This window comes from Cryptomeria japonica, chromosome 5, assembly GCF_030272615.1.
Source record: "Cryptomeria japonica chromosome 5, Sugi_1.0, whole genome shotgun sequence".
Classification (NCBI taxonomy): Eukaryota; Viridiplantae; Streptophyta; class Pinopsida; order Cupressales; family Cupressaceae; genus Cryptomeria; species Cryptomeria japonica.
Genome location: NC_081409.1, coordinates 42,694,513 through 42,766,601, shown reverse-complemented (window position 1 = coordinate 42,766,601; position 72,089 = coordinate 42,694,513). Strand labels below are relative to the sequence as shown.

The 72,089-nt window shown below is 36.3% G+C and overlaps 2 protein-coding genes across 4 annotated transcripts; one reads left to right on the top strand and one right to left on the bottom strand.

Moving 5' to 3' along the window:
* The first annotated feature begins 30,684 nt into the window (after positions 1–30,684).
* LOC131039977 (cellulose synthase-like protein H1) lies at positions 30,685–34,682 on the top strand. Of its 2 annotated transcripts, XM_057972848.2 has the most exons (9): positions 30,685–30,990; positions 31,104–31,434; positions 31,683–31,823; positions 31,940–32,065; positions 32,534–32,746; positions 32,850–33,003; positions 33,193–33,371; positions 33,535–33,882; positions 34,016–34,682. In XM_057972848.2, the coding sequence occupies exons 1-9, from the start codon at positions 30,716–30,718 to the stop codon at positions 34,541–34,543; spliced, it is 2,295 nt and encodes a 764-aa protein (XP_057828831.2). In that variant the 5' UTR covers positions 30,685–30,715; the 3' UTR covers positions 34,544–34,682. The 2 variants fall into 2 exon arrangements, with proteins under 2 accessions (XP_057828831.2, XP_059077191.1); XM_059221208.1 differs by lacking the exon at positions 32,534–32,746.
* Positions 34,683–40,918: 6,236 nt separating this feature from the next.
* On the bottom strand, positions 40,919–47,037 carry LOC131039987 (cellulose synthase-like protein H1). Of its 2 annotated transcripts, XM_057972862.2 has the most exons (10): positions 46,729–47,036; positions 46,535–46,606; positions 46,091–46,421; positions 45,698–45,838; positions 45,416–45,541; positions 44,799–45,011; positions 44,565–44,697; positions 44,198–44,376; positions 41,729–42,076; positions 40,919–41,551 (listed from the first exon to the last, which is right to left on the bottom strand). In XM_057972862.2, the coding sequence occupies exons 1-10, from the start codon at positions 46,767–46,769 to the stop codon at positions 41,024–41,026; spliced, it is 2,112 nt and encodes a 703-aa protein (XP_057828845.2). In that variant the 5' UTR covers positions 46,770–47,036; the 3' UTR covers positions 40,919–41,023. The 2 variants fall into 2 exon arrangements, with proteins under 2 accessions (XP_057828845.2, XP_057828840.2); XM_057972857.2 differs by having other exon boundaries at positions 46,535–47,037.
* Between the last annotated feature and the right edge of the window lie 25,052 nt (positions 47,038–72,089).

Sequence of the window (72,089 nt, the reverse complement as noted above, 5' to 3'; positions counted from 1 at the left end):
TGATGTCGGAATTCCGACGGTAGCCCGAGATTGAGATGGTATTCTTTTTGGGTATGAGTATCAAAGGCGGCCGTCGGAAAGGATGGGGCTGATGTCGGAATTGCGACGACCACAAGGATAGTTGGAACTTCCGACAAAAAGTTTTCGACGACTTTTTTTGTCGGTAGTGCGACAAAAATGTGTCGGACTTCTGACGATTTGCCATCGAAATTTTGACTCGAATGTACTAGTGTTAGAAAGGAAATTGAATTTGAATATTCTTTTTGGTTGATGTTGATGCTCCTAATATATCGACAAAGGATCACTAATATTTATAACATGGCTCTTCTTCATTTTATAGAAATGAAGATTTACCTTCTATTCTACATCATGTGTTTGTCTAATCATCATTATTGTTTACCATCTATAAATTTGTAGTAGCTCTTAGATATAAATAATGTCTCAATTTACTTACAATAACTATAAATATTGGTCAATATCATTTAAGATGTTAGGTTAGGGATAATTAAAATTAGTATAAATATCGTAAATACATCTATCTAAAGAAATGCCAATAGATATCAATTAGAACTATTGTAGTTTCTTTAAAATTATTTTATTTTACTTTAAATTATCTTTCTTAAATATTTTTTTTTAATTTATTTTTCTGATACAAATTTTAAAATTATTCAAAAAAATCATTAAAAATAAAAATTTATAAAATATATTTTTAATTGAATTAATTTGAAAAGATATTTGCTACATATTGTAATTATGAAATGGTAGATTCTTTTTTAAAATCACACACACACACACACACACACACACACACACACACACACACACACACACACACACACACACACACACACACACACACACACACACACACACACATTATAATTTTGATGAGGGGATATTTTATTTCATATGGTGTTTATTTTGAAAATATTGTGTTTATAATTGATATTAATATTTTGACAAGTGAATGGTTATCAAATTTAAGCTAAAAGATAAATGTTAACATTAACACTCTCACGCCATTACACTTCACCCCTTGCTACCATTATAGAGTGCTTCTTGACATTAATAAGGATTTCAAGGTTCTTTGCTCCTTGACATTAATAAGGATTTCAAGGTTCTCTTTTATATTTTTTAAGCAATATATGAAAGTGTCTTCCTAAGGTTTGTAGTGGCAATGAAACTAAAGCAAATGCGGGAGATCTTGTAAATTGCATATAAATTAATAGCTATGGTGAAAATCAAAGTTGTAAATATTTAAAAGAGATATTAAAAATATGTTTATAAAGGATTCTAAATTTATAAATTCAATTTTTATCTAGGTTATTTGTCTAGTTAATGAAATTGGACTCTTGAAGACAAGATTATAGTAAAAAATAATTTAATGATCAGACTCATAAAGTTTGAGTCTATTGTTGTGGCTATAGATGAGGCAAAATGTAATTTCAAAATTTTCTATAGATGAGATTCAAGCATCTCTAATTTGTCATGAGGATAGACCAAGTAGGTCTTCAATTTTGGAGCATGGTTTGAAGTCACAAGTTTCTATTAGTCATAATAGAGATAAAGGGAGATCTAATTTCAAAGGAAAACGAAGAAATTTGTTAAAAGGTAGATGAATAGTCCAACAAAATCAAGTGGAAGTAATAGTAACCAAAATCCAAGTTAGAATAAGTTTCATTGCCGAAGCTATGACAAATTTCAAGTTTAATATCATTACTATAAAAAGTTTGCCCATTATGGATATGAATGTAGGAAAAAATCATTTGCTTTCAACAAGAAAATTATAATTTTTTAAAATAATTTGGAATTAGGGCATTGTGTTTTTGGCATGTAATGTTTTTTGATTAAAAAAGCAGCATAACTAGGGCGCTAACCCTTTACATAGCTAAAAGGCTATAAAAAAATTTAAAACAACCCAAAGGTGGTAAACAAACCAAGCAGGGGTACAAACCCCAAACTAACAAGTTAGACAACCAAACATCTGTTAAACCTGCAACAACCCACCCCAAATCAAGAGTGGAGAGAAACACCCAAAAATTGACCCAGGGGGGGGGGGGGGGTTGGGAAAGGGAGGCAAATTTTTCCTTCCACTTGTGACAAACAACCATCTAGGAAACACTGTCATTTGGAACATTCAAAGAAAAATCAGGCAGGGGGACCCCGTAGAGTTACTGCCAGACTACTGTTGTAGAATAACAACAGACTATTGTTGTAGAACAACAAGAAGAGAAAAATCTCCAAGAGAAGAGGGAGGCAGAGGAGCAAGAGCAACAAAAGTTGGAGCCAAAGGGGCGGAAGAGTCCGCGACAACAGTAACATCAACAAAGTCTTCATTAGTAGTAAGGGGAGCCTCATCTTGGGAGGAGACATCATCCTCCGGAGAGGAGTCAACAGAAGCAGACTTAGAAATATTTTCTTTCTAGATTCAGGTTTTAGTTAGGTTAAAAAAATTAATAAATATTTTTTGATAATGGAAATAGAGTGTTAGTCACATGAAAAATGAAATATCAATATTCTAACTAGGGGGGGAAAAGACTTGTGTTACATGTTTACTAAGTTATAATTTTAAAGCTTAATTTGACGAGAATTAGAAAATTTTTAAAAAGGGATAAAGAGTAATTTTGAAAAGTAAGAAATGTCAAATTTTAGAGTAGTTCCCAAGAAGTTATTCAATAGAAAAATATTAAGAAATACAGTGCAAAATTTTAATTAATTTTGAGGTTGGGTGACCAAGAGACCCGTGTTTCCTCTTCTAAGAGCCAACTTGGAGAATTCCAAAGGTCACTCATTTTTCCACTTTCGATGCCATTAATTATCCCATTCTAGGTGTTCACATGTTAAAAAAATAATATTAAATAATTGTGTTCATAACCCACCTTTAAGTTGTTGCTTGTGGAACCCATCACCCCTTATGAATGTATTAAAAATAATGTTAGAATAAATATTATAAAATATTTTCCCAATACACTCTAAATGCCTTAAGAAACTTTCCAAGGATGTTGGAAACATGCAATATGAACATAGGATTTACAAGATAGATGACACCTTAATCTTAATTGTATCTTTTTTTCAAGGCTTCCCCATTAATTCCAAGTTATCCCATTTGGGTGCTTTTTATCCATATTGTCCTTTTTGTGCACATCAAAAGTCTTTCAAACATCTCTTCTAGTTTTATCCTAGAGATCAAAATGTTTGGGCCTAGATATATACAACTTCTTCAAGTCATTTATACCTTAGATTTTTTCTTGTCATTAGGAGATTGGTTTCACATCCCTTAAAAATTCAATCACATTTGACATACTTGATCTATTTCAATATACTAAAATTGATTGACATTCTTCAATTAGTTATTAACAAGTTCTTATTTATTTTCCTCATTAGATGATTAATTTCATTATTCATAGTTTTTAATATAGATATCAAACCCTGCTACTACTTCAGTTCTAAGGGAGAAGGTGTTGGCATTTGCATGAAGATTGCATTAATGATATGTTATGTTGTCATTGATGTCAATCATCTGGTAATGATATTGCTTATATCATTGATGTTGTCTTGTAAGCGGTAGGAAGAGCTTTGTGAAGGACATTGTAAACCAGTATGTGAGTTGAACCGGTAACCGGTGTAAAAGGTTAAACCCTATCTATGTAATGTAACCTATAAACCCTACCAATTGTTTTTGTTAAACCCTAACCAATTAAGGTTGTTGAATTGGTTATATTGGTTTATGATCTGATGTTGAGGGGTAATGATGGTGCCACGTATGGTCATTGTATGAAGACAAGTTCAAAATGTTTTGGTGCGTTTGTTTGTCTACGGAATGAGCAAAATGCATTGCATCTAATGCAAAGCGTGTGATGAGTTACTGAGCTTGATGTAGCGGTAATCAAGGAGCAGTTGAGGTTTTCTTAATTGATGTGTAGAGATTGCTATGAAATCCAACAGTCATACTTGTACTACCTTATTTGTAATCTCGATGAGAATTAGGTTTTTGTTGTGTTACCGACCTAATTGATTTGTATTTAAGGTCGATGAAGTTGTTTTGTTTAAAGTTGGCAAGAGTTGGTAGAAATCAGTTGAGTGTGTGGTTGCCAAACCGAATAACGAGTCTGTAGTTTGAGTAAAGGCAGATAGGAGTTTAAAAGGATTTGATCAAGCAAGTGTAGTGCTATTCAGACAGATCAAGCAAAATCCCATTGTTTTCTAACAATTACAACAGAATTGAAATCCCCTAACCGGGTAAGCTCTAACAAGCTTGGTTACTTATTAAATCCTCTAACAAGGTGATCCATTAGATTGGATTTTCAAATCCTCTACTGATGTTACTCCTTACAGGGTATTTACTTCTAACAAGGTATTTGTAGTCAATCCCTTAACTGGGTGATTCCTAACAGGATTAGTTCTTAACAAGACTTGTGTAAAATCTTTAACAGGCTTGGCTCCTAACAGGGCGAACTTTAGAAGAGTTCAGATATTATCTTGTGTCCCATCTCACCGTGGTTTTTACCTATTTGAGTTTCCACATCAAAAATACTTGTGTCATGTGGTGAATGCTTTTGTGGTTATGATCTTATGGTTGATTTGAATAACTACTTAACTATTCTGATAAGGCTTGATAATTGGAAGCTTTGAGAAATGGAATATGTTGACATATGAAAAAGAATTTGGATGTTTACAAGTTTAATGTTGTTTACTGTTAAGTTGTTGTAACAGTCAACTGGGTTTTATTATGAGTATTTTCAGTGGTATTTCATTTGATAAGTTTACTTTGTGTGATTGAGATTGAGATTGGGAAAGTTTGTATCAGTTTTTCTATTTATTGATTCACCCCCCTCTCAGTAATCTACTAGATAATTATTCTTTCATCATATCATCAATTGGTATCAGAGCTTCTCAGGTCCTCTAAGGTCTACACCTAATAGCTTGAGGAAAAGATCTGCTAGATCATGATGAAGAAGGAAGGTCTGAAGTTCAATAGAGAAAACTATAGGATATGGAGAGACAGAATGAAAATTTACATCAATAGTTTGGGAAGTCAGTATTGGGATCATGTAGATACTAAGTATATTGCACCCACTGGGATTCTGACTGATGATCAGAAGAAAGAACAACAATAAAATCATCAAGCATTGGAGGCAATTATTAGTTCCTTGTCTGATGTTGAATATGTAGATGTTCATGGTCTTGAAACTGCATATGAGGTATGGAAAAAACTTGAAGAGATTTATAGCGGTGATGAACATGTTAAGATTGCTAAAGAGAAGAGTCTAAGAGGAAAGTTTGATGACATGAGGATGACTGAAGGTGAGAATATCCAACAGTATGGTCAAAGGATAAAAGAGATAGTCAGTGAAATTAAGAGTGTAGGAGGGAAAGTGGAAGATGCCACAGTGATTAGTAAGGTACTAAGAATCCTGCTACCGGTCTATGCCATCCGAGTTGTAGCTATTCAGGAGCTGAAATCCATTGACAAAACTAAGGTAACTCTTGACTCCATCATTGGCAAGCTTACTACTTTTGAATTAAATGGTTATGATGGTAGTGTACAGAAATCCGAGTCTGCATTAAGAGCTTTTGTTTCTAACCCATCTGTGAGAAAAAGTAGAGATACTAGTCATGGTTATGAATCTAGATCCAACAGAGATGTTGAGGATGAAGATAGTTTGGTGGAGCTTGAAGCATTGTTGGCAAAATAGTTGCCTAGAGGTACTGGTAAATATAGAGGTAAATTACCTTTAAAATGTTTTGCATGCAACAAGATTGGTCACATAGCGGCTAATTGTCTAATGGTGAAAATGAACAAAAGAGAGATAAATTCAAGAAGTATAAGGGTAAAGACAAGAGAGATTATCTTATTGCTATTGATAGTGGTATCCCTGATGAAGAATCTGATGGTGATGCTAGTGAAGATATTGTGTTTGTAGCTATTAAGGAAGATATATCAGACCAGAAGGCATTAGTATCCAGGATGGATAACTTTGATGATTGGATTATTGATAGTGGTTGTTCACATCATATGACCGGTGATTGGAGCAAATTTCTTTCCTTGAAATAATTTGATGGCGATGTTGTCAGATTTGGCAATGACTCACCCTGCATGGTTAAAGGTAAATGAGTTATTTCTCTTCATGGGAGGAGTAGTGCAGATGATGTCTACTAGGTTGAAGGAATAAAGAATAATCTTTTGAGTGTAGCACAACTCAATGACAAAGGATGCCCACTAGAGTTTAAAAATGGTATGTGCAAAATCTTTGACAACAAAGGTGAATTGATTGCAACCGGGAAATAGACTAAAGATAACCTGTTTCACCTTAATTCTAAAGTTAGCAACTGTTTTATTGTAAAAATAGATGATAGTTGGCTTTGGAATAGGAAATTTTGTCATATAAACTTTGATAACATTATTAAAGTGAGTAAGTCCAGGACAGTGAGAGGTTTGCCTCAGTTAGACAAACAGGTTAATGCTCTTTGCAAAGAATGTCAGTTAGGAAAGATGACTTCTTCAACTTTCAAAAGAAAATCCTTTTCAGCGGAGCACTTGTTAAATTTGGTTCATACATATCTTTGTGGACCAATAAGAACAAAAAGCATTCAAGGTGATAGATATTTCATGATTTTTATTGATGATTGCTCAAGGATGATGTGGGTGACATTCTTGAAGGATAAGACTGAAGCTTTTGGTAAGTTCATGGAATTTAGGGCCTTAGTTGAGAAAGAGAGCGGTAAGAAGATAAAATGTCTGAGGACAAAGCAAGGTGGTGAATTTACTTCTAAGGAATTCACCAGGTATTGTGAATAAAATGGCATCAAACGACAATTTTCTGCACCAACGACACCACAGCATAATGGTATCGCAGAGTGAAACAATCGGCCAGTTGTTGAAACTGCTAGGACAATGTTGATACAAGGAGGTGTAGTGAAAACCTTTTGGAGAGAAGCTATCAGTACAACTGTCTACACTATGAACTAGGTTTTGATAAAGAGAGGTAAGGAATTTAAGACTCCTTATGAATATTGGTATGGAAGATCACTTGATGTTATCTATTTTAAGATATTTGGAAGCAAATGTTTTATTAAGAGAGGTGATTACATAAGAAAATTTGAGGCTAAAAGTGATGAAGGTATATTTCTTGGCTATTCCACCAAGAGTAAGGTCTACAAATATTTTAACAACTGGACATAGAGAATTGTTGAGAGTGTTGATGTTTGAGTGGATGAATTTCCTGAATTCTCAGAAGGAACCAGTTCAGAAAAAAATGATGAAGATCCTTGCATTTTGTTTTTGGAACCAGAAACTGTGAAATCTGAAACTGACAAAGCAAATTATGATGCATTTGTTCAACCGGAATAGATAAATTCAGAAGAAGATGATGATAATGAAGAAGCTGAACCTGAAGATAATGATCATGTTATTCCTAGATATGTGAAACTGAATCACAATCCTGAATAGATTATTGGAGATAAGAATGCTGGAGTACTAACCAGAAGGAGAATCAAAGAGAATTATTGCATGATCTCCACCATTGAACCAAGAACTTCTAAGGAGGCATTTGGTGATGATCATTGGGTTAAAGCTACAGAGGAGGAATTGGATCAAATTGAGAAGAACACTTGGACCCTAGAACCCCGACCGGTAAATAAGAATGTTATAGGTACTAAATGGGTATACAAGAACAAGTTGAATGAAGATGGTGTTGTAGTTCACAACAAGGAAAGATTAGTTTGCAAGGGTTATGCACAAGAAGAAGGGGAAGATTATGGCAAAAATTTTGCACCAGTAGCAACACTGGAAGGTGTCAAAACTTTACTTGCATTTTCAACCCATAAGAAGTTCAAGGTATATCAAATGGATGTTGTTTGCATTTTTGAATGGGATATTGGAAGAAGAAGTATATATAGAGCATCTAGATGGATATGCTTTGACTGATGAGAAAGACATGGTATGCAGACTACATAAGGCTTTATATGGATTAAAGCAGGCACCCAGAGCATGGTATGAAAGGCTTCATACACATCTGATGAAGATAGGCTTTCTGAGAACCAGTGATGATAGTAACATTTATCTCAAGTTTGAAGGAGATGAAATACTGGTCAGTGAAGTATTTTTTGATGATATCATATTTGGAGGTAATGATGTCATGAGCAACGGTTTTGCAGATGAAATGAAAATGAGTTTAAAATGTCTTTAGTAGGGGAAATAAAAAATTTCATAGGCTTTCAAATAAAACAAATGAAAAATGGTATTTTTATTACACAGTCTAAGTATGTGAAAGAGGTTTTGAAGATATTTGGCATGAGTGACTATAAACCTATTGGGACACCAATGCTTACAGGTTGCAAGTTTTCTAAGGAAGATGAATCTAAGTCTATTGATGAAAAGGAATACGGGTCAATGATTGGCAAATTGCACTATGTTGTTCATAGAAGACCGGACATAGCCCATGTGGTTCACATAGTTGCTAGATTGCAGAAGAATCCTAAGGAAACACATCTGATAGCAACCAAGAGAATTTTTAGATACCTGAAAGGTACTGTTGACTATGGATTATGGTATCCATATGGAGGAAACTTTGATTTGAAGGTATACATAGATGCTGATTAGGTAGGAAATGTTGATGACCAGAAAAGAACAACCAGTGGAGCATTTTTTCTTGGAGGAAGGCTTGTTTCATGGAGTAGTAAAAAGCAGAGTTGTACTTCACAATCTACTGCTGAAGCTGAGTATGTTGTAGCTTATATGAATTGCACATAGGCTATTTGGATGAGGCACATTTTGGAAGGTTTTAAGATGAAGATTTCAAAACCTATAAAGATTTAATATGATAATACAAGTGCCATAAATATTTCCAAGAATCCTGTTTTGCACGCACAAACCAAGCACATTGAATTGAAGTATAATTTCTTGAGGGAAAAAGTGCAGAGCAAAGATGTTATCTTAGAGCATGTTTCTACCAAAGAGTAACTTGCTAAGACTACATTTAAGTATCTTAGAATTCAACTAGGGGTTGTACCCCTTCATGAGGTTAGTTGAGCATGATGTTGATTGCATCAGTCCCTAAACTACTTGCAGAATTTTACAAGGATTGGTGTAGTAGTGGATGTATTCCACAAGGGGAGCATCAAGCTGAAGTATGTTGTTGATGCACAATGAAATTTGACATTACATGTTTTAATTTCAATTTGGCATTGTTGTCATAGGGGGAGAAGAATTATGTGATTATGGGAGAAAACTAGTGACAGATTGAAGACAGAGAGAGCATGTGAATACTTGGTAATGTAAACCAGGATGCCTATTCACAATCACAACATCAATTAATGGTGTTGATATTTGTATTGCCATCAATGCCAAAGGGGGAGATTTTTGGTATTTGCATGAAGATTGCATTAATGATATGTTATGTTGTCATTGATGTCAATTATCTGGTAATGATATTGCTGATATTGTTGATATTCTCTTGTAACCGGTAGGAAGAGCTTTGTGAAGGACATTGTAAACCGGTATGTAAGTTTGTGAGTTGAATTGGTAACCAGTGTAAAAGGTTAAACCCTATCTATGTAATGTAACTGATAAACCCTACCAATTGCTTTTGTTAAACCCTAACCAATTAAGGTTGTTGAATTGGTTATGTTGGTTTATGATCTGATGTTGAGCAGTAATGATGGTGACAAGTATGGTCATTATATGAAGACAAGTTCAAAATGTTTTGGCATGTTTGTTTGTCTAGGAAATGAGAAAAATGTATTGCATCTAATACAAAGTGTGTGATGAGTTATTGAGCTCGATGTAGCAGTAATCAAGTCCAGCGGTTGAGGTTTTCTTAATTGATGTGTAGAGATTGCTATGAAATCCAACAGTCATACTTGTACCAGCTTGTTTGTAATCTTGATGAGAAATAGGTTTTTGTTGTGTTAACGACCTAATTGATTTGTATTTAAGGTCAATGAAGTTATTTTGTTTAAAGTTGGCAAGAGTTGGCAGAAATCAGTTGAGTGTGGCTACCAAACGAGATAATGAGTCTGCAATTTGAGTAAAGGAAAATAGGAGCTTAAAAGGATCTGATCAAGAAAGTGTAGTGCTATTTAGACATATCAAGCAAAGTCCTATTGTTTTCTAACAATTACAACATAATTGAAATCCCCTAACCGGGTAAGCTCTAACAATATTGGTTACTTATTAAATCCTCTAACAAGGTGATCCATTAGATTGGATTTTCAAATTCTCTACTGAGGTTACTCCTTACAGGGTATTTGCTTCTAACAAGGCATTTGTAGTCAATCCCTTAATCAGGTGATTCCTAACAGGATCAGTTCTTAACATGACTTGTGTAAAAGCTTTAACAGGCTTGGCTCCTAACAGGGTGAACTTCAGAAGAGTTCAAATATTATCTTGTGAGTCCCATCTCACCGTGGTTTTTACCTATTTGGGTTTCCACATCAAAAATACTTGTGTCATGTGGTGAATGATTTTGTGGTTATGATCTTATGGCTGATTTGATTAACTACTTAACTATTCTGATAAGGCATGATAACTGGAAGCTTTGAGAAATGGAATATGTTGACATATGATAAAGCATTTGGATGTTTACAAGTTTAATGTTGTTTACTTTTAAGTTGTTGTAACAGTCAACTGGGTTTTATTATGAGTATTTACAATGGTATTTCATTTGATAAGTTTACTTTGTGTCATTGAGATTGAGATTGGGAAAGTTTGTATCAGTTTTTCTATTTACTGATTCACCCCCCCTCTCAGTAATCTATGAGATACTTATTCTTTTATCATACCATCAGAAGGGTCTATGTATGTTACCAAAGCACTTAGAGACCAAATACAATAGGTTCCCTCAAAGTTTACAGATCTAATCCCTTACCTATCTTGGGTCTATATCCCCAAGGTTTATGGGTCACTGATCCCCACTCTATCTTGGGACTTAACCTATTGCTTGGATTTAGACTGCCCCTCTTTGGAACATATCATTCCCATCTTCTTAAATACTGACATTAATAACATGATTTAGATTATAAGTATACTAATTTCACATATTAAGCATACATACTCAGCTCATCCCCATGCATACCACCAAGAACAAAGATGTTACTTCTTGTAACTTAATAACAGATCCAATCTTATCAATCCATGGTGATGTTATTGGATGCTTTGATTCCTTTCCTTTATATCTCTCAATATAAGGGAGAGGTCACACCTGTTCATCATGCATGCCCTTTGGAAAGAGACACACCCTTTCATTGTTAACACCTTTTGAAAGAGTGCAACTCTTCATTATATCTACTCTTTGAAAGGGACATAACCTTTCATAATCAGATCTGGACTTCTTATTTAAATCAGATCCGCACTTCTCATTTTTTAAATTCTCCCCCCCTCAAATGAGTTTCTCTTCTCCCTTTTATATCTCACATTTGAGGAAGTCACAACTTATCATTTCATGCCTTTTGACCTTTCATTAACTTTAATCAAATTTTAATTATATTTAATTATATTCTTTTATATTTTAATTTTAATTTTTATATTTATTCTTTTGTATTTTAATTTTATTATTATTTATTATTAAATTATATTTCAAAGTAGGCACATTACAAGGATGGCTATTCAGGAGGAAACCAGACTTGATAATATATTCAACGAATAGAGAAAATATTTCAATAGGACTAATACAAAATTTGTATAGTTATCACTATATAATTACAATGTAATAAAAATTATATACAAAATAATATAATAATAATAGTTGTACACTAGTATTCACCCCTTTTTACATTGTTCTTGCACATGTACCCTAAAACCTAAAAAATTACCTTCCTAAGAGACCCCTCCTTAAGGTGTAAATAACAACAAAATATATTGATAACACAAAAAAATACACATTCTTGAGAATACTTTTCTTTGAACAATTTTTTTTCTAAAACGGGTGAAAATCCATCAAGCTACCTTTTAACCCTTGGAAGGATGTAGTTTTGAGCTAAATTCTTGAGTTCTCGGACTACCATTTCCCTTAACTTCCGAATCCCAAACTCTTAAATTATTGGACAACAATCTACATTGTACTACACTCATAGAGATCCATCAAGTTGTCTCATGACCCTCAAATAGGTATAATTCTTGATCATAGATTTGTGAACTATCTTGACAACAAGCCATATCGGTTCAACAAAATTTCTTACCTATCTTCAAAAAGAAAGCTTCACAATCTATGAATTTTTCAAATTCACAAACATCATAAAAGGAAAGAAAAATAAAATTATAAAAAATTATTCTTCTCATGCAAAACACCATCTTGAAGTAAGAAGTTGACTTGACATGATGAAAATACCTCAAACCTTTTATGCCACCAACCTTATATTTGATAGTTGTTAGTCTTTACCCTCAAAAAGTAGCACTAGAGAAAGTACTACAACCTTTGAAATCCTAATAAAAAAGATTCATAGGAAAATTTTAAACAAGTTCTTTGCAAGGTCACCATAAAAACATTAGTGATGTCAACTCAAGTCTCCATAACCAATATTTTGAGTTCCACCCTGGGTATAAATATAACTTCTTATTTTGTCTTGTATAGAACAATTCCTCTAATTTATCTCATCATTTTGAAAAATTCCACTATGCCCTTAATTTAAACTTGACACCTATGAATTATAGATGTAAAAAAACCTCCATTAGATTATAAAAAAACTCAATCACTACCCCTTTTTCATACAATCATTTGAATGAAAGCTTTGACATTTCCATAAATTAGCTCACCAAGTCAAATTGCCAATATATTATTTCCAAACTCAAACCTCTTCTTGCACTCAAAATTCTATGCAAATTTTTCCTTTAGAAATATTGTCTTGTATAGATTGGTGGCATAAACTAAGTTCTGCAATCAATACTGCCTTATATGGTGTTGTGCAAATGGTGTAATAAGAGTCACTAGCAACCTGTAGGATGCCATACCCTTGCATGCACACCACAAACCCACATGAATCGATATGGTCATGAGTGAGCACATTGGACATCCCATTCTACACTGATCTGATACCACAACAAGGAGGAAAATAAAATCGACAATCTAATTGATGAGCATATAAAGTACTTATATAGGAGTAATATATTGTTAATATAGTTTTAACTATATAATAATAATAGCTATTTTGCTAAGTATATGAAAAGATAGAAATTTTAAAAAAAATTCAATTTTTTCTATTGATCAATAGTTTTTGATTTATGCAAATGCTAAGATTTATTTTAATATGTCTGTAAAGCGGAAAAATTGAACCCTAGTCGTTCTCCCCTCCCCAACTCCAAGGAGAGAGAAGGGAGAGTCACTAGGGTTGATGGTTTTCACTTAGGAGGGACTTTACATTCAAAAGAGGGGTTGAAACCCACAAGATCCAATCCCACGCAATGCAAGATTGGATTCTATATGAGTTTCAAGGGTTGTGATAGCAAGGATACCCTCTTTTGTAAAGAATGTAGATAGAAAGATTGAACTAGGAATGCATGTAGAAGCAAGAAAGATTCACTTATAAATAGAGATAGGGATATGATATGAAGCTGCGGACTTGGAATTAGCAGTAAAATGTCGAGACGGCACTGTCCTGCAAATTTGAGAAAAAGTTGACGGGACGATGGCGCCCGGCGTGCACACGGTCCTCCGAAAAATCCGCGAAACGAAGGGGGATCTGTTCGTCTCTGCACAAGGATTCCAGATCTTCAATTTCAGCCGCGTACCTGCAACCTTGTTGTAAGGATGTTTGTATCCTTATATGTGAAGGTATAGATGTTGTTGTATGTTGTATGTTGTATGTTGTATGTTGTATGTTGTAGTATGTGATCTCCTCTTCAATGGTTGAATCCTTGTCTTGAATGCAACACCTAGCCTTGAATGGAGACTTAGAATGATCAATTGCTTGAAGGAATGCTTGAATGCTTGAATGCTTGAATGTTTGAATATCGTTTTCACGTCTTGTACACATATGTCCTTCCTCCTCCAAATGGGAGAGGAAATGTAGTTTATATACTTGCCAATTAGGGTTAAAAGACTGATTTTCCTGACCTTAGGCCGACCAGGAAATGTTATTTTCCAAATTGCAAACAAAAAGACCCGAAGTCCCATAGGAGACCGGGCCCAAAAATAGGGCCAGGGACCAGGGCGCTAGGCGCTCTGGTCCCACCTCCCGGGACAGCAGGGTGCAAGGAGGGATCAGGTAGGGTGCTGGAAAAATGCAGTTTTTGATGTCATGAGCAAGTTTCGGGGTCTCCATTCAGGTTCAGTGTTGCGTCACCATCGTGAAGACCCAAATGCAGTCGAAATTGTAAGTGTCACAATTTTAGGACGCTACATTTAGCCCCCACTTTAGCGGGAGTATAAGCGTACGCTCATACTTTCGGTAAAGTACAAGGAAACAACATTGAAAAACTTTCACCATGTCAAGGAGGCAAGATACACCAAGCCCCCAGTGGACTAAGGATCTTACGACTTCAATTGACAAAGTAAAAGGGAAGATCACGAGGGAGAACCATGACTGTCAGTAGTAAGGTTCCCTCACTATGAGTCATGCAAGAAAGATATCAAAAATTTTCAAGGCAAGGCTAAATTTGCCAAGAAATTTTCAAGTATCTTGAAAAGATATGAACGGGATGTATGCCCCCCTACGTTAAAGAAATCGCACACGCCTCACCGGGGGTGATTGCTTTAAGGTAGTGATACATATAAGAAATGAGAAAGGAGCACGTTATCACAAGGATTTAGCCCCCAAGTGTGAGATAAACCCAAGGATAATAGACACAAAACACAAAGCACAAGGTGACTTCGCTTTCCTTGGGGTCAGTATGTTGTATGATAATTCATGTATATCATATGTATGTATGCATAATTGTTCTTCATTCCCCAATCAAGGAAGGTCACCTAGAAGAAGGGAACACATGTGTCTTTTGAGTCAACATGAGAGAGATCGAGAGATCTCAATGCTTTGCATCATCCTCAAGTAGACAACACTAAGGACAACAAATAGAAGAATGAGAATAACATATAGAAGAAGTAACAAAAGAGAGGGGGAGAGAATCTGCTATGCTAATGAAACTAATCTAGCACGTCATCTACCCCCCGATCTTGCTGATCAATGTTTCGGGAAGGTAGGGAACATGCTAGAGGAGGAACATCCAACACAGCAGATGGAGCTATCACAAGATCCAAACAAGGGCTATGTTCATGTTCCGAGCCACGTTGTTCTTGTCTAGGAGCTAGGATAAGTGCTTTAGAAAATTCATTAGATAAATGGTTATCAATATCAACAAGTTCATATTCACTATCAGAATGAGCAGGAGTAACATTTGCATCATGAATAACATTTTCATCTATATCATCATCAAGATTTATAAAAATAGGATCTTTAACTCGCACAGGGTCAAGACCATCATGCATCTTATGTTTAGGAGATTTTGGCTCAATTGTCGGCTGAGGAGAAAATGGAATAATGCTTGTTGAAGGTGTTTTTGGGGATTGCAAAGTTTGAGAAGCAGCTGCCTAAGCTCTAAGACGACGCTTTCGTCGGCGTTCACGTGCAGAACAATTTCGTCTAGTCTTAGTAGGAAGATTAGGAGATTGAGGAGGAGGAATGTTCTCATCCTTATCACTTGGGTGTTTAGGTTGTGGTCTCTTAGGTTGAACAATAGGAGAAGAGGAAAGTCTCTTCTCTCCATAAGAGGAAGGAGGAGGAACTGCTCCATATAAGGGAGGAATATTTGGTTTAGGAAGGAGACCAAGTCCATCATGATGAGGAGGTATAGGTCTACTCTTAGGAGGTTTATTAGATATAGAAATAGTCACATCCATAGGGATGGGTTGCGAATCTTCTTGAGGAAAGACATTAGTTTTATCTTTCAAAGGAAGAACTTCCTTCTCAAGAACGATAGGAATATCAAGTTTGGGTGTTCTAGGTTCACTTAGAGATAGGATCATATCTGTTTTCCACTTTTGGTAAGATTTGAAAAGATGATCACTTCGCGGTGGAAGAGATTGGAATTGTTTAGGCCAAAAGTAATCAATAGGAACACTAGAAGTTCTTTCAGCTGGTTTAAAGAGACTATGATTGACAGTAACAACTTCACCATTATGGGGAAATTTCAAACACTTGTGAATAGGAGAAGCAATAGCTTTCATGGAAGATAGCCAAGGATAGCCAAGCTTCACACGAAATTGTTCGGAAGATGGAATAATAGCAAAGTTCACATCAAGGGATCTGTTATGGACCTCAATAGGTAATGTAATAGAACCAATTGCAGGAGAAGAAAATGCATCAAATAGTTTCACAACCACATTTGTTTTGTCATAGATCACTTGATTCAATTGCAAAGTAAAAAGAAATTCTTCAGTAATAACATTAACCATGCACGAAGGATCAATAAGCACTCCACGGCAAGGTGTGTTCTTGACTTTTGCAACTATATATAAAGGACCATCAGGTGCCCTGATAGTTTCACTAGAATCAAAGGTGATGGAAGGTTCTTTAGGGATTTTCTGTTGCTCCACAAAGTTAATCACATTCGGAGTCATAGACACAAGATCATCAGGTGAGACAGAGGAATCAGTAGTATCAATCGCATTAGAGGTATGAGAAGGCAATGGATCCGTAAAAATCTGAAGATTTTGGTTAGGAGGAGCTACAGATGTATTGCCTTTATCATTCACTCCAGAAATAGAGATAGTATTATTATCAATCAAATCTTGAATTTTACCCTTTAAAGCAAAACATTTTTCAGTATCATGCCCAGGTTGACGATGAAATTGACAAAAAGATTTGTTATCAAAATAAGGTGAATTAATCTTTGCAGGATCAATTTGCCTTATAGGAGGAAGAGTAAGCACATTTTGTTCCAATAACTTATTCATAATACTATGCAATGATTCATTCAAAGGAGTAAACTTTCTTTCTTTCTTGAAAAACTTAGAAATAGGAGACACACCTGATGCTGCATTCACATTGTTGTTGATGATGTTTTCATTGAATTTAATGGACTCTCTGTTCGGTTTAAACTTCCCAAATGGTTGTTGACTACTATCACCCTTATCACTCGGAGCCATAGGATGTGATTGTTCCATTTGACTCACAGTCAGTTGATAATTGTGAAGAGTTGCGCACAACTGTTGGAAAGAAGTAAACTCAGAAAACAGGAGTTTTTCTCTAATGTCTTTTTGTAAATTAGAAATAAAGATTCTTTGAATATCATTGTCAGGCACTGGAAAGGAAATTTGAGCATACAAATGCTTATATCTACCAATGAAATCAGTCACTTTTTCTTTAATACCTTGTTTACAATGCATTAAATCAATCAAAGTAACTTTAGGACTTATATTGTTTTGAAATTGTTGAATGAAAGCATTTGCAAGTTGTTCGAAAGAAGTAATAGAATAGGAAGGCAATGAGCAATACCATTGTAGGGCTTTGTCTCTTAATGTTCTAGTAAACAGTTTTGCAAGCAACCTTTGGTCATAAGCAAAATCAGTACATATTGTTTGAAAGGTCTTAACATGTGTTAGAGGATCACCCTTACCATTATAAAGCTCCAAATGCAGAATTTCAACATGTTTAGGGGGAATAGCTCGAACAATGTCAAAAGAAAGTGGACTCGCAACATCAAATGTGGGCACACTAAACTTAGATTGATTCATAGAGGCAATTTGTTGTTGTAAAGAAGAGACAGTTTGTGCAAGATTGTTAATGGTCGCTTTAGTCGAAGAGTTCATATTAGACGTGTTAGATTGTGATGGAGGTGTTATGTTATTGAAAGAAGGTAGAGAGTAAGGTGGTGGGACACTATGATAGTTAGTCATAGGAGATGATTGGACAGGAGGAACACTACAAGGAGGAATGGAAGGGTTAAATGAATTGCCCCCTTGTGTCATGTTTATTTGTGGAGATATAATAGGGACACTCATTGAAGGAATGAATGAAGAAGTTGGATTGAATGAAGGAAGAGGGTTGATTGAAGAAGAAGGATTGCCCCCATGATTAGTGATCATAGGAGGAATGTCTTGTATTGAAGTAGTCATTATGTTTGATGTAAAAGTAGGTATACTAGCAATAGGAGTCGTCAAAGGAATAGAATGATTGTCTTGAGTAGGAGGTTGTGTATAACCTAAAGTTTCAGCACAACTCTTCATAGGCATCACATTTGAATCCACAATGTGTGCAATACCACGCAAAATATCAATTCCATTCTTATCACTTTGAAGCATACGTTTTAGACCCTCAATCAAAGGAAGAGCTTGACTATCAGGGTATTCTTGAGACATCCATTGTCGAAAATCTTCAAATTGGTTATCCAATTTTGAAAGTTGTTCTACAGAAACCCCATGGAGAGCTTCTTCATCATTAAGAGGATTAGAGGAATTACCCATGTCCTTGTTAAAAAGACCATTCAAATTAGGTTCCATCTCCTCAGTAATTAAACCTTGGAAAGACTTAATTCTAAGGCTTCGTCTAACGGGAATAGTGTAAGTAGGGCTTATTGTTGTAAAACTCATGCACTAAGGAGAGAGAGAAGATTTTGAATTTTAGAGGTAGCAAATTTCAGTAAAACCAGCCAATCTTCTAGATTTAAGATGTAAAATGCAATCAGGACAATCTCCCGAAATTTCGGAAAAAATGTCCAGGACCGTGGCGCTCGGGGTGCACACGGTCCTCGCAACTTTTTTCGAAATTTGCAGGGATGAAAGTTATGATGATTTTACAGCTAACCTGAAAAAATTGAGTGATTTTACGATCTGTAGATAGGCCAAATTAAAGTTGCAATCTCAAAATTGAACCCTACCAAGATTGTCGAAAAATGCAAAATTTGAATTTTGAAAAAGAGAGGGAAACTGAAATTTTGAATTTTATGATTTTAGAGGGAATACCAAAAGCAATGCAAGTTTTGAAATTTGAAAGTTGACTCAATTTCACGCAAAATTCAATTTTGAAAGCGGAAATCAAAGTTGTTGTAATTAAGCACTTAATTTCAAAAGTCACAAATTGCAAAAATTTGAATAAATCACTGAAATTTCGAATGAATGATAACACACTTTTCAGATTTAGGACTGTAAGAAACACAATTTTGACACAAATTTCAATTTCAACAATTTTTGAATGATTAGAAGCCTCAATCCAAGCAATCGCTAGACCAACTTTGACTTTAATTTTGAAGGTGTTAAAATTGATAAAATCAGCCAAAATTCTGGATTTTAGCAGAAAAATACAGTAAGATCTAGCTCCCGAAATTTCAGAAAAAATGTCGGGGACGATGGCGCTCGGGGTGCACACGGTCCTCGCAACTTTTTTCCAAATTTTCAGGGATGAAAGATATTGTGATTTTATTGCGGAATCCAAAGTTACAGCTGATTTGGAGATGTTTTGATCAGTGAAATTGTCGGACAAAGATTGAATCAAGAGGGTTTCAAAAATTAGGGTTTTGACACTTAACCACTTAATTTTCAAAATTAACACACAAATATGAATTGATAATTTGTAATAGAAGGGCAAATCTGAAACAAGCATTAACAATTAAACATTTCACAAGTTTAATTACTTAAAAAGAAAATTTAGGGTTTTTATGCAATTAACCTCTAAAATTTTGCAAAAGATCAAACATGGAAATGTAATCAAGGAATCCAATTTTCAGATCTAACTATGAATAATCAGAAAGGATGTTCACGTCGGGTTCACCAAAATGTAAAGCGGAAAAATCGAACCCTAGTCGTTCTCCCCTCCCCAACTCCAAGGAGAGAGAAGGGAGAGTCACTAGGGTTGATGGTTTTCACTTAGGAGGGACTTTACATTCAAAAGAGGGGTTGAAACCCACAAAATCCAATCCCACGCAATGCAAGATTGGATTCTATATGAGTTTCAAGGGTTGTGATAGCAAGGATACCCTCTTTTGTAAAGAATGTAGATAGAAAGATTGAACTAGGAATGCATGTAGAAGCAAGAAAGATTCACTTATAAATAGAGATAGGGATATGATATGAAGTTGCGGACCTGGAATTAGCAGTAAAATGTCGAGACGACGCTGTCCTGCAAATTTGAGCAAAAGTTGACAGGACGATGGCGCCCGGCATGCACACGGTCCTCTGAAAAATCCGCGAAACGAAGGGGGATTTGTTTGTCTCTGCACAAGGATTCCAGATCTTCAATTTCAGCCGCATACCTGCAACCTTGTTGTAAGGATGTTTGTATCCTTATATGCGAAGGTATAGATGTTGTTGTATGTTGTATGTTGTATGTTGTATGTTGTAGTATGTGATCTCCTCTTCAATGGTTGAATCCTTGTCTTGAATGCAACACCTAGCCTTGAATGGAGACTTAGAATGATCAATTGCTTGAAGGAATGCTTGAATGCTTGAATGTTTGAATATCGTTTTCACGTCTTTTACACATATGTCCTTCCTCCTCCAAATGGGAGAGGAAATGTAGTTTATATACTTGCCAATTAGGGTTAAAAGACTGATTTTCCCGACCTTACGCCGACCAGGAAATGTTATTTTCCAAATTGCAAACAAAAAGACCCAAAGTCCCATAGGAGACCGGGCCCAAAAATAGGGCTAGGGACCAGGGCGCTGGGCGCCATGGTCCTAGGGGACCAGGGTGTTGGGCGCCCTGGTCCTGAAGGACCACGGCGCTGGGCGCTTTGGTCCCACCTCCCGGGACAGCAGGGTGCAAGGAGGGATCAGGCAGGGTGCTGGAAAAATGCAGTTTTTGATGTCATGAGCAAGTTTCGGGGTCTCCATTCAGGTTCAGTGTTGCATCGCCATCGTGAAGACCCAAATGCAGTCGAAATTGCAAGTGTCGCAATTTTAGGACGCTACAATGTCACAAATTCAAGAAAAATAAAATAAAGTTGCACTTAGAGTGATTCACTTAAGTGTTATTGGATCATTGAGAAAATATCTGTTGTGTTGTTGTCAAAGTAACTTTGGATCCTATCTCTTCTCAATGTCGATCTCCTACTTGAAGGCGTCACTATGAGAATGGGTATTTTTCTTATGATCTTTGGGATGTCCACTCTCTATCTTCTCCTCCTTTAAGAAGGAATCATGCTTACTGGGGCTAGTCACAAGGCATACTACCTCTTTACCACTTGTTGGTAGAGGAAACTCTATTTAGTCTGACTCAAACAAATTTGTTCACTTGGTTCTTGTTATTTCTCATGCTTGAGTGGTTAATGAAGGAACTCAAGAGAAAAATTCTAATAATGACAATGATTGATGGGACACTCCCTTGGTTATGTCAAACTCTCTTGATGTATGGGGCACATTGGATGATTTAAATTCCCTCCACTTCCTTCTATTTGTGCTCTAGTTTCTTAATGGTGCAGGAGCACCTCCTTACTCATCAGGCCTCCATGAGGTCAACTATGGAAGACAAGTTTTTTGATGGATTCTCGATGTAAATAAGGTCAATTATGATCATTTTTTTATGTAATAAGGTCATCTAGACCAATATTTGCTATGTCTAGTCATAGGTTGCTCATATCGGTAAAATTGCTCAAAATTGCTCTAAAGTTGTAAACATTTGAGTGCTCAAGGTGTTTAAATGATCTATTTTTATGTAAAATTTGATGTGAAGATGTTCTTATGACCATTTGTACTTATTTTGATGTTCTGGGGGTCATAGGTTTGTCTAAGTTCAAAATTGTCAATTATGTCTAAAAGTTGTCAAAGGTTGTCAAGTTTGGTCTCCAACGTACATATGGTTTGAAATATATTTTGAGAAGTTTTAACCACCATTTGGATGCATAAATATACCTTGGGAGGTTGAATCAAGGTTGTTGTTGAATATATAAAGGAAAAATGAATAAAAATCTTGAAACTCATTGCACTTTCCTGTGTTTCTCCACCTGACAGTCTACTCCAAGGAGTTATTCATTGACAAGTCTTATTCATTTTCTTTAAAAAATTATTTTTTATGATTCTTGAATGAGTATTCTTCATTTTTCAAGTGGTTTCATTTGATTTGGTGCACTGTAGAAGAAGATATCTTGTTTTTCCTAAAATCTGTCAAAACCCCAAGCTAGGGTAATCCGAGACAGAGGAAAATGTTAAACTCTTTATATTCATGATTGGGACACCATCCAATGGATGCAAAATCTTATAAATATGTATTTATTTGTCTTCCAATGATTGCAGGGTTTCATGATGGAGTTTTCATGTGCTAAAGAAGAATACAAAGACTGAAATCCATGTCTCAGTCTGAGAAATCAAAACTTTGGTGGTGATTTGGAAGGCTAAATGTAAGGTGAGAGCCTTGAAAGGGTGGTGAAGGAATATAAGGGTGTGTGGAGTGTCTAAGGACATATTCTCAACAATGTTAACCTTGAACAAACTATAGAAATTAAAAACCCTTGACTGTCCTAAACCTCAATGCTTGACTGTCACAGTTTGTTAGTGACTTGAATTTCTACACTTTACATGCTTTAGAGTGGATTTGGGGCTAACTTGGAAGTCAGAGGGGTAATAGGAAGATTAATAGTCATAATGGATTTTATTTAAAGGGTTGAGAGTAAAGAAGGATCCCTCAAATCATGATTGTCCCCATCTTGTACATGGTTGTCTTAAAAGTTGATTTTTGTCCCTATGAAAAGAGTTGAGACAACAAGGTGTTATGATGTTTCCTAGGGTGGTTGGGAGGGTTGAGTCAAGTGTTTGGCCATGGAAGAGAGCCTCAATAATTTCTCCATGAAATTCCTTGGGGTGGGGTAATCCTATTTAGCATTGTGAGTTATGTGAGTAAGCCTTTGGTAGTCCTGATTGGGAAAGGCCAAGTGTTGTTGGCCATTGAGTGAATCTATGGTGTTTGGTCAAGGGTCTAAACGTGTTGGTAAAACCTATTTGGGAATGTTTCCATGATTGGATGGAGGTCGAGAAGTAGGAGTGTGTCTTTGGGTTAATGGGGGCAGATTGAGAAACTAGAGGCCTTGTAAGTACTCAGTAGGCTTGAGGGTTGTTATCACATCTTTTATTAGGTGAGTTGGTAGAAAGATCTCCCTAAGTAGTTGAGTTTGTGTGGATGCTCTGCATCAATTGGTATCAGAGCAAGAAAGTAGGCACTTGAAGAAGATAGTTGGGATTTGAGAGAAGGGTAAGTAAGAGTTTGAAGTCAAGATGCCTCCTAAGAGTGTGGATACTGCTAGAGAGTTGTAGGAGTTGAAGGAGAAGAATTCAAGGTGGAAAGAATCCTACAATGTTGTGATGAGAAGGTTTGAAGCCTTAGAGTCCAATCAAAGAAGTAATCTTGATATAGGAGATGTGAGTGATGAAGAGGAAGAATAAGAGGAGCCCCAAGAAGCAGAAGGGGAAGAGCAGATAGATCCTGAAGAGTAGCGGACACTCAGATTGTTAAAGGAAGTAAAAGGTGATCAATACAAGGCAAGAGTTTACCTACCTATATAGGTAGAAATCTGAATGAAGAAGAACTTATTGATTGGGTAGCAACCATGGACACATATTTTGAGAGTGAAGATGTGCCAGAGGATCAGAGAGTCAAAGACAAAGTTGAAAGGACATGCTCTCCTATGGTGGGATTATGAACAGGCAGGAAGAAGGAAGAAGCACAAATAAAAGATAATCTCATGGGATAGAATGGTGGCAAAACTCAAAGGTAAGTTTATCCCTAGATACTATGAGGTTCAAATGTTTAAAAGAATGCAAAGTTTAAAACAAAGGGATTTAGATGTGAAAACTTATATTAATGAATTTTATAAGTTGAGTATAAGAGTAGGAAGGGATGAGGATGAAAGTGAAAAGGTGGCTAGGTATCTTGGAGGACTTAGGTTAAATATTCAAGATGAGTTGGTAATTGCTAACCCCAAAAGTGTGGAAGAATGTTTCCAATTTGCACTCAGGGCTAAGGAGAAAGTCAAAAGAAGGCAAGAGAAATTCACAAGAGGAAGAGGCAGCAGCAATAACCAAGGTAGAGGTGCAATTCCTTCACAAAAAAAACCCATGAGGATCAAGGTGATACAAGCAAAGGTAAATAACAATTATTTTCTGATTCTAGAGGTGGATTTGGTAACAATAGAGGTAGATTTGGTAGAGGTTCTAATCAATTCTCCAGTAGATGTTATTTTGGTCATCCTTCTTTTAAATATCCTGAAAAAGACATCATCATCATCATCTAAGGTTGACAAAAGGGTTGCATTTGTAGAAGAAGAGAAGGTTGATATTTCAAAGGTGGTTGAATGTAATTTTGAAGTTAGAGAGAGCTTGATGATTAAGAAGACTATTTTGAAGACCTCACAAGGAGATGAACCCATACAAAGAAGAAGCCTCTTTAGAACAAGGTATCAATGCAAAGGTAAAGTTTGTACTATTATTGTTGATTTGGGTTCTACTGATAACATGGTTCCTACTAAAATGGTTGATAAATTGAAGTAGGAAAGGATGTCTCATAAGAATCCTTATAGAGTTTCTTGGGTTAATGATGATGTTACTTTGTTGGTGAAGGAACAAGCAAAGGTTGATTTTCACGTTGGTTAGTATAAAGATAGTGTTATATGTGATATCTTGCCCATGGAATGTAGCCATATTCTACTTGGTAGACCTTGGAAATGTGATAAAAATACTTGTTGTGATGGTAGGAGGAACACTTATGCTATTGAAAAGGATGGGGTTAAGTATACTCTAATGCCAATGAATGATTATGTTAACCTTGGGTAAGAGTAAAATAGTTATGTTTGGTAAGAAGACACTACTCAAGGATGAGGAAGTTGCAGCCAATTCAAGGCTAAATAAGGTTGAAAATAGTGATTTGTTTGAAGGGGTAATGATTGGATCAATTATGTGTCCTTTTGTGCAGGACAAGATAAATAAAGAACATGTAAATGTAGGTGTTAAGGGGCAGGTACAACAAGAACAGATTGAACAAGTGTTGGAGAGGGTGCAAGTGCAAGCACCACAAGGGAATTCTTGGTATCAACCAAGTGTTATGGTGGTTGGTAATCCTTTTTGGTCTAATGTGCCATTGTGTTCTAGTTTTTATCTATTTATTGCAGGGGTGTGTATTCACAACGCGAAGTTGGAGTCCCCTCATGGGACATGAGTTTTTCTATAGGGGGGTGTATGGTGCAGGAGCACCTCCTTACTCATCAGGCCTCCATGAGGTCAAATATGGAAGACAAGTGTTTTTATGGATTCTTGATGTAAATAAGGTCAATTATAATAATTTTTGATGTAATAAGGTCATCTAGATCAATATTTCTTATGTCTAGTCATAGGTTACTCATATTGGCAAAATTGCTCTAAAGTTGTAAAAAGTTGAGTGCTCAAGGTGTTTAAATGGTCAATTTTGATATAAAATGTGATGTGAAGATGTTTTTGATTAAGGGAAAACAATTTTTGAAGGGACCTGAAACCTTATACAAAACAGGTTTTGTGGGGACCCAAAACCCGAACCTTAAGATAAGCCTAAAAGTCCACTCAATGAAATAGAACATAAGAGAGACACAACAAAACCAAACAGAAGATGTGGGACAACACAAGAAGGACCCCCAACAAGAACCAACTGGCTGCAACAAAGACCAGCAAGCAGCCCCAACCCAACCAGGACTGATCAAGTATCTGATCTACACTTGTGAGATCAAAGGGTCATATCAAAAGAGGCTTGGGACGATTTATATTTATTACTTTTAACGGTAATCCATCCCTCCTCAACCCTAGCAGCAGACCTTTGCAAAGAAGACGGATCTAAAATAGAGGACCTACCACCACTAGGAGGAACAAAGGCAACATCAAGAGAGGCAGGGACAACAAAAATATGAGAAACAGAAGGATCAGACAAAGATCCAGCAACAATCTGGGAAGTGGGAAGGTCATCCACCAAAGAAGAAAACAAACCATTTTCAGCAGAAGAGACAACAACATCCTGAATTCCAATAATTTTAATCCCCGAGCCATCCTTAGTGGCATCCGAAGAAAAAATCTTCTCCAAAAAAGAATCTAAACCAGCCTTCGAAATCCCAGCATCCACCGATACATTGGAAGAGTCCATTTAGATTTCTTAACAAAATAATGTTGGTAAGAAGTCTCGGACCACCATGAGGCCACAAGATTTTTCTTCTCGAGCCCACAATTTCTAGCCACATGGCCGGTTTTGAAGCATTTATGACACCTCAACGAAATACCTTCGTAATCCAAAGTTTGGACCTAGCTGACAAAAGAGGAGTTGATGAAAATATCAGCTAGAAGTCCCTTAGACACATCTAGCTCCACCAGAATTCGACCGAAAGTAGTGTGGTAAAGATCAAAGGATTCAATATCCACCATGATGAAACTCCCAAAAGCATCACCAATTTCCTCAAAGAGAGAATCAACCCACAAATGGATAGGAAGATAAGGAAGTCGAACCCAAACTGGGATTTTGTTGAACTTTTCAGAAAGGGGGTTAAAATCGGAGTGCCAGGGTTTGGCCAAAAGTGATATTTTATCTTTCTAGTAGAAAAAGCTTTCACACAGATCTTTTTTTCTATCCTTAGCATCTTCAAATTTAGCTACAAAGAAACCTTTAGCCATAGGGTATATATGAATAATACCAGAAATGAGTGGTTCCCAGTGAAGAGAGATCCATTTATGCAGCTCTGAGAGGTTGGGTCAAGAACCCTTGAATCTGCAGATAACACCATGCTCCGTAAAAACCTTTACATTATTCTCTATTTTTCTATCTGAATCCTTGTTCACATTAACAGAGGCCACACAGGAGATAGGGATAAACCCCCTTCCCCCCCTCTGCGAAAATTTGACGTCTTCTGAGCAAAGTTGTTGCGAGGGGTATCTGCTACAACTGTCGCCCAGGAGGGACCAACAACCATTGAAGCAACCTGTGTCGCGGTGCCGACATGGAGAGTGGTAGCAGGGGATCGGGAAGGATCAATAGGCGGGAAAGTGGTAGGAGGCATTTTCAACCCCAGTTTAAAGTATTTAATTGTGTAGGCTATTAACACTTGTGAAGTGGTTGTTGGTCCCTCCTGGGCGATGGTGGTAGTAGATACCCCTCGCAACGACTTTGCTCGGGAGACGTCAAATTTTCATAGAGCGAGGGCGGAAGGGGGTTTATCCCTGTCTCCTGTGCGGCCTCTGTTAATGTGAACAAGGATTCAAATAGGGAAATAGAGAATAATGTGAAGGTTTTTATGGAGCATGGTGTTATCTGCAGATTCAAGGGTTCTTGGCCTAGCCTCCCGGAGCTGCATAAATGGATCTCTCTTCACTAGGAACCACTCATTTCTAGTACTGTTCATATATACCCTATGGCTAAAGGTTTCTTTGTAGCTAAATTTGAAGATGCTAAGGATAGAAATTTTTTTTTGTGTCAAATCGTTTTCTACAAGAAAAATAAAATGCCGCTTTTGGCCAAACCCTAGCACTCCGATTTTAACCCCCTATCTAAGAAGTTCAACAAAATCCTGGTTTGGGTTCGACTTCCTTATCTTCCTATCCATTTGTGGGTTGATTCTCTCTTTGAGGAAATTGGTGATGTTATTGGGAGTTTAATCATGGTGGATAACGAATCCTTTGAGCTTTACCACACTACTTTCTCTCGAATTCTAGTGGAGCTAGATGTGTCTAAGGGACTTCCAGTTGAGATTGCCATCAACTCCTCTTTTGGTAGTTGGGTCCAAACTTTGGATTACAAAGGTATTTCATTCAGGTGTCGTAAATGCTTCAAAACCGGCCATGCAGCTGGAAATTGTGGGCTCAAGAAGAAAAATCTTGCGGCCTCATGGTGGTCAGGGGCTTCTTACTAGCATTATTCTGTTAAGAAATATTTGGACTCTTCCAATGTATCGGTGGATGCTGGGATTTCGAAGGCTGGTTTAGATGTTATTATGTCCATTTAGACTTATTTTGATGTTTTGGGGGTCATAGGTTCGTCTAAGTTCAAAATTGTCAATTATGTCTGAAAGTTGTCAAAGGTTGTCAAGTTTAGTCTCCAACGTACATATGGTTTGAAATGTAGTTGGAGAAGATGTAACCACCATGTGGATGCATAAATAGACCTTGGGAGTTCGAATCAAGGTTTTTGTTGAATGTATGAAGGAAAAATGAATAAAAATCTTTAAACACTGCACTTTCCTATGTTTCTCCACGTGACAGTTTGCTCCAAGGAGTTATTCATTGACAAGTCTTATTCATTTTCTTTGAAAAATTATTTGTTGTTATTCTTGAATGATTATTCTTCCTTTTTCAAGTGGTTTCATTTGATTTGGTGCACTGTAGAAGAAGATATCTTGTTTTTCCTAAAATATGTCAAAACCCCAAACTAGGGTAATCCGAGATAGAGGAAAATGTAAAACTCTTTATATTCATGATTGAGACACCATCCAATGGATGGAAAATCTTGTAAATATGCATTTCTTTGTCTTCCAATGATTGCAGGATTTCATTGTGGAGTTTGCACGTGCTAAAGAAGAATACAAAGACTGAAATCCTTGTCTCAGTTTGAGAAATCAGAACTTTGATGGTGATTTGGAAGGCTAAATGTAAGGTGAGAGCCTTGAAAGGTTGGTGAAGGCATAGAAGGGTGTGTGGAGTGTCTAGGGACATGTTATCAACAACGGTAACCTTGAACAAGATAAAGAGATTAAAAACCCTTGACTGTCCTAAACCTTATGCTGGACTGTCACGGTTTGACAGTGACTTGAATTTCTACACTTTACATGCTTTAGAGTGGATTTGGGGCTAACTTGGAAGTCAGGGGGGGCAATAGAAATATTCCCCATCATCATGGATTTCATTTAAAGGGTTGAGAGTAAAGAATGATCCCTCAAATCATGACTATCCCCGTCTTGTACATGACTATCCTAGAAGTTGATTTTTGTCCCTATGAACAGATTTGAGACAACAAGGTGTTATGATGTTTCCTAGGGTGGTTGGGAGGGTTGAGTCAAGTGTTTGGACATGGAGGAGAGCCTAAATAATGTCTCCATGAAAGTCCTTGGGGTGGGGTATGCCTATTTAGCATTGTGAGTTATGTGAGTAAGCCTTTGGTAGTCCTAATTGGGAAAGGCCTAGTGTTGTTGGCCATTGAGTGAATCTATGGTGTTTGGTATTGAAGTGTTTGGTCAAGGGTCTAAACATGTTGGTAAGACCTATTTGGGCATGTTTCCATGATTGGATGAAGGTTTAGAAGTAGGAGTGTGTCTTTGGGTTAATGGGGGTAGATTGAGAAACTAGAGGCCTTGTAAGTACTCAGTAGGCTTTAGGGTTGTTATCACCTTTTTGATTAGGTGAGTTGGGAGAAAGATCTCCCTAAGTAGTTCAATTTGTGTGGATGCTCTGCATCACTTAATAGCTTATTGTACTCTTTATGTTATCTTGCTTCATGTTGATGGTCCATTTGGACTTGAGGGGTGTGACTTTTTTTTTGGGTAACTCAAGGTATCCTCATGACCCAAGCTCGACACCTAACCTGCCTTGCCTTGGGTTTACTTACTGCCAAGTTGGAGTTCTAGAAGGGGCGAGCTTGAGGCAAGACTAGTTACCTAGAAGGACCAAGTCATCCATAAGCTAGATCCATCGAGTGATTCCGGGCCTCAAAGTCGAACCCGAGACCAATGGGGAGCAAATCCACGGTCCAAGCCAACTCTGCTACCCATCCGAGCTCAGGGGGTGTGACTTTTTCCGTCCACTTGTTTTTGTGAATAAACATAACACTATTTAATAAATGGTAATATATATAGTATTCATTAAAAGATTATTTTTTTAAAAATAAATTTGTTTTAGTTCAAACCATTATTAATTTGAAAAATTAATCTAATCTATGAAACCTTATTAATTAACATTAGAAGAAGATTATTTTTTCATTTACCTCATATATTTTCTTAAAACGTAAACATACTGCATCCCTTTTTAAATCAAAATTATATTTCCAACTTATCCTCACCACCCTAATACCTAATCATTTATTTACCTATTAAATTGTAGATGTTAATTAAAACCTAAATTAACAATATTACTCCTTTTTAAGTCAATCCAGCTCCACTAATTTGAAGAGAGCACATTGAACAATTTTTCATAATATAAAAAACTAATCCAATATACCCTACACAATTAAATACTCTAAACCTAATTTTTCATTTAATATAATTTATAATATAAAAAAAAAAATATATACACATGTCTCCCTTATCCATTTATATTTACTTACGCTTCTTATCCTTTCTTGTCCAAACCTCTCCATGTCCAACAAATATACATTTTTGTATTCATCTCTCGCTTACAAAAGCATATAGGTTAGCATTTTTGTATTGTTCTTGAAGGATACAACATAAATCCGGTCCCATGTAACAGTACTAAAACAAGGGCAGGATGAAAAGAACATAATAATTATAATAATTTAAACTGCCGTGTTGTATTAGCTCTCTTACAAAAGATCTCCTCCACTGAAGTAGCATCTTGATCTTGTCAAGAAGCGTCAGAGTTATCATTTCCTGAACTTATACAAATATTTTACAACAAAGGTGTTGCTGGAAGTAACCTTAATGCCAAGAAAACATAAGTTTCATAATCCATGCAGATTGCTTCTAGAAGTATGACCTTCACGATAAGAAAATCTATCAACCTATCAGTCACACCTAGAAGTCAATGAGTCTTCCTCTCTGTTAAACTCACAACTATAAAGACAGTACCCATATAGATAGAACTATTCTATTCTCTCAAATAATTTGGACAGTGCTTAGTGATCTCATTGACTAATGGAGAAAACACTAAGTCCGAGTAATAGTAATCCTTTGTATGAGAAGTACATTTATAAGTCATATGTTTATAGAGCTTTTGCATGCCTTCACCTCCTGCTTTTGCTGAGCTTCTTGACTTATCGTTTATTGTGTTACCTGCATGAATGCTGCGGAGTAATATGGATCGTTGCTTTTTCCTGTGAGCTTTGGTTTTCTTTGCAATTCGTTCTTTATCACAACCTGGTATGGCTGTCGGTTGAATATAAAGCATACCCAGAGAGGCTTGCACGCAGGTGAAAAAAAAGAATAACCACCCATGTATAATATCAGTATCATAAGATTTGTATCAGTTTAAAATTGAAGTTAATGAATTAGTTTTTAATATTTGTTTTTATTTGTGTTGCAGGTATGGTGGAGAATCTGCTTCTAAGCTTCCTCCTGTGGATATAATTATCACTACTACTGACCCTTATAAGGAGCCTGCTCTAATAACGGCCAATACTGTCCTTTCAGTGCTTGCATTGGATTATCCAGTAGAAAAAATTGCATGTTATGTAACAGATGATGGTGGGTCTCCTATTACTTTCTACTCTCTTGTAGAAACATTGGAATTCGCCAAAAAATGGGTACCCTTCTGCAGGAATTTCAATATTGAGTTAAGGATTCCAATAATGTATTTCTCCAAAACACCCAAGTCATCAGATCCAAAATTTCTCCAACAATGGCAGGTCATGAAGGTATTATAATAGCTATTCAATTTTCACTAGACCTAAGATTGTATTGTAGGACCTTTTTTCTCACATCTTTTAGGTAAAATTTGATGTAAACCCACTAAAAGTATAATAGTTTGAAGATTATTTACTAAAAGTATAATAGTTTGAAGATTATTTGTGTGGGTGTTAAGTTTTCAAATATGTCTTGTTTTATTATTTCATGTTACTAAATTTATATAAGCAACTTATTAAAATAACAATATTTTTTTCAGGATGAATATGAAAGTATGAAGAGAAGGATTGCTGATGCATTGGAGAGAGGACATGTTATATTGGAATCTGTTTCTGAGGATGATGTTAATGATTTTGTGTACAAAAGCTCAGACGTTAAAAACCATTCAAGTATAGTGAAGGTGACAATAAATTATTAAAAACACAACAAAAGAAACTATTGGAATACTATTCATTCTTGTTCAAAATTTTCTTTACTTCTGATGAGTTGTCGCATATTCAATATCTAAATGGACAGGTTATTCATGAAAACAAAATAAGCCAAGGAAATGAAGATTTTGTTCTGCCACACATAATATATGTTGCAAGAGAAAAAAGACCTATGTTCAATCATCATTATAAGGCTGGAGCAATGAATGTTATGGTACTGATTCTATTTCGCTTATATTTTATTTTTCAGTAGGATGTGCTTTTAGATTTGAAGTCTTTACACAGGGAAGAAAGGTCTTCTAAATTATGTTTTCGGTCTCATGTCTGGGTTAAGGGAGATGATTATTAAGTCCATAAGAATGTGAACATATATATTTAGTGTGAAAACTGTTAAGTCTGGGCATGGTATTGTTTACTTCTTTTTATGTCTTTGTTTGTAACTATTATCCTACTTTATTTATAAATCTGGTTCTTTTCATTTATATTTTATAAAAAGATTGGCATCTTTTCAAAAGCCCCTTTACCTAAAAAAACATTATTTTTCCTTTTTTAACATGAAAAAATTGATTCAAGAGTCTCTTTGATATGTACTTATTTATATCTTGCATTATTTGTTTGGTAATGCAAACAAATGCATTCTGAATTTATTGTAAGGAAACAACCAAGCATTCTGAATTTTCAGGCGAGGGTTTCGGGACTGATGACCAACGCTCCTTTCATTCTTAATTTGGATTGTGATATGCATGTCTGCAACCCAAAAGTTATACAGCATGCCATGTGCTTTTATTTGGACTGTCCTTCTGAAAGAGACAGTGGTTTCGTTCAATTTCCACAGTTGTTTTATGGAACCCTTGAGGATGACCCATTTGGAAATCAGTTAAAATCTGTGTTCAATGTAAGTGGATTTAAATATTGTAGTCATTTTGGTTAGCAAAATGTGACCCATTTGGAAATCAGTTAACTAACACGGGATCATGGTTTCTTTGAAATATATGCAGATCATTTTCAAAGGTATGAATGGAATCCAAGGCCCCCTGTATGGAGGAACATGTTGCTTCCATAGAAGAAAAGGATTATATGGAGTCCCACCGCGAACATCAGTTGCAGATCAACACTACAGTAAAGACAAATGTCCTGGTATTAAGGGAAAAGGTAAGGAAACAACCAAGCAATGTCCAATAAAAGTAAATTATTTTCTATTGCATGAAATGGTGATTTGAACCTTTTGCTAAAGCTCCTTGGTAACCTTTGTAGTAGTTTATTTTATCGTTTGGACTTAGGGAAAACTAAATTTGGAAAATTACTCACTCTAAAATCTCTGTGTTTTTTTGTTTCTTGCAGAGTTTCAAGATGAAGCTATAAGAAGTGCATTTGGAGCATCTTCTGCTCTTGTATCATCTGCTGAGACAGTTATGAGAGACAATGGGTTCCATAATAAGTCATATCCTTCGTTGGCTATAGAGGAGGCCTTGAAGGTTGCTAGTTGTGGCTATGAAGCTAACACTGGTTGGGGAACAGAAGTAAGCCTGATTGTTATTTGGTGAATGATCCTCTAAAACCTACATAAATAACCCTTTTAAATCTAGTTATACCAACTCATTCTCCTTGTGATAATAACACCAACTTGATCAAGCTGGAAAAATGAAATAACTCTGTATATTTTGCATTTGTGACACATTACAGGTGGGATGGATGTACGGATCCTCTGTCGAGGATGTCATGACAGGGCTCAAAATTCACAGATTAGGTTGGAATTCTATATATTATTCCTCTGAGAAGCCTGCTTTCATGGGATGTGCACCAGGGAACGGTCCAGACACTCTTGTGCAGTACAAGAGATGGGCCACAGGAATGCTTGAAATATTGATAAGCAGATTATGCCCTTTCTTGGGTATGAATAGTCAACTGACACTTCGACAGAGGATGCTTTATGCTTATTGTACCTTGTCTACAATCACCTCAATGGTAGTATTGGTTTATGTGCTATTGCCTGCCTTCAGTCTGTTAAGTGGGAAAGCATTTCTTCCCAAGGTAAGCTACAATGAATCATTTAGTAGTTGATTATTGTCCTCTGGTGAAATTAGATTACTTTTATTCTACAACTGCCTTCTAGTACTCTGTTTCTTTCTCTGTATGTAATGGATATAAACTATTGCTCTTGCAGATTGAGGACCCCACATTTATGGTTGCAGCTGGTTTATTCCTTTCAATGTATGGAAATGATCTTTTTGAATATCTTATGTGTGGTTGTTCTGTAAGAGAATGGTGGAATAATCAGAGGATGGCGTTGATATCGAGATTGTCGTCACATTTGTTTGCATTATTTGATATTGTGATGATGTTAGTAGGATTATCTGAAATAGGTTTCGTTGTAACCCCAAAAGGTGGTGAGAACGATGAGGTTAATGAGGGTGAATTTACCTTTAATTCTTCTCCTTTGTTCATTCCGCCAACTACAATAGTATTGATAAACTTAGCAGCTTTAATTAAGAGCACTTTCCAAATTGTGGTTGGGCGATGTGAAGTTAAGGACAAGCTATTTGCAGAATATTTTTGCAGCGCTTGGGTGGTGATTAATCTGTGGCCCTTCTTGAAAGGACTGGTCAGAAAGGGTAAATGTGGACTTCCATGGAGTGTGGTCATTAAAGCCAGTTGTTTGGCAGTATTTCTAGCCAGAACATGGCTTCGTTAAGCAATTATTTTCTAGTGAAAGTAAAATGGGCGACTTTCTTGAGAGTAGTAGGGTTTCTCCTTAACATCCCTTGGATGTACTATATGAACTGATGGTTTTTCTTAATCTATTAATAAATAATTCATTTGTGATGGTGTAACCTGGCTTCTTATGTTAATGATGTTTTTTTCCATCTATTTAAAAATAGTTCATTTATTCTTAGAGAGCTAGTAAATTTTAATTTTTTTTATAAATTGATTAAAAACAAATCAATCAATTTAAAAAATTGTCATAATATTTAATGAGTTTTACCTTGTTCATCCACCTCTGATGAGAGATGGGGGAGCGGTTATTATCACACTGCCCTATCATGCAGCCAACACCATGTGTCATTATATCCGCCTTATAATTTTTCACCATGTGTCATTATATGATTACCTTTTCTCCCACATGTTTATCTCCACATTATTGGCTTTCAAACATCGTCGTTAAGCCTTGTTGTTGTTCAAGATTCCAAAGGAATCTAAGCACTTTTCAAGGTTCTTAGGATTACGGACCTTATCATGATACCAAAGTCCATTTCCATGCTTATGATCAAGCTGTTCAGACCATTTGGAATGCTTCGTAAAATAAACCCGCTAAGTGTTTATCAGCGAGATCATCCATACACAAACATGTTTTCGGTGCTTGGAAGAACTTTTGAATCCTTCGACAATGCGGTGAACTTGCCGACAAAACTGTTCTCCTTTAGTTTTCGACGACCTAAGTCGTCGATAAACTGAATCGTTGGCGAACTTAGCCTTTGACAAACTAAGTCATTGGTTAAGTATGCCATTAACGAGTCAAGTGGTTTGCAAACCCGTGACACCGCTAAAAATCTATAATTTGGTTGATAGTTGTTACTTTTCGCTTCAGAAACTTATAAGTCATTTAACAAGATGGCATCTTTAGTTTGATCAAATTTATCTTAAAATTAACTATGTGATCAAAATTGAACTAAAAAGAAAATTGAATCTAATTTTTGTTTTGGTTGATGTTGATTGCTTGTGCACCTAGATGCTCTTGGATAGTATGACACTTTTTCATTTTATAGAGATGAGTTTCTTAAAAGAGAGATTTCATCTCATGGGGCTTTGTCCTATTCTCCACCATGTGTTTGTCTTTTCATAATTATTGTTTGTTTGTTATCCATACATTGGCATTAGTTGTTATATATAAATAATGCTTCAATTGACTTGCAATAACTATAAATATTGGTCAATCGCAATGAAGACTTTATTAAGTTGTCAAGATATATGGAACTTTTCTCAAACCAATGGATGAAGTATTATTTGTGGTGTTAGGTTAGGGATAATTAAAATAAAGATACCAAGCTTCTCTTTTACATTTTTCAAGCTATACATGAAGTGTCTTCCTAAGGTTTGTAGTAGCAATAAAACCAAAGCAAGTGTGAGACATCTTGTAAACTACATATAAAGTAATGGCTAAGGCTAAAAATTAAAGTTGTAAATATTTAGAAGAGATACTAAAACTATGTCTATAATGGATTCTAAATCTATAAGTTCATTTTTTAGCTAAGTTATATGTCTAGTTAATCAAATTGGATCTCATGATGAAACTCTTTTAACATAAGAGAATAGCATAAAAGATTTTGACGACCCACTTATAAAGTTTGAGTCTATTGTTGTGGTTATAGAAGAGGCAAACGGTAATTTCATAATTTTCTATAGATGAGATTCAAATATCTCTAGTTTCTCATGAGCATAGACCACTTGTTTCTCTTCCAACTCATTTTTGGAGTATGGTTTGAAGACACAAGTTTCTATTACTCATGATAGAGGTAGAGGGAGATCCAAATTCAAAGAAAATTGAATAAATATATTAAAAGGTAGAAGAACTAGTCCAACAAAATCAAGTAGAAGTAATAGTAGCCAAAATCCAAGTTAGAATAAGTTTCATGGCCAAAGCTATGGAAAATTTAAAATTTAATATCATTAATATAAAAAAGTATGACCACTATGAATGTGAGTGTAGAAAAAATTATTTGATTTCAATAAAAAAATTATAATTTTTTAAATGAAATTGGAATTAGGGCATTGTATTTTTGGCAAGAAAATTTGATCAAGAGAGTTCAAAACATATTTGGTTTCTAAATTTAGGTTTTAGTTAGATTAAAGACAATTCATAAATAATTTCTAGTCCATATAGATTATTAAAATTATATGTTACTTTAGACAGTAGAAATAGAGTGTTAGTCTTATGAAAAGACAAAATCAATATTCTAACTAGGTGGAGAAAAAGCTTGTTTTACATGTTTACTACATGTTATAATTTTAAAGCTTAATTTGATGAGCATTAGACAAATTTTTCAAAAGTGGTAAAGAGTAATTTCCAAAAGTAAGGAATGACAAGTTTTGGAGTAGTTCCTAATAAATTATTTAATAGACAAAGTTAAAATAACCAACAAGAGATTGAGGGGGGATTTGCTCAAGATCACTCCCCCCCCCCACCCCCTTCCCCCCAAAAAAGTGATCGGACCTCTTCAAATGATACCTTCAATAGTCCCACATTTAGCCCAAAAATATGTAACTCAACCAATACCTCCTCGCGTGCTTTTTTTTTTTAATAAAATTTTTACAAAATAATTCTACTGAAACTTCTTATTGAAACTTCATACCCTAAGTAGAATTTCAGCAAAAACTAAAATGTGAGAATAGTATTTTGGACACTTGACTTTTGGAGACCTAAATTTACCTCACAAGAAAAATTATGGTAAAAGGTTTGGCACTAATAAAAAAATCCAATAGAGTATGGGGAGGGTGAATGTGAAAAGAAATCAAGAAATGAATTGATGAAAAAAAAATTAGGGAATGCAATATATAGGAGAGGAGGTGTTGATGGTGTGTAGGAGGGGAGTCGGCCCAATAAGAAAATAAAATAGGCTAAGGATGTGGGTCTCTATAGAGAGGAGAGGTTGTGGATAGAGTTGACAATGTGAATAAGGAGGGTCGAGGTGTTCAAAAGAGGAGGGCATTAAAATGATATCAGCCCAAATGATTGATGAAGCATTGTGGATAGAAAATAGAGACAAGTATGTGCTATTCCAAGTAGAAAAAGACCTACGTAGATAAGGAAAGAGAGAACCGACAAGAAACGAGGAATTGTGGAAGAAGTAATTGTTGCATAGAGGGCAAAGGAGGAAGTTTTTAGAGGACCAAGAAACTATCTAGAGGCTAGAAGGAAGAACATGTTTGCATAGGGAAAGAGAGTTGTTTTTTTGGGAGAGGCCAATGTGAAAGATAATTTTGTAATATGATTTTTAAAGCTGATTTATTTTGAGAATGTATGAATGTATTTTTTTAATGATGGAGTCTAGTATTATGTGAGTTTGATGTATAAGAAGAGGGTCTCTGTTGTGTGAATGCATGTGTCCTGGTAGAGGTGGACTTGTCCCTTGCATCAATGGTATTAGAGTAGGTGTTCCTAAGTATGCAAGTAGATTAACGATTGTGAGGCAACATGGCACCAAGACTTGCAGGTAGAGTTGTGAGAAGTCCTTGAACATGTAAATAGATCATCAGACATGAGACATTTTGTACCAGTTTTCTTAAAGTGGATTGAAGGAGGTATATCTTTTGTGTATAGATAGATTGTCAAGTAGAGAGGCAATTCGTAGCTAAGATAGAGGATTTAGAAGTGGAAGTAGAATTGAAGATTTGAGGCAACTTTGCACTGAGAGACTTACACATCAGGTGTAAGAAAAGTGAAGAGAAAGATAAGATCAAGATAAAGTAAGTATCTCTTGCTACACAATGAAGGGAATAGATGTGAGACCAAGAGTCCAAATTTTGGACTTAGAAGAAAGAATCATTTTTTGTAGACTTTAGGAACAAAATAATATACATAAGAGAAATAGTATGTGTGATTGATGAGATAGAAGAAATGATTGAAGGGACTTTTAGAAGTTTGATAAAAAGACATGGTGATGTTGGAAAAAAGGAGAAGAAGATTAGGGAATAGAATAAGATTGCAGATATGAAAGAGATAATGTAGAATGAGATGAAAGATCTCATGAATCAAGTGGCCATATTGACTGAGTTAATAAAAAATAATACTAGAATTTTTGAGTTCAATTTAGAGGAACCTGAAGAGAAAAGTGAGAGTTATCTTGAAGAGGTAACAACATTGAGTGTTACTGATTTGAGTAGTACAACAAAGAGTGATAATGACAACATATCTGGTCATAAGTTTGAAGATGAAGAGGTGATTGAATAAATGCCTAAAGAAGGTAAAGGTATAGAAGACATTGGAGTTTTTGTGGCAGGCCAATAATATAATCAAAATGTGGAAGTTGAGATGGACTTCATGGGTCCTATATTTGAAGAGGAACTTAGTGAAAGTGAAGAAGGCGTGGTAACAGATAATGGTGACGAAAAGGTTGTAGTGAAAGAGATAATGCGTAATTTTATTTTTTTTATCATGAAAATGATAGAGGATTGTATTTAGATGAAAAAATTGAAGAAAATAGTATGAAGATAGATGTTGCGGTAGCAACAAAAGAATGGGTGAAAGAGGCAAAGCTATATTTTCTTGAATTTGTGAAAGACGGTTTGCATGTTGAGATGAATGAGGTATTGAATACAAAAGAGATGGTACAAATGGATGTTATTAGTGTAGATTTATACAGGGAAGGATTTGTATGATGAAGCAGAGGATGTGGGAAGTGAGGATGTTGTGGTAGAAGGTGAAAGAGAGCAATAGAGGAGGTAATGCCTTATTTTCTTGAATTTGATAAGAATAAAATTGATGTGCATGAAGAATAATTGAAAAATGAAGACTTCTATTTCCCTAATTTTGCTAGTATAGATTTGTACGTACATGTTTTGAAGGGTAGTAAAGAAGCATGTTATATGAGGATGGTTGAAAGTGGATTAAATTTTGGATGGTGGTAAAGGAGAGAGCAATGCAGATTTCATGGAGAAGGATGGTGAGTGCTCCAAGTAAATGTTGTAAGAAGAGAACAAGAAATAATTTAATGTGAAATTGTCACAACGATGGAGTTTACAATCTCAAAGGGTGATTTTATCACTCAACTTCGCATTTGTAAGCCTGTGCTCACAAAATTTCTACCAGATACGTCTGATGCAGGAGTATCCTACCTACCCATTCCAAAATGGAGCATCAAAATAGGGTATGAACATACATAAAGTAATGAAGAATTTTGTCAACCTTGCTAGTTGTCTATGTAATGTTAAAGCATAGATTGTTGCTCTGTGTTTTCTGTTTTCCCTTAGTCAAATCTAGACGTTATTAAATACTATAATCCCTTGGTTGGAATGTCCAAAATGACATAGATACTATAACACATAATTGGTGGTAATTACATTAGTTGGGTGCACTACTTCAATTGTGAATATTATGGACGCTAATTAATATCCTATAGGGGGCCAAAATTGAGTAAAGTGGGGGTAACAAAAAAGAAGGTGAAGGGTTGAATTCAAATGAAATGGTAGATTCAAGGATATAAAATAACGTCAAGAAATGAATCAATGAAATAAATTTTAGGAGATGCAAAATATAGGAGAGGAGGCATTGGTGGTGTGCAAGGGGGGAGTCGACCTAGTACGAAAATAAAATAGGGTTGGGCATGTGGGTCTCTGCATAGAGGGAAAAGGAGAAAGTTTTCAAAGGAGCAAGAGGCCAAAGGTTAGAAGGAAGAACATGTCTACATAGGGACAGAGAGTTGTTTGTCTGTAAGCTTGGGAGAGGCCAATGCAAAAGTTGATTTTGTAATATGATTTTTAAAATTTTATTTATTTTGAGAATGCATGAATGTATGCAGTCTAGTATTTTGTGAGAGTTTGATGTATGAGCAAAGGGACTATGTCATGTGAATGCATGCGTCTTGGCTGAGGCAAACTTCACCCCTGCATCAAATTTATATGATTTAATATTTTTTAGACTATATATTAGTGACACCCTATGTGATTTATTGAATTTTGAGGATTTTTTATTAACTTATGTTTTATATCTGTATTTTATGACAATCATTATGGGTTGTTCTTTTGGTTGATGATTTTGATATTCATCAAAATAAAAATCATGTAATTAGTTACCTAATAATGTCTTTACATATATATTCACATATATATTAAGATAAATCATAACTTTGATATGTGAAGAGAGATTAATGATAAAGATGAGTTTTTCAAAGGGCTCAATTTTTAAATTGTAAAGATAGAAATATATTTCACATTAAATATCAACAAAATAACAATGAGAGATCACCATAGAACAATATCACTAAAGCTCCAAACTTATAACTATAAACACCACATTAATTAAATGACTTTTTAATAAATAAAATATATTTTCACATAATCTCCATGAGAAAAATTATACAAAGTAAGTAATTAAAAGATTACGAAAAAAATCTATCATAAACATAAAGAACCCATATAACAATTGGTACGTCTAATACTTTGGCTAAAAAAGAAATGCTTAAACAAGCCATGTCGTGCTTAGAAACACGGCCAAAACACTAGCTTTAATGACCACACTCCATGGAAGTCCGTGCTTACCCTTCTTGACCAGCCCTTTCAAGAAGGGCCACAGATTTATTACCACCCAAGCGCTACAAAAATACTCGGCAAATTGCTTGTCCTTAACTTCACATTGCCCATCCACAATTTGCAAACTGCTATGAATCAAAGCTGCTAAGTTTATCAATAACACTGTAGTTGGTGGAATGAACAAAGGAGAAGAATTAAAGATAAATTCACCCTCATCACCCTCCTCATTCTCACCACCTTTTGGGGTTACAACAAAAACTGTTTCAGATAATCCTATTAACTTCATCACAACATCAAATAATGCAAACAACCGTGAAGATAATCTCACTATAAACTCCATCCTCTGATTATTCCACCATTCTCTTACTGAACAATCACACTTAACGTATTCAAAAAGCCCATTTCCATTCACTGAAAGGAATAAACCAACTGCAACCATAAATGTGGGGTCCTCAACCTGCAGGAACAATAATTTATATCCGTTACATGTAGGGAAAGAAATTAGTTCTATAATGTTAACGAATACCCAAAGTAGTTCAATGAAACAAAGTACTACAAGGCAGTAGTAGAGTAAAAGGAACATAATTTCATCTAAGGACAATTGTCAACTACTGGATTATTCATTGTAGCTTACCTTGGGAAGGAATGATTTGCCACTTAACAGACTAAAGGCAGGCAATAACGCATAACCCAATACTGCCATTGAGGTGATTGGAGACATGGTCAAATAAGCATAAAGCATCCTTTGGCGAAGTGTGAGTTGTGTATTCATACCCAAGAAAGGGGACAATCTGCTTATCAATATTTCTAGCAATCCTGTGGCCCATCTCTTGTACTGCACAAGACTGTCTGAACCATTCTGTGGTGTACATCCCATGAAAGCAGGCTTCTCGGGGTCATAATATATGGAATGCCAGCCTAAGCTGTGAATTTTCAGCCCTGTCATGATATCCTCAACAGAGGATCCATACATCCATCCCAACTGTAATGTGTCACAAATTCACAATATACATAATCATTTCATTTGAATAAGTATAAAATTCCTACATTAAAATATCTAATTTGAATGTGGTGGATCAAAGAGGACAGATGGAAGAAGATTCTCTACAGCTGCTAGGGAGGAAGCTTTTTCATACTTGGTGGAAACATGGGGAATTCTAGGGAAACATGTGAGAAAAACTTTCTTGGATAAACCAAAAAGAAGACAAAAAGAAAACATGAGGGACACATTTTAATGTAGAGATATATGAAGAAATTAGAGTTGGTTCTTAAGGCAACCATAGATGATTTGTTAATTAGATCACAAAGGATGACAAGGGGGTTTACTTCTATAAAGATGAAGATTCTAATGTAGACATATATGAAGAAATCAGAGTTGGTTCTTAAGGCAATCATAGATGATTTGTTAATTAGATCACAAAGGATGACAAGGGGGTTTACTTCTATAAAGATGAAGATTCTATCATTTTAAGGTCATTAATGTCATTAGCAATGTTTTTTCTTTTAGAAAAGCTAATTCTAGATAAAAACCTTAAATTATTATGATTCAAGAAATAATTTTTTTGAAGATCTATCAAACAAACATGGTAATAGATGGAAAAATGTGTTAGTAGATTTTGAACATGTACCTAGAGGGCTGAGTATATAATAGAATCTTAGAATGATGTTTTGACAGTCTAGTAAATAATAAAAAGTGTTGGTTGTGATTTTCTTTCTATTGTTTTTAAGAAAATTGTGCTTTGTTTTTATTTTCAATAAACATGGTCCAAATTCATCAAATCACAAAAATAATGACAAGAGAGAGTTAAAATTTACATTCTAAAAATAGTATCATCATTTTTTTTCAGTGAAGATAGTAATGAGTGTTATTCTTATAATCATGTTTTTTTTTTTGAAGTGGAAACAATAAGGTTTCAAAACATCTTCTAAAGAACTCTATATTTATAGATTTAAAAAGCTCTTATGTGGTCTTAAGTAAGCCCCAAGAGCATAGTATTCTAGAATTGGCTCATATTTATAGTAGAAATTTTTTGTGAAAATTTGGTCAACTCTAATATTTATATTAGATACTCATGTGGTAATATACTTATGGATGATCTCATCAATATAAAAAATAATTTAATTTTTTTGTTGAGTTTATAGTGGACATGATTGTAGAATTTGAGATAATAGATTTGAGACATGTGAAGTACTTTCTTGGGATAGAAGTATCATAGAATGGAGATGGAATATTCATTATTCATGTTGTGGAAAAATATACTTTAGATATTTCCTATAGAAATATTAGATGAAGGGTTACAAATCAATTGCAACACTTATTGAAGTTTGACTTAAGTTGTCATATAGACAATTAGATCTCATGAACCCTAGTTTATATAGATAGTTGATTGGTAGGTTGATCTAATTGACTATTACTTGAATTAATACCACATTTGACTCAAGTTGTCAAATATAGAAAATTAGATCTAAACCCAGTTTATATAGATAGTTGATTGACCTAGCTTGACCTAATTGACTATTAATTGAATCGATATCATATTTGTAGTGATCTTAGTATCTAGGTTCATGTACAATCTAAGGGGACACATGGAAGTGCAACTAAGAGGATTCTTGCAAATTAGTTGGATAAATAGAAACAAATTGTATATGCTCTATAGATGATCAAAAGTCTATTTTTGGTTATATTTTAAATTCTGGTTTTGCATTATTTTCTTGGAAGACTAAGAAACAACCTACCATATAACTTTCTACAATAGAGGTATATAAAAATAATAATACATTTGTAACTTGCGAAACAATAAAGTTAAGAAGATTGTTAGAGGATATGAAGAATGGGCCCATCTATTGCAATAATTGAATTATGATATAGATGATGAAGAAAATATTGTTCCATAGTAGAACTAAGCATATTTAAAGTCAACATTACTATATCAAAAAGTTCTACAACATGAACAAATTGAGATTGTAAACTTTTTTATAAAAGAATAGATAGAATATATATTCACCAAATGTTTTACATATTTATATTATGTATAATCTTCACATCACTATTCTTTATTGTTTGCATTTCTTTTCAATTTCTCCAAATAACAACCAAGCTTACCTCTTTTCCCCAAGCAGTGTTAGCTTCATAGCTACAACTAGCAACCTTCAAGGCCTCCTCTATAGCTAGAGAAGGATATGACTTATTTTGGAACCCATTGTCTCTCATAATGGCCTCAACAGATGATACAAGAGCAGAAGATACTCCAAATGCACTTGTCATAGCTTCATCTTGAAACTCTGCAAGAAACAAAAGAACAAACGTTTTTAAGAATACATAGAGTGCAAATGATGAAGTAAACTTCTACAAAGGTTATCAAGGAGCTTTAGCAAAAGGTTCAAATCATCATTTAACGCAATAGAAATAACATTTTCTTTTACTGGGCATTGCTTGGTTGTTTCCTCATCTCTTTTCTTGATACTTTGACCATTTTCTTCACTATACTGTTGATCTGCATGGGATGTTCGCGGTGGGAATCCATACAATCCTTTTCTTCTATGGAAGCAGCATGTTCCTCCATACACGGGGCTATGGATTCCATTCATTCCTTTGAAAAGAATCTACATATATTTCAAAGAAATCCTGACCCCTTGTTAGCTAACTACAACACTATGGAGCAATTTTCCTAACAAGACAGATTACAATATTTAAATCCACTTACATTGAACACAGATTTTAACTGATTTCCAAATGGGTCATCCTGAAGAGTTTCATAAAACAACTGAGGAAATTGAACAAATGCACAATCTCTTTCAGAAGGACAATCCAAATGAAAGCACATGGCGTGTTGAATAACTTTTGGGTTGCAGACATGCATATCACAATCCAAATTGAGAATGAAAGGAGCGTTGGTCATCAGTCCTGAAACTCTCGCCTGGAAATCCATCACCAACAACATTTTATAAAGACAATAAATTCAGAATGCATTTAATAAGAACTCCATATCAAATCAAATGGACAGTGAAATAGAAGATGCTTACTAAGACTTTTTAATAAGGGAAATTAATGATTTTTGATTAAGTAAAAGGGAATTTTGCCTTTCTATAAATTAGAAATGAAAAGAACAAAAATCATAAATAAAGTGGGACAGCGACACTGTAGGACAACAGCATAATTACAGCAATCCTGTCAGGAACAGACAAAGACATAAAAAGATTATACAATACTATACTCAAATCTCACATGAATGAAAAAGAAAAAAAAAACATTCAGAAGAAACCTTTCTTTCCTTTTATACTTGGTATTGGAAAAATAATATAAGCGAAATAGAATTAGTACCATAACATTCAGTGCTCCAGCTTTATAGTGATGATTGAACGTAGGTCTTTTTTCTCTTGCAACGTATATTAAGTGTGGCAGAACAAGACCTTCGTTTTCTTGGACCACTTTGTTTTCATGAATAACCTGTGCATATAAGTAAAACATATTTGAAGTTACAATAAAATCTTAGTTGAATATATGACAATTTAATTAGAAGTCAAAGAAATTTTGAACAAAAATAAATAGTTTTCTAAACAAGTTTTTATGGTGGTGGTTGTGTTTTTAATGATTTATCATTACCTTCACTATACTTGAATGGTTTTTAGCATCTGACTTTTCGTACATAAAATCATTAACACCGTTCTCAGAAACAGATTCCAATGTAACATGTCCTGTCTCCAATGCATCAGCAATCCTTTTCTTCATACTTTCATATTCTTCCTGAAAGAAAAGCAAATATTATAAAAGCTGCTTACATGTATCATCCTTTATTTGTAGATTTAATCTCTAGTACATGAAATCACAAAACAAGACATTCAAACAGAGCAAAGGAGATTTATTTGAAACTTGATACCCATTAAAAAAAAACATTCAAAGTAACTAGATATACATCAAATTTGGTCTAAAAGATGTGAAAAATCGTCTTATAATAGAATCTTAGGTTTACTGAAAATTGAATAGCTAATATGATACCTTCATGCACTGCCATTGTTGGAGAAATTTTGGGTCCGAGGACTTGGGTGTTTTGGAGAAATACAACAATGGAATCCTTAACTCAATATTATTATTCCTGCAGAAGGGCACCCACTTTTTGGCAAATTCCAAGGTTTCTAACAGAGAGTAGAAAGTAATAGGGGAACCACCATCATCTGATACATAACATGCAATTTTTTCTACTGGGTAATCTAATCCAAGCACTGAAAGCACAGTATTGGCCGTTATAATAGGAGGCTCCTTATAAGGGTCAGTTGTTGTGATAATTATATCCACAGGAGGAAGGTTAGAAGCAGATTCTCCACCATACCTGGAACACAAATAATGATAAACATTAAAAACTAATACATAAACTTCGATTTTAAATTGATACAAATCTTATAATGCTGATATTATACATGGGTGGGTATTTTTTTTGTTCACCTGCGCGCAAGCCTCTCTGGGTATGTTTTATATTCAATTGACAGCCATATCAAGTTGTGATAAAGAATAAATCTCCAAAAAAACCAAATCTCGCAGCAAAAAGCAATGAACCCTATTACTCCACAGCATTCATCCAGGGAATATAATAAACGATAATTCAAGAAACTCAGCAAAAGCAGCAGGTGAAGGCATACATGAGCTCTATAGACATATGAGTTATGAGTGTACTTCTCATACAAAGGATTACTAGAACTTGAACTTAGTGCTTTCTCCATTAGTCAATGAGATTACTAAGCACTTTCCAAATTATTTGAGAGATACATAGTTCATTGTAGTTGTGACATTAAAAGAGAGGAAGCCTCATTGAATTGCAGTAATGAAATAATTTCTTGTCTTGAAGGTAATACTTCTAGAAACGATCTGTATTAGTTATGACCACATCTTTTCTTGGCATTAAGGTTACTCCCAGAAGAAATATCTTGATCTACAGAATATTTCTAGAAGTTCAGAAAATGATAATTCTGACGCTTCTTGATCAAGATAAGATACCGTTTCTGTGGAGGAGATTTTTTGTAAGAGAGCTAAGACAACACGGTAGTGAAATTATTATTATTATATATTCGTTTCATATCCTTTTCTTGTTTTACAATTATTAAGGGAACTGGCTTTATGTGGTAGTCTTCTACGACAATACAAAAACGCTATTCTATACGCTTTGGTAATCGTCAGAACAAGACAGAGAACATATTGGTTGCACATGGAGAGGTTAGGCCAAGAAAGGATAAGAAGGGCAAGTAATTGGATAAGAGAGTATATATAAAAGAAAGGATAACAAGTGTAAGTAAATATAAATGGATAAAAGAATATATATATATATATATAAATTTTTTTTACATATTATAAAAAAATATTTTTTATTGGATTAAGTTGATTAAGCAGGTAACATCATGTTTAAAATATTTTATTATATTTTCAATGTTCCTAGTCTACAAGTCAATGGCTTCTAAGGGTTTTGGGTTTAATGATTTTGAGGCCTTTGATGGAAAAAAACCTTCATGTCTTATTGTCCTTAGGGAAAATATGTTTAGTCGTTACCTTTTTCACCACTTAACCGGAAGGGACATTATGTCGTTGAAAGGGGCCATTTAAGTCTTAAGCTTAGGCGGGTTTCATTGTTATTAAAGTTGGAACGCTTTAATATTCCCTAAGTCCTAAATAAGATCTTTAACGCATGTATCGGGTTCTTAAAAGTCGGGCAAATCTAAATAATCCAACGATAGTCGTGAAACCGTGAAGGGAAGTTGCGCATTGAATAGTATTCGCGACTCAACGACAAGCCGCTAGTGGCGGGGCCGAGCGGAGATCCAGTGGTTGAGCAGTGGTGGTCAAGCAGCGAAGGTGTTTTAAAGTTCGAGCGATAAAGATTTGATCCTATGGTGGTCGTAAGACCGCGATGGAAAGTAGCAAGAACTTTACCCTTTACGGATTAGCAACTAAAGGGTGGGCCCGACAAGTGTGAGCTGCTAAAGTGCTTTAAAGTGTTGTCAGATCTAAGGGATCCAACGATAGTCGTGAGACTACGATGGGAAGATGCAAGTCTTTTACTCATCACGACTCAGTGGCTAAAAGCATACAGATATAGTATGGCGGGCCCTCTTCGCAAGACTTAAGTGATTAAAGGGTATGTTAGATCTGAGCTATCTAATGGTTGTCGTTGAGCCGTGAACGAGAGTTGCAAGTTCTTTACTCTTTGTGGATCAGCAACTGAAGGAAAAAGCGCACTAAAGAAATCCTTTTGGTCGGTTGAAGCGGAAAGTTTGAATTTCAAACGAATTAATTACAGAACATGTGGCTTGGTTGATGAGAATTAATGCTGATTTGCCGCCGAGGTTGCTTCATAAAATCTTGTTTTTTGAGATTTTGATTATAAAAGGCTTTCATGAAGGGTTAGCGGAGACAAAGTTTGCAACTTCTGTGAGTTTTCTGGTGACAAGTAAGTTGTTCTGCGACTGCTATATTTGCAAGTTCTACTCTTGTGTGTTGGCATTGTCTGGTTCTGGAAAATTTGAAGGGTTGTTTGAATCAAAAAGATAAAATAAGATAAACCCTAAATTATCAAAATGGCACCATGACGGGAATTCAAAGGGAAAATAGATTATCAGGAAAGGGCCATCTATGATGATTTTTCAGAACAATTGGTTTAGTCTACGAATAGTTCTGCCAAACAAAAAGAACTTGTACCCAAATCTTCTTGCTTGCAAATTGGAGATGGTTTGTTCGACAAAGGACATTGGTTAAGATATCCCCAGATAGGCATGTTTGGTTTAGGTCTGTTCAGGGTGGGGTTTAGTCAGCGAAATGCATCTGCTCCTGCAAACAACCTATGGTAATTAGATGTCGAGAAATTGGTGGTCCCTGGAATTTTTATGGATGTTGACTTGTTGACCCAAATTGCAAAGAATTATGACTCTATTACCAGAATTGTAAGGAATGTAAGTGGAAGCCCTTTGATGGAAATGACAGCTGATGAGATTAGAAGGGTTTTCCAGCTAAGTGAATCTTCAAATTATCTAGAGCCAATTGATTTTGAAATGTTAAAGAAGGTCTATGATACTCAAAAAGATTATCTTAGAGGTGGACAAATGAGGGAATTCTTTGCAAAAATAGGAGGGCTAACATTGGTAGGGCCCAGTACAGTTGAACCTTTCCCTATGAATTTTTTCACTTTTAGGGATAAAGGAGTATATTGGTCTCTATGTCAGATTTTTGGAGAGGATGCAGAAAATGTTATGCCAACTCATTATATGCTCATGATGGCACAAATTCTCAATCCATCTATAGCAGTAGCTTATGACTTTGCACCTTACCTAGCAAATGTGATCCATGAGGGTTTGATTGGCATTAATATTGCCAAGGTGGATAGACCTTTTGGCTGGTATTCTTTGTTAATGCACATGTTCTTATTCAAGGGTGTAGACTATTTTGCAAAGGGTACGGACTTAGTGAGAGTAAAAGATGGTGAAAACATGCCAGTGCAATTATGGAGTGCAGATATAGCCAGGGATAGAGAAGATGCCAGCTATTTAAAGTTTGACAGATGTTTTACATCAATGTTAAGAATTCTCTTGTGTCAAGAGAACCGCAGGATCCCAAAAGCTCTTCTTGAATTTTTCAGACCCAAGGAATTTGCAGAAGATATCAAAATTATGCATAATTGGGGTGATATAATTTTGTATCCTGGTTCTACTATTTTTAGAGTGTATGGCTTTAGGGGAACTCAATATTTGCTCCCTTATCAGGTCCCCTTGAAAATAGGTATTGCTGAGATCATAAGGCAGATTGGGGGTCTGCAGGAAGCAGAATTGATAGGTAAGGGGAGAGGAACAATATTTCCAACCATTACCATTGCACACCAATTTGTGATTACTAAAGGTGGTTGGCTGCATTTTGACAAGTTCTTCAAGCCCTACAGATTGGCAACAACAGTTGCAAGATTTGTTGACCCAGAAGATTTTTTCAATGGCATGTTCAGAAAGAAGGTCAGGTGTGGTGCTAAAGTTCATCAATTCCACTTCCTTAGGGATTTAATAAGAAATGTGTTTAATCTAGCGGAGCAAGAGGTGAAGAAAGAAAAATGGTTGGTATATAAGAAAACTCTTGACTTTGTCCAGTATTTTGATAAAAGCTATGATCCACTGAAGAGCTTTCATCCATTTGGGGAAAAGGTAAAGTTTTTAATAGAATATTTTGAGGACACCATGCAAACCCTAAATGAGAAAAAAAAATGCAGTAATAAAGGCAGATCTTGAAAAGGCCAAGCTCATCTTGACTAAACCTATCTTTGCTAAGATCATTCCTCCTAGTGAAAATGTAATGTATAAGAAATCAGGCTATAATGTGGTGATGCCTAGGAGGGATTGTTGGCATATGTGCAGAGTTTGATGACATGATGGGATTGTATGTTGTCATTGATGTCAATATGCTGAAGTATGAACCGGTATATTGAAGTAAGCAAACTGGCAAGTGAACCGATATGTCAATATGCTGAAGTATGAACCGGTATATTGAAGTAAGCAAACTGGCAAGTGAACCGGTATGATGGTATGAACCAATATATGCAAAAAGTGAACTGGTATGTTGAAGTGTGATCCAGGATGTGCAAAGTTTGTATCGGGGTTTCATTTGATATGACTACCGGTTGATAGTCTCAACTTCAGGGTTTCTGGTTGATGCATTCCAAGTCTATGTGATTCGACCGATGACATCCTATGATGAGTTAGCATTAAAATGAAGATTAGATCATGTTACCATGTCAGCCTTGTGCACGTGAAGGATTTCCTTGAGGATCTTGCATGAAGAAAATTGATTCTATCTACCTCGAGAATGTGCAAAATCTTAGTAAACAGTGGAGAGCGCGTGATGGGTTATCAGCTTCCAGAAGCGGTGAAGAACGGACGATGGAGGACGTCTTGAGATTTGTTCAAGATTGTTTTACCCTATGTAATGTGTTTAAACGGTTAGGATTGGACCGACTGTATTGTTAATCTAGATGCTTAGGGTTTTAGGTTTTGGCCACCAACCTAATTGTTGTCTATAAGGTCGATGACGATTTTTATTTGAAGTTGTTGGCAAATGAATGTATGTGAGGTGATTCTTGCCAGACCAAAGGAGTAAGCAGAGATTTGCATAGTGTGATTGCAGATGTAAAGAAAATGAAGTGGATCTTCCTTGGCATTAAGTGTTGTTATCAGATCAGTGTATTACCCGTTGATTTCTAACCATTTCAGCAAATGGAAAATCCCTTTACCGAGTAGCTTTAAAAGGCTTTTTGTAAATCCTTTAACAGGGTGACTCAAAATCATTGAGTTCTTCAAATCCTCTTACAAGGTAACCTTTAACAGGGTTTTAACCTCTAACCGAGTATTTAGCCATCTCTTAATCAGGTGATCCCTAGCAAGATCAGTTCCTAGCAGAACCAGTTGTAAAGTCTTTAACCGGACTAGGCTCCTAACAGAGAGAACTTCAGAAGAGTTCAAGAACAACTTGTGGGTATTCATCCCCACCGCGGTTTTTCTTAGTTGGGTTTCCACGTGAAAAATCAGTGTGTTATGTGCGATAATTTTAATGTGATGTTTTAGTGTTTTTTGTTAAGCGGTAATGCAAGATGATCCAATGGTCATTGTATTTCTGATGTATTACTTGCTTAAGCATATGGGTGAAGTTGAGATGAGATATTAGGTTTTGAGAAGATCTAGATGTTACTGGTTTATGTCTTTTATAGTCATACTGTGTTTTACCAGTAGTGCCTTGATTTAGATTGGTGATATTGTTTACCAGTTAGTGTAGTCTTTGCAGTTTAAGTTGTTTAAGAATTTTTTGTCCATACTGATTCACCCCCCCCCCCTCTTAGTATCTGTTGGGTATTTATTGTTCATCATTATTCATCAAAGATGAGCCTTCTACATCAAAGGGAAAAAGGCCAATGGAGGATGCTCTTGAGTTCCAGACTTCCCCAAAGAGGCAGAGATTGGAGGAAGAGGCACAACCAAGTGAAGCTATGCATTCACCTTACCAATCCCCATTACCTCTAGGTGATGAGCAGGCTGTAGCTGAGCAACTACTACAATTAGGAAGCTTTGGACAAATTTCTTTTACTTATGGAGAATTGCAGGAGGCAGTGCCTAAGGAGCCAGCAGGTGCTAAAATGGATTTAACTATTGAGGAATTTGTTGGAAGAGAATTGGATCCTGTTATAAAATAGACCTGTGATGAGTTTTTGGCCGATGACAATTTTGTGAGGTCAGGAGCCTTTTTGCAATTTGTTTGGAGAAAGCATATGGATCAGTTTAAGAAGAGATGTGAAAAAAGATAAGTTGAACAACCAAATAAAGATCCATCTGCTATTGAAATAGAAATTAAACAAGAAATGCTAAAATAATTTGAGATGATTACCCCAAATGAGGGGAGAAAATTAATTGAAAGTGATGGAGTACTAATTCTCCCAGAGTGGGATATAGCAGATGTTGTGGTTTTTGATGCAGTAAGATAAGAAAATAAGCCCCTAGAGGGGATAACCTATAGTAATGACCATGCAACTCTTGTAATGTGCTCATTAAAAAGAGAAGAGAACAAAAGAAGGGGTGAATCCTCAAGGTCTGATTACTCAAGGGGGATGGTAGTGAAGAGGGTCAAAGATACAAGTGCAAGAGAAGCTGCTAGCTTGACTTTAGAGTCTGCAAAGTTTGGAATGGCAATGGCCGAGAAGGAGGCAAAGGAGAAGGCGGATCTTGAGGTAAAATTAGAAGTAATTATCAAGACTTACAATGATGCAAAGATTGGAATCGCTTGTAAGGACAATACAATTGCAGAATTAAAAGGTAAATTGGAAGGACAAAAACAAAAGGGTGGGTCCTCTCAATTGATGATTGCCTCTTCTCCTGCCAAGCCCCCTTCTTCCAGTCCTATCATTGAATTTCCTCCTTCCCCCATGACTTCTATCTTTCAAGTAATAGAGATTGTTCAAGATGAAATTGAAAAGTTAACGCAAGCTCAGTCAATATTGGCAAATAAGTATGAAGAAAAATTCAGAGACACTTTTTTGAAATTTGCCAATACTGTTGAGGTAGCAATTGTTTATTTGAACATGAAAAGAATAATGAATCTCCTGGATTCTTTGAAGGAGGAAAAGGCTACTTTGGAGCTAGTCTTAGACAAGTGGATTGCAAGAGAAGTGGACTTAGAGTCTATATATTCATTATCTCAGGAAGAAGTAGATGTTGATGATACAATTAAGTCTACTTATGAATTAGTTAAAGAATTGTCCAGGTTTGCAGCTGAAAGAATAAACATTGAAAGAGGGGTAAATTTATTCCAAAAGGTATATGCCAAGGAAAAGTTTGAATTGTTTCCTAGAGGTTTCTTAAGTGCAAACAAAATGAAAGACAAGGGAGTGTGGATTGAGGAGCTAGATCACAGGCTATCTCAAAGGATAAATAATATTATAAACATGGATAATACCTTTTTGTTTATTCAAACTATTGAGGAAATTGAAAAGGCAAAATCATATTTTGTCTTTTTCGAAAAGGAGGTTAAACAATTAAGGATGAAATGGAAAAGTTTGAATAAACAAAAGCTTGAAATTATCAACTTTCCTTGGCCCAATGATAAGATGTTCAAAGTATGGGAAAGCAAGTACATTTTGAAAGAGATAGGAGAACAAGAAGGTCCCATTGATGCTCTAATATGTGACAGTTCACCGACATCCTGAAGCAGTTGGTTTTTTGTAACAGATTTTGGGTAATTGGAACCTTGAAGAGTTGAGGACACCTGGCGCCTAATCCATGAATATAGAGAGGTTAGTTATCTAAAAGATGTTGCACGTTTGCTTTGAAAATCACGTTGGTACCTCCACCACAATTAACAAATCACTAATCAAAATATCTTAAGACAAAGGCATCACATGTCAAGAACCTGCCCTTTTGGTCATTTTCCAGCTGCATGACCAATCAGTTATAGAAGCATGCATTCCTAAAGAAGCTATGCTTCTCTCTCAATTGTAGTCTTGTAATTAGTGTAACTTTTGGAGGGAATGATTGTCAAGATAGGAATATTATTCTAGGGAAGTCTAAAACTTGTTGCATCAATAGTTCTATAAAAGGATACCAGGACTACCTAGAAATGAACACAAAATTTGGTATCGAAGCTCTGGCAAAATATATGCAAACTTTGTTTTTGGCATTTTGAATCATTCTTGTATCTTTGTAATCTTTGATGAGGGAATAATAATATACAATCAAAATATTTCAAGCTCAGATCTGTGTTGTCTTTATGTTTGCATGCTGATTTTCATTTTTAATTAAATAATCAAGGATTGTTTAACTGGATGATTTGCAAGGCAATTAATGGGAATGTTTTAAGTCTTTTTCTCAAGGAGGAAAATTAAATATACTTAATTCATCTTCATTGATATCAGTATATTCACATGAATTTGATGACTAGGTCTAGTACAGATTAGAAGTCTGTATATTTTAGGCATATACAGATTTAATAGATCAAAAATAGTGATATTTATATGAATTCTGTTGTCAGATTTCAGTCTGGTTTTTTATGACCCTGATGCCCGGATAAGGCATTGGTCTAAATTGCTAGTACTTGTGACATCTTTGTGGTCCCATACAATCAAAACAATTTTTTCATTCATGTTTGGTTGCACTAAATTGAAGAAGTTTGCAGAAACTCGCACTGGTTTTCTGTAAACCATCTACTAGGTTGTGAGAAAGTAGTCACAATTAGGTTCACCCGCCTAAGATTTGTAAAGCTTGAAGTGTAGGAGGTTTTTTCCTTGTAAACCTCGTTAATGTTGTCTTATTTCCTATTCTTGTTATTCTCTTATTTTGTAAACATAGGCATAATTTGTGAATAGAAAACAAAGTCATCAAAAATCATGACCAACAAGAAATGGCGACTTTGTTGCAGAACGTCATATAAGATAAGTCTTATAATGCAGATCAGTGTATACATTACATAAGTTGTTAAAATCAAGTATCCTGTGGTCTCTGTGAAAAGTTATTGACCCTGCATTTACCCAAGTCCCTGTAATTGTCTTGTTCCATCACAACATTGTTCAAATCTTTCTTTGATAGTAACATTTTCATTATGCAGCATCCTGTGAGTGAGCTACTGTGTTCAAAATATTTTTAAATTCCCAAGCAATTGGGTGGCGACTCTGAAAGCAAGGAAAAACTAGTGCTCTTTTAATATAATCACAAATCACTTCAAGGAAGTTTACATAATGCAGAGAGGAAGGAACACCAGGTCCTACATGAAGAAGAATCCTCAAGAGAAGCTGCAAGAAGGATTGCCTGAACCAGTCCGGAAAGGCTGGAGAGGAACAGTTATACATGAACCAGTTAATTCTCCATGGAGCCAGAAAGGAAGCCATACGGGTAAGTCCTCTGGATGACCATTTTATGCAAATTCTAATACATCATCTCATGAATCTGAACAAGACATTATGGGTTTTCATACGGGCCTGTTTGGTACTAATGAGGATATTCAAACTCTCCATCAAAGATTGTCTCATACTAGCACTTCTGGGAGAGATAGGAATAGCTCTAATGCCAGGGTAGATCCTTTACCCCAAACTGTAGATGAAAATGTGAGCTTGATTGATATTGACCATGTCAATATATCAGATTCAGAGGAAATCTTTCCAGACCCGGATGAGGTTTCCCAAGAAATTGAGGCTCTCAATACAAGAGTCTATCAGTTAATTTCCTTAAGAAAACAAAAGGAAAAGGAGAAGGAAAATGAAACTAAGGCAAAACTTATTGAGAGAGGTAGGTTGTTGAGATAGATTGTAGATCTCGAGTTATTCACTCAAGAAGAGCCTAAAAGTAAGGAAGAGGGCCTTGTTATTAGAGAGAATTTGACTGCCAAAATTAGTTTTGGACCCAAAATTGTTGTGCAAACTAATAGGGAGGTTCAAAGTGATCCACAACCTACCAAAATCAATACTGACAAGGGAAAACAAAAGGTTGTAGAGACTGGATTTGGTTCCAAAACTGCAGACATAGTATTAGGAAGTGAAAGGGTACCTCATGGAATGTCCTTGCATGAAGTTGAAGTAGAGAGAATGAGAAAAGAGAAGGAAAATCTGCAGAGGGAGTTGGAGAAAGATGAAATAGAAGAAACCAATGCTGAATTCAGAAGAAAAATCGAGTACCTAAAAGCCCCTCCTATAACTTTCCCTTCAACAGATTAGAGTAACCCTATAACTCAACATACCTCACTCTCTATAATGAAAACTCAGCCAAATATGCCCATGAATACTATTCCACCTGTGAACCAATATACCCCTGTTAACCAAAATAACCCTGCCTTTTCTTTTAATGTTGCTTCAGTAAATCAAATACCTCTTGGACTACCCTACAACCAGAGTAACCAAGTTCCTCAAGTTGGTGGTCCAAGTTCAAGAATGAACACTAGGAATAATTTTGTCGGTAACCAGTTCCAGAGAAGACCCATCAGTGTTGAGTTGTATAGACAAATTTTCTTTGATGGGATCCCAGGTTATCCAAACCATGTCCCTATTGAAATGAGGGATAAACTTCAGAAATTTGTTGGAAATAATACCATAAGTTTAGAGGAGCATTTGAAGTATTTTGGTGATATGATTAATGATTATGAGATTGCAAATAAGGATGTGATCATGAAACTGTTCGTGCAATCTCTAGTTGAAGATGTCAGGGATTGGTATAGAGGGTTTCCTGTGGATAGCATCAGTTCTTGGGAAGAGTTCAAGAATTGTTTTCAAGAGAAGTATGGGGACAAGAAAAATGTGAGCTTCATGCTCAATGAGTTTAATAATATCAAAAAATTTGATAATGAGACCATCACAGACTTTAATGCAAGGTTCCAAAAGGCAATGCACATATTATTTCAAGTGATGAGGTTAGATGAAAATGTATGTCTAACCACCTATTATAATGCATTTGACCCAAAGATGGCCTACATCCTCAAGGATAAAAACCCACACAGTCTAAGGGATGCTTTTAGAATTGCAATAAATGTGGAAAGTAATAGGAAAGCATCAAGAAAAGTGGGAAGAATAACTGATGGCAGACTATGGCAAGAGCAAAAACCACAACCAAATAAGGTCTCTAGAGAAGAGGATAAGATTGATAAACTGATGACTGTTGTGAAAGACCTTACTGCAAAGGTGAGTAAGAATGATAAACCTCATTACAATTGACAAGATAGGCCTACCAAGTTACATGTTATGCCATATAATACTACCTGGAAAGATGGAAAACCTGTACAGGACAAGCTAAGAAGTACACAGAATCAGGATACTCCTGACCCTTTAAAAGGTGGAAATTTGCATAATGTGGAGAATACTCGGTGTACAGCATGTGATGGACCACAATCCCCTTACCAGTGTGTTGTGGCTCAGGCTTTAAATGAATCAATGAGGAGTGAGGGTGAATTGAGGTATCAGAATGAAGATAAGCCTATAGTAAATATGTTTGAAACCACTGTTGATAGTGACTATGAGTTTTCACAAGATGAAGCAGATGAGTATGATGCACTAAGCAGCAATGCAAATTGCCATGGGTAATTAATGATTGATTGGCATCCCACTCTAAATGTGGTGACAGTTGAAGATGAAGAAGTTTGTCTTAGAAGGCCTAGTGAGGAAGAAGTTAAGAACCTCACCAAAGCTACAATAGCTAAGGCCAAACACAACTATAACTTGAGAAGTATCAAGAATGATGAGAATCAAGGTAAGCCTGGTTCCATGTTTATTAAAGAAATTTCTCAGAAAAAGGTGACTGATGGTAAACCTTGCCATAGATGGTCATGCTAAAAAGGATCAATCTAACACTTCAGGGAAAGCTAAGAAAGTTAGTGGAACTGGTAATTTATTAGAGACCACTACTGATAAGAAGACAAGTCACCAAAAGGCAGATAAGGTTAAATCCCATTCTGAGTCTAATATTAATTATGCATTTGATATGACTCAAGCTTTAACCCAAATGAAAATTACAGTACCACTGATAGAGCTGTTAAAAATAAAAGAACACAGAGAAGCTACATTTTCTTTGATTTCTAGTGTATCAGATACAAATGCATCTTCACCAAAAGGTACTAAAAAGAAGAGAAAGGATCAAGAACAAAAAATCCAAGAAATTTATGTGGGAACCACAATTACTCAGGAACCTTCTCAAGTTGATCCTTTTTATGTGACATTATTAGTCAACAATAGACTAATAAAAAATTATATGATAGATTTTGGGGCTGCTACAAATGTGATGCCATATGGGGTCATGAAGGAGCTAGGATTGTCAATAAGTACCTTGTATGGGAAGTGCTACACTATGGATAACAGAGAAGTACCTATTGTGGGTACAATGAAAGACGTAGAGGTGAAAATAGCAGCATTCCCAGAGGCAACCTATAAGATGGATGTCATAGTAACTGACACCAAGCCCCATTATGGAATGCTTTTATCTAGACAATGGGCTGCAACAGTTGTAGGAAATATCCAACTAGAACTCTCATATGCAACCATCCTAGTGAATGGGAATTAGGTGAAATTATATAGAGAACCACGTGCCCTAGTGGTCATTGAGAAAATAGATCCTAACATGCTTAATTGCATGATTGATGTGGACCTTGACAACTTTGGAACTAAACCAATTCAGCCTCAGCTAAAAAATACAGACCCTATTGTTAATGAATTGGAATCTCAACAGGAAGGCATGTGGCAGATGTACTTTGATGGAGCTTGTTCCAAAGAAGGATCTGGAGCAGGAGTACTTTTGGTTTCCCCATCAGGTACTACTTTTAAATATTCCTTTCTATTGGCTTTTCAGTGCACAAACAATACAACTGGGTATGAGGCCTTATTATTGGAGTTGGAAATTGCTAAGACACATGGGATTCAGTTGTTAAGAGTTTTTGGAGATTCAAAACTTGTGGTGTCTCAAATAAGATCAAAATATGTGCCTAAGAATGACAGGTTAAAAAAGTATAAACATGATGTTTGGGATGTGATTGAATACTTTGATGCATTTTCAATTGATTGGATTGAAAGGTCAAAAAATATTATGTCCGACTTCTTAGCTAATGTTGCACTGAAAAATGATGATGTAACATTAACTGGAGTATCAATAGTTGAGATCAAGGCCATGATGATGATAACTGGAAGGTATTCAAAAATGATGATGATATACTCAGGTTTGTACAATGCATTGATGACTATGAAGGTCAAAAAATTGACTGTAATGCATTAGTATAAATAGTAGATGGGAAAGAAACAGTTTTTGGAAATGACATAGTTCAACTAGAAACTAATGAGATACCCAGAGGACTAGTGGAACTAGAGGGTATGTTCAGCTATAGTGACAATCATTTACACCAGAAGTCATCTACTAAGTTGGAAGAACTGGAAGAGGTAAACTTAGGGACAAAGTCATCCCCTAAGTTGGTGTATAGTGGGAAACATTTGTCTTCCCATATCAAGGCCAACCTCATTAATCTTCTAAAAAGTATAAACATGTTTTTGCTTGGTCTTATGATGACCTGAAGGCGTATAGACAAGATTTATTTCAGCATGAAATACCTCTGCATCCTGATGCTAAGCCTTTCAAACAAAAGCAAAGACCTATCAACCCCCTCCTGGAACCCAAAATGCAGCAAGAACTAACCAATTTGAGAGAAGAGGGAATTATAAAGCCCATAAGGCATTCATCATGGGTATCCAATCTGGTTCCTGTCAGGAAGAAGAATGGGGACACAAGGCTCTGTGTAGATTTCAGGAATTTGAATGTCACTTCTCTTAACGACAACTACTCATCGCCAAATATGGAAGCCATGCTACAGAGGGTAACTGGGTGTGACCTGCTATCAATGATGGACTATTTCTCTGGGTACAATCAGGTATTGGTAAAAGAGTCTGAGAAGTTCAAGACTGCTTTTACTACCCCTTGGGGAACCTATGTTTATGTGAGGATGCCATTTGGTTTAAAGAATGCTAGGGCAACTTTTCAGAGGGATATGGATGTAGCCTTCAAAGAGTTTATTAACATTATAATGGTTGTCTACCAAGATGACTTTACATGATTTTCAAAGAAGGCAGATGACCACTGTGGTCATCTAGAAAAAATATTCTGCAGGGCCTTGAAATTCGGTGTGTCTCTAAATCCCAAAATATGCCAATTTGTTGTAGCTAAAGGAAAGCTATTAGGACACATTGTTTCCAAGGAAGGAGTTAGGATTGACCCTGAGAGAATTGAGGCTATTAACAAGGTTCCTCAATCTAAGAATGTTAAAGGAATTCAGTCCTTCCTGGGTAAAGTGAATTTCGTCAGAAGGTTTATAGCCAACTTTACCGAGATTGTCAAGCCCATTGTTAAGCTGTTGAAAAAGGATGCTAAATTCTCTTGGGACGAGGAAGCAGCATAGGCCTTTGACAAGATTAAAAAGGCTATTCAAGAAGCCCCAATGTTAAAATCTCCTGATTACAGTAAGCCTTTTTCACTGTTTTCCTTTGCTTCTTACCATACAATAGCAACAGTCTTGCTTCAGAAGAATGATGAAGGTTATGAGCATCCAATTGCTTTTTATAGTAAATCCTTGCAGGCTGATGAGTTAAAATATGAGATTATGGAAAAACAAGCATATGCTTTGGTCAAGGCTGTTAAAGTATTCATGCCTTATCTTGTGAATGTAAGAGTTGTTGCCTATGTCCCACATGCAGCTATCAGAGACATTTTATCCCAGTCTGAAGTTACTGGTAAAAGGTGCAGGTGGATAAATAGGATACAGGAGTTTGATCTTGAGATCAAGATCACAAAGTTGGTAAGAGGACTGGGCCTGGCCAAACTGATGACAGAGTCAAATCTTGCGAACATTGACATCAACAATGTTGAAACTAAAGAGGTTATTGTCACTAGCATTGGAATGCAACCATGGTATTCATAGGTTGTGCATTTCTTGAAAAATGCAACATGTCCAGAGGGAATGACCCGCAACCAGAAGAGAACACTAAAGCTGAAATTACATAAATATGTTCTCGTTTAGCGAGACATGTACTGGAGAAACAAAGATGGGGTGTTATTGATTTGTATAGATGATTCCCAAGCTGAAAAGGTTCTGATAGAGATGCATAATGGAGTATGTGGAGGTCACTACTCAGCAAAGACAACTGTTGGCAAAATAATTAGGGATGGATATTATTGGCCTACCTTGTTCAAGGATACTCACAAATATGTCCATAAATGTGACCCTTGTCAAAAAAATTCTTCAAAATTGAAGTATGCAGGTGCTCTGCCACTCAACCCTGTTATAGCTGAGGCCCCTTTTTCTCAATGGGGCATTGACTTCATTGGAAAGATAACAGAAAAATCAAGCCGAGGTCATAGGTGGATCTTGGTGGCCATAGATTACTTTATAAAATGGATTGAGGCCATACCCACCAAGAAGGCAACTAGTAAAGTTTTTGTTGATTTTTTAATGGATAACATATTGAAAAGGTTTGGTGTGCCTGTGAAGTTGATTATGGATAATGCCATGTGCTTCAGGTCTGAGGAATTTACAAAATATGTGCAAGTTATGGAATTGTCATGTCATATTCCTCACTGTACCACCCACAGGGAAATGGCCAAGCAGAGTCAAGCAACAAAAGCCTCCTGAACATCGTTAAGAAGATTCTTGAGCAAAATAAAATATCTTGGGATCAAAAGCTCAAGCTGGCTTTATGGGCAGACAAGGTTACTGTGAAGAAGTCCATTGGTACATCCCCATTTGAATTGGTGTATGGAGTTCAAGATAGGTTACTTGTAAATAATCTCCTTCCTGTATACAAATTCTTGCAAGTTGAAGAATTGGAAGTGTTTGAACCTATGGAGGACAGAATGATTCAATTGGTAGAGCTGGAAGAGATGAGAATTATGGCTCATAAGAAGAATTTGAAAACTCAGTTGCAGTCAAAATATCTTTTTGACAAAAGAGTCACTACCAGAAAGTTTTAGATTGGTGACATGGTTATTCAGTGGAATGCTAGAGAACAAGATAAGGGAAACCATAAGAAGTTTGAATCATTGTGGATAGGCCCTTTGATTATCTTCGATGTCAATGGAAAAGACTCATATTTCCTGCAAAAAATGAATGGTGAGCTACAAGAATTGCCAGTGCATGGAAAATTCCTTAAGCACTACTTCTCATAACTCATTTTATCCATGCACAGTAGTTGTAAAAATTGTATATATTAGGTTTTCTTTAGTTAGGGTTTTGTTTTGGTCTGCATCCTAGAGTTTTGCTAGGTTCTTGTGTTGATCTCACGTCCAACCATAACCAGTCAAAGCCGCTGTTATCAGTAATTTGGGTGGTGTTGTAATATTCCTGATATCTCTGAAAGTTTCTGCAAATTTTCAATGTTCCTAGTCTGCAAGTCAATGGCTTCTAAGGGTTTTGGGTTTAATGATTTTGAGGCCTTTTATGGAAAAAAACCTTCATGTCTTATTTTCCTTAGGGAAAACCTGTTTAGTCGTTGCCTTTTTTACCACTTAACCAGAAGGGTTATTATGTCGCTGAAAGGGGCCATTTAAGTCTTAAGCTTAGGCGGATTTCATTTTTATTAAAGTTGGAATGCTTTAATATTCCCTAAGTCCTAAATAATATATTTAACGCATATATCGGGTTCTTAAAATTGAGCAGATATGAATAATCCAACATCGGTCGTGAGACCATGAAGGGAAGTTGCGTGTTGAATAGTCTTCACGACTCAGTGACAAGCCGCTAGTGGCAGGGTCGGGCGGAGATCCAGTGGTGAAGCAATGGCGTTCAAGTGGCAAAAGCATCTTAAAGTTTGAGTGATAAAGATTTGATCCTACGGTGGTCGTAAGACCGCGATGGAAAGTAGCGGGAACTTTACCCTTCGCAGATCAGCGACTAAAGGGTGGGCTTGGCAAGTGCGAGTTGTTAAAGTGCTTTAAAGAGTTGTCAGATCTAAAAGATCCAATGATAGTCGTGAGACCATGATGGGAAGATGCGAGTCTTTTACTCATTGCAACTCAGTGACTAAAGGCAGACAGATATAGTATGGTCAGTCCTCTTTGCAACACTTAAGTGATTAAAGGCCATGTTAGATCTGAGCGATCTAACGGTTGTCGATGAGCCATGAATGAGAGTTGCAAGTTATTTTCTCTTCACGGATCAGCGACTGAAGGAAAAAGCGCACTAAAGAAACCATTTTGGTCCATTGCAGCAGAAAGTTTGAATTTCAAACGAATTAATTACAAAACTTGTGGCTTGCATGCTGAGAATTAATGTTGATTTTCCGTCGAGGTTGCTTCATAAAATCTTGTTTTTTGATATTTTCATTGTAAAAGGCTTTCACGAAGGGTTAGCGGAGACAAATTTTACAGCTTCTGTGAGTTTTCTGGTGAGAAGTAAGTTGTTCTGCGACCGCTATATTTGCAATTTCTGCTCTTGTGTGTTGGCATTGTTTGGTTCTGGAAAATTTGAAGGGTTGTTTGAATCAAAAAGTTAAAATAAGATAAACCCTAAATTATCAAAATGGCACCATGATGGGAATTCAAAGGGAAAATAGATTATCAGGAAAGGGCCATCTGTGATGATTTTTAAGAATAGTTGGTTCAGTCTACGAATAGTTCTGCCAAACAAAAAGAACTTGTACCCAAATCTTCTCGCTTGCAAATTGGTGATGGTTTGTTCAACAAAGGACATTGGTTAAGAGATCCCCAGATAGCCATGTTTGGTTTAGGTCTATTCAGGGTGGGGTTTAGTCAGCGAAATGCATCTGCTCCTACAAACAACCTATGGCAATTAGATGTCGGGAAATTGGTGGTCCCTGAAATTTTTATGGATGTTGAATTGTTGACCCAAATTGCAAAGAATTATGACTCTGTTACCAAAATTGTAAGGAATGTAAGTGGAAGCACTTTGATTGATGTTACAGCTGATGAGATTAGAAAGGTTTTCCGGCTAAATGAATCTTCAAATTATCTAGAGACAATTGATTTTGAAATGTTAAAGAAGGTCTATGATACTAAAAAAGATTATCTTAGAGGTGGACCAATGAGGGAATTCTTTGCAAAAATAGGAGGGCTACGTTTGTAGGGACCAGTACATTTGAACCTTTCCCTATGATTTTTTTCGCTTTGAGGGCTAAAGGAGTATATTGGTCTCTATGTCAGATTTTTGGAGAGGATGCAGAAAATGCTATGCCAACTTATTATATGCTCACGATGGTACAAATTCTCAATCCATCTATAGCAGTAGCTTATGACATTGCACCTTACCTAGAAAATGTGATCCATGAGGGTTTGATTGGGATTAATATTGCCAAGGTGGATAGACTTTTTGGCTGGTATTCTTTGTTAATACACATGTTCTTGTTCAAGGGTGTAGACTATTTTGCAAAGGATATGGACTTATTGAGAGTAAAAGATGGTGAAAACATGTCAGTGCAATTGTGGAGTGAAGATCTATCCTGGGATAGAGAAGATGCCAGCTATTTAAAGTTTGACAGATGGTTTGCATCAAGGTTAAGAATTCTCTTGTGTCAAGAGAATCCCTGGATCCCAAAAGCTCTTCTTGAATTTATCAAACCCAAGGAATTTGTAGAAGATATCAAAATTGTACATAATTGGGATGATATAATTTTGTATCCTGGTTCTACTATTTTTCAAGTGTATGGCTTTAGGGGAAATCCATATTTTCTCCTTGAAAATAGGTATTGCTGATATCATAAGGCAGATTGGGGGTCTACATGAAGCAGAATTGACAGGTAAGGGGAGAGGAACAATTTTTCCAACCATTACCATTGCACACCAATTTGTGATTACTAAAGGGGGTTGGATGCATTTTGATAAGTTCTTCAAGCCCTACAGATTGACAACAACAGTTACAAGATTTGTTGACCTAGAAGATTTTTTCAATGGCATGTTTAGAAAGAAGGTCAGGTGTGGTGCTAAAGTTCATCAATTCCACTTCCCTGAGGATTTAATAAGAAATGAGTTTAATCTAGCAGAGCAAGAAGTGAAGAAAGAAAAATGGTTGGTATATAATAAAACTCTTGACTTTGTCCAGTATTTTGATAAAAGTTGTGATCCACTGAAGAGATTTCATCCATTTGGGGAAAAGGTAAAGTTTTTAATAGAATATTTTGAGGACAACTTACAAACCCTAAATGAGAAAAAAGATGCAGTAATAAAGGCAGATCCTAAAAAGGCCAAGCTCATCTTGACTAAACCTATCTTTGCTAAGATCATTCCTCCTGGTGAATATGTAATGTATAAGAAATCAGGCTATAATGTGGTGATGCCTAGGACGGATGAGCCTTCTACATCAAAGGGAAAAAGGCCAATGGAGGATACTCCTGAGTTACAGACTTCCCCAAAGAGGCAGAGATTGGAGGAAGAGGCACAACCAAGTGAAGCTATGTATTCACCTTCCCAATCCCCATTACCTATAGGTGATGAGCAGGCCGTAGTTGAGCAACTGCTGCTATTAGGAAGCATCGGACAAATTTCTTTTACTTATAGAGAATTGCAGGAGGGAGTGCCTGAGGAGCCAGCAGGTGCTACAATAGATTTAACTATTGAGGAATTTGCTGGAAGAGAATTGGATCCTGTTATAAAGCAGGTCTGTGATGAGTTTTTGGCTGATGACAATTTTGTGAGCTCAGGAGCCTTTTTGTAATTTGTTTGGAGAAAGCATATGGATCAGTTTAACGAGAGATGTGAAAAAGACAAGTTGAACAACCAAATAAACATCCATCTGCTATTGAAGTAGAAATTAAACAAGAAATGCTAAAATAATTTGAGATGATTACCCCAGAGGAGAAGAGAAAATTAATTGAAAGTGCTGGAGTACTAATTCTCCCAGAGTGGGATATAGCAAATGCTGTGGTTTTTGATGCAGTAAGATAAGAAACTAAGCCCTTGGAGGGGATAACCTATAGTAATGACCATGCAGCTCTTGTAATGTGGTCATTAAAAAGAGAAGAGAATAGAAGAAGGGGTGAATCCTCAAGGTCTGATTACTCAAGCGGAATGATAGTGAAGAGGGTCAAAGATATAGGTGCAAGAGAAGCTGCTAGCATGACTTTAGAGTCTGCTAATTTTGGAATAACAGTGGCCAAGAAGGAGGCAAAGGAGAAGGTGGATCTTGAGGTAAAATTAGAATTAATTCTCAAGGCTTACAATGATGCAAAGATTGAAATCGCTTGTAAGGACAATTCAATTGAAGAATTAAAAGGTAGATTGGAAGGACAACAACAAAAGGGTGGGTCCTCTCAATTGATGATTACCTCTTCTCCTACCAAGCCCCCTTCTTCTAGTCATATCATTGAATTTCCTCCTTCCCCCATAACTTCTAGCTTTCAGTTAAAAGAGAGTGTTCAAGATGAAATTGAAAAGTTAAAGCAAGCTCGGTCAATATTGGCAAATAAGTATGAAGAAAAAATCAAAGACACTTTTTTGAAATTTGCCAATACTGTTGAGGTAGCAATTATTTATTTGAACATGAAAAAAATAATGAATCTCTTGGATTCTTTGATGGACGAAAAGGCTACTTTGGAGCCAGTCTTAGACAAGTGGATTGCAAGAGAAGTGGACTTAGAGTCAATATATTCATTATCTCAGGAAGAAGTAGATGTTGATGATACAATTAAGTCTACTTATGAATTAGTTAAAGACTTGTCCAGGTTTGCAGCTGAAAGAATAAACATTGAAAGAGGGGCAAATATATTCCAAAAGGAATATGCCAAGGAAAAGTTCGAATTGTTTCCTAGAGGTTTCTTAAGTGCAAAAAACATGAAAGACAAGGGAGTGTGGATTGAGGAGCTAGATCACAGGCTATCTCAAAGGATAAATAGTATTATAAACAAGGATAATACCTTTTTGTTTATTCAAACTATTGAGGAAATTGAAAAGGCAAAATCATATTTTAGCTTTTTAGAAAAGGAGGTTAAACAATTAAGGATGAAATGAAAAAGTTTGAATAAACAAAAGCTTGAAATTATCAACTTTCCTTGGCCCAATGATGAGATGTTCAAAGTATGGGAAAGCAAGTACATTTTGAAAGACACAGGAGAACAAGAAGGTCCCACTGATGCTCCAACATGTGACAGTTCGCCGACATCCTGAAGCAGTTTGTTTTTTGTAACAGATTTTGGGTAATTGGAACCTTGAAGAGTTGAGGACACCTGGCGCCTGATCCATGAATATAGAGAGGTTAGTTATCTAAAATATGTTGCATGTTTGCTTTGAAAATCACACTGGTATCTCCACCACAATTAACGGATCGCTAATCAAAATATCTTAAGACAAAGGCGCCACATGTTAGGAACCTGCCCTTTTGGCCATTTTCTAGCTGGATGACCAATCAGTTATAGAAGCATGCATTCCTAAAGCAGCTATGCTTCTCCCTCAATTGTAGTCTTGTAATCAATGTAACTTTTGGAGGGAATGATTGTCAAGATAGGAATATTATTCTAGGGAAGTTTGAAGCTTGTTGCATCAATAGTTCTATAAAAGGATACCAGGACTACCTATAAATGAACACAAAATTTGGTATCGAAGCTCTGGCAAAATATATGTAGACTTTGTTTTTGGCATTTTGAATTATTCTTGTATCTCTCTAATCTTTGATGAGGGAATAATAATATACAGTCAAAATATTTCGAGCTCAGATCTGTGTTGTCTTTATGTTTGCATGTTGTTTTTCATTTTTAATTAAATAATCAAGGATTGTTTAATTGGATTATTTACAAGGCAATTAATGGGAATGTTTTAAGTATTTTTCTCAAGGAGGAAAATTAAATATACTTAATTCATCTTCATTGATATCAGTATATTCACATGAATTTGATGACTAGGTCTACTACAGATTAGAAGTCTGTATATGTCAGGCATATACAGATTTAATTGATCAAAAATAGTGATATGTATATGAATTTTGTTGTCAGATTTTAGTATGCTTTTTTATGACTCTGATGCCCGGATAAGGCACTGGTCTAAATTGCTAGTATTTGTGACATCTTTATGGTCGCATACAATCAAAACAATTTTTCATTCATGTTTGGTTGTACTAAATTGAAGAAGTTTGTAGAAACTCGCACTGGTTTTCTGTAAACCATCTACTAGGTTGTGAGAAAGTAGTCACAATTAGGTTCACCTGCCTAAGCTTTGTAAACATTGAAGTGTAGGAGGTTTTTTCCTTGTAAACCTCGTTAATGTTGTCTTGTTTCCTATTCTTGTTGTTCTCTTCTTTTGTAAACAGAGGCATAATTTGTGAAGAGAAAATAAAGTAGTTAGTGTTTATGGTGAAATGGATACAACAATGATAATATTGAAAGACTAAATAGATTCAACCACAAAAACCCTAGCCTAACAACAACAAAGATCCACCATAACATATGAAGATTACCTAAGACAATGCAAATCAAATGAAATCACAAAGATTATACCATCACATGTCCAATAGGGTTTGAATCTCCATTCTTCCTATCTCCATTGATCTTGCTTGATATATTTGCTCTCAGATTTTATATGTGCACAAGAGCTCAACAAAGAATGGAATGTGGTTGCAAGTAGGATCGCAAGCATAGTGTAGTCGAGTGCGTAATTGAGTTAGGGTTTAATAATGAAGGAAGCATCTGCTTATATAGAAGACACTATAAGAAATGGAGGGATAAGATTGAAAGGTGTAAAAGGAGGTCGGCTATGATTAGAGGGTAGGTAGAGGAAATAATAAAATAGTGAAAGGGGGTAGGTAGTGTATGAATTAAGAGATGAATGACATGTGTCATGGGTAGAAAAGGCTAATGAATTAATTAAATAAATAAAGATTTATTTAATTAATAGAAAAAGTGGGATCAATTAAATAAATAAAATATTTATTTAATTTAGGAAAAAGACACTTTAAATAAATAAATGTATTTATTTAAACGAGAAATAAGGCTAGAAGAAGATGAATGAATTAATTAAATAAATAAAGATTTATTTAATTAATAGAAGAATTAGGCTTAGATAATTAAATAAATAAAATATGTATTTAATTAGACTGGACAATTTTAAGTGTCTACATTTTGCCCCTCTTTGAGACAATGCGGCTTGTCGCGTTGTTTCAAAGAAGATAATATGAACTGATACAAAGTTGCCCCAAGATGGGAATGATATGCCCCCTCGAGAGATTGGATGAAAATGTCTGGAAAGATCGCAGACAATCTTTGAATAAGAAAGAAAGGCTAAAAAGGACTGACCGGATAGGATAGAGTGACAAAGTCACGGAATAAAGAAGACTGACTCGGGAGATGAGGGCCAGGGCGAGGACAGTCTATAAGATAGACCATGAGGGAAATACATGCTCATTGTCATCTACACCTCCAAGAGATTAGAGTGCAGAGAGAGAAAAGAGTAGTAGCAGTCAGCAGCGATGGCTTTGGTTCACAGATTCGACCACGTTCGCCGATTCCAGAGGCCAGCAAAGGCAGGAGAGCCAGTAAGTACCACAAAACCTCTTTGTACTTTGTTGCATTTATTGTTGTCATTAATGCATGCTAGATAGGGTAATAAATGCACTCTAGGATAGGGTCCAAAAAATGTCAAAAACGTCCAGGCGCGTCTGCATTGGTGCCAAGCACGTCTATACTCACTAGGCGCGTCTGCATTGGTGCCAGGCGCGTCTATGTTAGGAAAAGCGTCTATGTAGAATGCGGTCGTATTTGTGTCATGCAGGCGCGTCTGTGAAATTCAAGCATGTCTGTGTAAAAGAGGCGCGTATGTGCAGAGCATAGGCATGTCTATGTTTTTCAGGTGTGTCTGTGTTTTTCGGGCACGTTTGTGCAGTCTATAAGCACGTTTATGTCATGAAAGCGCGTTTGTGTCTAAAAATGTGAATTTGTGTCTTCTAGGTCAAATCGGTAGTTTTGTGATGAACATACACTGTCGATTGGATAAGCTGCTGAGAGGATACACTCAAGCAGGTCCTCTAGGGAAGACTAGGATAGAAAATAGGGCTAGGATTGGCAATTCTGTGATAGAACATACGTTGCCAATTAGGAAACTACTCAACAGGATTCACGCAAGCAGAGGCCCTAGGATAGGATAGATCAAGGCACTTTGTGATGAACAGTGAGTACCAAGACATAGTACTTTGTGATGAACAGGGAGTACCAAATGCGAGTAGCACTTTGTGATGAACAGGGAGTGCAAATGTGAGCAGCACTTTGTGATTAACAGGGAGTGCCAAACACGTAGTACTTTGTGATGAATAGGGAGTACCACTAGGATAGAAGCAACACTTTGTGATGAACAGTGAGTGTCACTAGGATAGAAGCAACACTTTGTGATGAACAGTGAGTGTCACTAGGATAGAGTACCATATGCACTTAGATAAAAAAGTAGCATTTTGTGATGAACAGGGAATGCCACTATGACTGACATGATTGATTTGATTGACTGCAGGAGTATCTGCCTATGCTAGAGTCACGAGAGAGATTCCCATCGACTCAGAGGTTGCGACCTGAGTTGACATTCAAGGACCGAGTTGCGATTGAGGCTATGGGATTGAGACATATTCTGTATGTGCCTGAGTTTTGGGCGAACATGGGATTGCTGACTGCACTAGCGGAGAGATGGCACTCTGAGACTTGCACGTTCCATTTGCTGATGGGTGAGATGACAGTCACCCCGGAGGATGCATACAGGATTCTACGGATACCAATCGATGGGGAGCTGATTCCTTATGATCGAGACAGAGACAGGGATGCCCTGAGACGAGTGTTCCAGGATCCAGGACTGGAGATGAGGGCTGGACATGTTGCTTGGGATGTAATGGCAGTGACAGGGTTAGCGCTACCAGCAGTACTGGGAGGAGTGATTAGTGGGTTCTTGTGTCCAGACAAAGCGACACGAGGGTTGGCTATGGGCTGGGGAGGTGCACTGGAGACACTAGTTACTCAGCACACCAGATATGCCTAGGGACCGTGTGTGCTGGCACACTTATATTATGAGCTTCATCAATTTGTGTACCACGGATCAGTGGGATTGGGCTGCGGAGTCACATTGCTACAGGTGTGGGCATATGAGCATCTGCCAGTGACATGGCCGATATACTTCAGGGGCAGGGGCCATGGAGGCAATTTTGTGCATTTGTACGATATGATCACCTCGCACCCACGGATTGGTAGGTTGGAGTACTGGCGATGGGCTATAGATGAGATTGATATGGTTATATGGAGGCCATACCTGGGATGCGAGCAGTGGGAGGATGATGCGGTAGAGCTACCTTACACCTTCCAGAGTAGGTATCTAATTGGGCAGACGCCCTTTGTACTGGAGAGGCAGCTGGTTGACAGGGTGGGCAGGCAGTTTGGCAGGATCCAGCGGATGCCACGGGGTTCTGGTATGTACGCACGGACGGTCAGGGATCAGGCACACTTTGGTCCGTTACTATCATATGATCAGGTTGTTACACAGCTAGTGGAGATGATGCCCTTACCCTGGGACATGTGGCCAGAGATCGAGGATGTTGGCATGGATGCAGAGTACACAGCGTATTGGGTCGAGCATCCATTCCCACGCCTGACAGATCCAGGAGAGCTGCTAGACAGAGATGGTGGTGGGGATGGTGACGATGATGGAGGGAGAGGCCGACAGAGGAGGTGGAGTGTAGTCGGAGAGAGGAGGGTGGTGCCACGGAGGGAGGGGGAGAGGAGAGACATGCTCGGGTGGTGAAGGGTCATAGTGGATTTCCGCTACAGGTGCCAGCAGCACCGGGTCTCAGACAGGTGCAGGGACAGGGACAGAGGCAGGTACAGGTACAGCCACCGGTATACGCACAGGCACAAGGACAGGCACCCGTACAGGGTGAGCCACAGGCAGAGGCACAAGGGGCCGAGGCGGAGGAGGATGAGTTGGTTGAGCTAAGGGAGATCTGCCAGGGACAGACAGATGAGATTCAGGACTTGGAGAGGGAGACCGCTAGGCTCAGGAGGTGGCTGAGGGAGATAGAGCATGAG

Coding starts and splice junctions, on each gene's coding strand:
- LOC131039987 (XM_057972857.2), bottom strand. CDS start 46,809: ATGGAGAAAGCACTAAGTTCAAGTTCTAGTAATCCTTTGTATGAGAAG. Junction 45,542..45,697: donor ACCATTCAAGTATAGTGAAG/GTAATGATAAAT, acceptor TTATATGCACAG/GTTATTCATGAAAACAAAGT. Junction 42,077..44,197: donor ACACTGCTTGGGGAAAAGAG/GTAAGCTTGGTT, acceptor GACACATTACAG/TTGGGATGGATGTATGGATC.
- LOC131039977 (XM_057972848.2), top strand. CDS start 30,716: ATGGAGAAAACACTAAGTCCGAGTAATAGTAATCCTTTGTATGAGAAG. Junction 32,066..32,533: donor CTGGAGCAATGAATGTTATG/GTACTGATTCTA, acceptor CTGAATTTTCAG/GCGAGGGTTTCGGGACTGAT. Junction 33,004..33,192: donor TCCTGGTATTAAGGGAAAAG/GTAAGGAAACAA, acceptor TGTTTCTTGCAG/AGTTTCAAGATGAAGCTATA.